The sequence below is a fragment of the Orbicella faveolata genome, unplaced genomic scaffold, assembly GCF_042242905.1.
Source record: "Orbicella faveolata isolate gen_17 unplaced genomic scaffold, um_ofav_v1 contig_14, whole genome shotgun sequence".
Taxonomy (NCBI): Eukaryota; Metazoa; Cnidaria; class Anthozoa; order Scleractinia; family Merulinidae; genus Orbicella; species Orbicella faveolata.
This window is the reverse complement of record NW_028301541.1, coordinates 12,078,888-12,148,581: the sequence shown is the minus strand read 5'-3', so window position 1 is coordinate 12,148,581 and position 69,694 is coordinate 12,078,888. Positions and strand designations below refer to the sequence as shown.

The window sequence follows — 69,694 nt, the reverse complement described above, 5'->3', positions numbered from 1 at the left end:
TTGATGAGGATGTCTAAAAAAGGAATTTCTTTGTCTTGTTCAAAATCAATAGTAAATTTGATACTCTCGTGACGACTGTTTAAATATCGCAGGAGCTCATTAGCAGTGTCTTTGCTGTCAAACATGGTGAAAGTGTCATCAACGTACCTATACCAGAGTGACAGACGAATTTCACCTTTCGTGACCCATCTTTCTTCAAAGTGACACATGAAAATGTTCGCCAAAACTGGGCCTAACGGTGAACCCATGGCTACTCCATCTATTTGGTCGTAGTATTGGTCATCGAAGAGAAAATGGCTTTTCTTAGTGGCAAATTCTAATAATTTATGCAGAGCATCACGAGGTAATGTCGGAGGATCGGGTAGAGAATACAGTTTTTCAAGACAAATCTGTATTGTTTCATCGAGTGGCACATTTGTAAATAGTGAGCAGACATCAAAGGAGTACATTATTCCATTGTCATGTTTGTTTTTTTTTGCCCAGTCTGTAAAGCTAAAAGAGTCCTTAACAGTGTGTTGGTTTGTCGAAATCAGCTGAAGTATACCAACAAGGTAAGAAGCAAGGTTGTAACTGTAGGTGTTAACAATTGAAACTATAGGGCGGAACGGGCAACCGGTTTTATGAGCCTTTGGAAGGCCATACAGCACACCAGGAGACGATCCACTGGGTAAAATCTTGTGGAATGTTGCTTCATCAATAATTTTATTATTTCTAAGCTTGCGAAGATATGTAGACAGACTTTCTTCTCTAGATTTAGTTGGATTGTGCGTGAATGGTTTGAATTTTGGTGCCATCAGAAATTAACTGTTTCATTTTGTTGAGATAAACAGATCTGCTAACAATGACAACGCCATTTCCTTTGTCCGGTTTGGTTAACACCTACAACTACAACCTTGCTTCTTACCTTGTTGGTATACTTCAGCTGATTTCGACAAACCAACACACTGTTAAGGACTCTTTTAGCTTTACAGACTGGGCAAAAAAAAAAAGCACAAACGTGACAATGGAATAATGTGCTCCTTTGATGTCTGCTCACTACGACCAAATAGATGGAGTAGCCATGGGTTCACCGTTAGGCCCAGTTTTGGCGAACATTTTCATGTGTCACTTTGAAGAAAGATGGGTCACGAAAGGTGAAATTCGTCTGTCACTCTGGTATAGGTACGTTGATGACACTTTCACCATGTTTGACAGCAAAGACACTGCTAATGAGCTCCTGCGATATTTAAACAGTCGTCACGAGAGTATCAAATTTACTATTGATTTTGAACAAGACAAAGAAATTCCTTTTTTAGACATCCTCATCAAACGCTGCCCAAACAACACTTTTGCCACATCCATCTACCGGAAAAAGACGTTTACTGGCCTTTATACTAAATGGGATTCCTTCACTCCACGCAAGTACAAAGTAAATCTCATTCGTACACTTACTTATCGCTGTTACCGAATTTGCTCCTCCGATTTCCTGCTTAAATCTGCCCTTGATGACCTTCGCAAACTCCTGCTTCAAAATGGCTACCCACAAGGTATTATCACTTACAACATTAACGACGTCCTAAACAGAAACAGAAACAAGCCAAGCAGCCCTGTCCCTACGGTTCCGAAGAAAGATATTATCATCTTATTACCTTACTTAGGTATACAAAATGACCAAATCTCTAAGCGTCTGAAATCATGTGTATACAATTTCTGTTCATTTGTCAATCTTAAGATAATTTTTCAAAGCACTCGCCGAATCAAATCTTTCTTTCAATACATGGGCCGTCTAAATCGTTCACAGAAATCTAAGGTCATTTATAAAGCTGCTTGCTGGGACTGCAGTGACTTTTACATAGGCAAAACAAAACGACGGCTTCATGATAGGAAAACGGAACATTTCAGGGCTCTCACTAAGAATGACCCCACGTCAGCCATTGCCGACCATATAAAAGCCACAGGTCACAACATCAAGTGGGATCATTTTGATATTCTAGCTTCTGGTAAAACAGATTATCATTGTAAAATTAAAGAAACTTTGCTTATCCAAGAACTTAAGCCGGCTCTTAATGTAAGCGTCAGCAGTGAGAAGCTGATACTTAATTAATAAGCTTAGGCTTTTATTGTTTCACTGTTAAGAAACAGATGTTTCTTAATCTCGTTTCCAGACCCCTTATTTACATTTCATATATAGTCTTCAAAAATTGTAACGGTGTCACAGTGATTTGGGTATGCCTGAGTTTTGGGTACCCCCGTACGCAAATCCCTAGTGTTTTGGGTACCCAAAACACTGAAAGCTTAAAACTGGGGCAAGTGAAATCATCCACAAGTCTGCTCAAAACCCAATTATCTTCTTACTAAGCTTTTTCTCAACAAATTAAAGCGTTGTTTTACTTGATATAAAGACAATACGTCGCTGAAAATAGTCGCAATTTAGAACAGACTGTCCGATCCGAGTCCGCAGTATAACGACATACAAAACCGAATTCGCGCGCCAAAGTGCCTTGTATGAGCATGCGCTTGGTGCCTATCGATAACCCTTGAAATGTCGTTATTTTAAACACGAAAGGCACATTCTAAACCTCGTATAGTTCGGCAATTAAGTTTAATCAATATGCGAACGAACACACTGAGATACGGCCGTCACGCAATATGCACACTAGTCTCAAGCTGTGACTGACCTCTGTGTATGCTGCCTGTCTGAAATAAATTTTGTCTTAGACTTGTTTATTTATCGCTCTTTCCTTGACCATCCCTCCCATTAGATTTTGCCGGCGAACAGTTCTCTATGCCATTTAACGAGGTTTTTTTCCCTTTGTTTTGAGAAGAAATCCAAAATAAGTATAAATAAAATGGACAAGGCTTAAATCTTTGGACAGGGGAAACAAGTAAAAGTAGGATACCCAAATCCCTAGTGATTTGGGTATCCCCTTCTGAAGTGTTGGCTTGCAATCATTTCTTTAATTCAGGGTAGCCAAATCGACCGAAGATAGAAAGGCAAAGCAAACTTGCTAAGTCGAAAGTCAATCAAGAGAGAAAAGGACTAGAAATGCTAAATTGTAAGGGATACCCAAATCCCTAGTGATATGGATATCCCCTTCTGGAGTGTTTGTTTGTCCTCGTTCCTTTAATTCAGGGTAGCCAAATGAACCGAAGATTAAAAGGAAAAGAAAACTTACAAAGACGAAATTCATTTAAGGGAGAAAAAGACTAGAAATGCTACATTGTAAGGGATACCCAAATCCCTAGTGATATGGGTATCCCTTCCTAGAGTGTTTGTTTGTTATCGTTTCTTTAATTTAGGTAGCCAAATCCACCGAAGATTAAAAAGGCAAAGCAAACTTTCAAAGACAAAAGGCGTAGAAAGGGGGAAAAGAAAAAAGAAATGCGGAAAATTAAGGGATACCCAAATCCCTAGTGATATGAGTATCCCCTCCCAGAGTGTTTATTTGTTATTGTTTCTTTAATTCAGGGTAGCCAAATCGACCGGAGATAAAAAAAACAAAGCAAACTTGCAAAGACGAAAGTCATCCCGATGAGGAAAGGACTAGAAATGCTGAAATGTAAGGGATATCGAAATCCCTAGTGATATGGGTATCCCCTCCCAGTGTGTTTATTTGTTATTGTTTCTTTAATTCAGGGTAGCCAAATGAACCGAAGACGAAGAGGAAAACAAAACTTACAAAGACGAAATTCATTCAAGGGAGGAAAGAACTATAAATGCCTTAATGTAGGGGATACCCAAATCTCTAGTGATATGGGTATCCCCGTCCAATATGACTAGGTGTTATCCTTTCTTTAGTTCGAATTGAGGGTAGCCAAATCGACCGAATATACCATTCACCATTCAACTCGGAAAGGACTGAGATGGGCTCCTTTTGAAATAAAAGTAACAAAAAGAAATTCATGCCTTAAAGTAGACCGAGAGTGTCCCCAGAGATCTTTAGTAAAATTGTTGATTTTTGACTGAAGAAAAATTTACGGGATACAAAATATTTAGTCCAAACATTAACGCGATATTTGCATGGTAAAGTATCCAGTTCATCTTAAATGCTGAATGCATAAACGAGCCAGTAAAACATTACAATCAACGATTATGTCAACTGAGATGATCCCTCTAAATAAAATTTGTTACACCCTTTTTAGAAACGTTTCCTGAATGTTCCCTTCGAAGCACTGTGTCGAAAATTACAATAATGTAGGATAGGTTACCGTGTTTGCAAAAGAGATAAGCTGGACCAATATTACTCTATTTATCCTGAATCACGTGCGATATGTCATCGGTTCACGTTACACTTCGCGGTAGCTGTACGCAAAGCTTTGTAATAAAGAAGTTGAAAAAAAAATTGACAGTTAGAACGTCTATTTTTCTGGTCTCGAGCATATGTAATAATGTAATATATATCCGATGGAAAAAACTACGCAATTTCAAACTGCATCCACTCAAAACGTTCCTCGAGTCTTTATTCTCATTAGTTAGTCGTTAGTTCGTCGAGTCGTTATTGCATTTTTTGTGCACTTCTAGCTATGCCTTTTTTCCCCTTCCAAACAATCTTTTCTACAATTTTTCAAGTTAAAAGGAATAATTTTTACACCAAATTATATAATAGGAAAATGGTCACCATAATCATTTAAGAGAAAACCTGTGCTTATTTTGTTGTCCAGCTAAGGAAATCTCTTGATTTTATGTATGTTCACGCGCTCGTGTTCGCGCGCTAGTGACGAGAAAATCGTGCGCAGTAGGGATGCGCAATGTAAGGAATCCCCTTAACGATGGGATGCGCAATATAAGGAATCCCCTTAACGAACTCTTCGCGGCGTTTTGTTGTCATGTGTATGCGAAAGTGGCTGTTGTTTGTGGTAAATTGTTTTTACCATCCTTGTTTTTTGGAACAGATGGCCCAGAGCGTATGTGGAAATTGTGAATCTCCATTCAGCAAGGTAAGTAAACCTAAAATGCAATGAAAATGAGGAAAGTATCCTTACTCTCCTTTATCTGTAATAGAAGCCGACCAGCTCGACTTGGCCTCGAGAAGGACGACATACATTATAACGATGAAGAAACGATATTTCGTACTTCTCTTATGTTAGCGGCCACAAGGGAAACGCGTAATCTGATTGGCTTATGACAGCGGCCGTCTAACAGTCGATACAAACATGAAAGGGAAAATGGGGTTTGAACTTGATTTGCTTTATAGATTGGTCAATGAGTTATGCTAAAAGAACTAAACAGTTCTCCCTCGTGTCCTATCGACTTTGATTAGACAGATGCCATGGAATATGGTGTGACTGACGAATCATGAAACTTTTGCATTCCTTTCAGATAAGCCAGTCAAAGCTGAGGAGCCTAATAATACGTAACGTTCTAAAATGTGATGAGATCATTGATCGTTGCCGGTAGGGAAAAAATTACCCCTTACACAAAATAATAGGAAATTTCTCGTTTCGCACACTTTACGCGTTCTGATCAGTTTAGATTTATTTTAAAGATAACAATATTGTTTTTTCATTGTATTACTTCAGCAGCAAAACACTCAAATTGAAGAAAAGGTGGGTCCTGACTCACGTAATACGGTGGAAAAAAATCAGACGGTGCTGAAGGAATCTGTCAGTCCGTTGGTAAAGAACGAAGAAGAAAAAGAAAAAGAAGAAGAAGGAATGAAGTTGCAACGCAGATCCAAGATTAAGGTCAGTGTTCTTTTCTTTCCACCTGTCAGTATTTTGTACTTCGTCTTTTCAGTAGTTTAATTTACTGTCAATTTTTGTTATATTGGTTTTAAGAGAGAAAATACAAGTCGTCGGAATGGTTAATGGCACACCATCTAAAACCGAAGCTTGCGCAGCAAAAACTAGGGTAAGCTAGTATCATGGTGAACTGTGCACCAGTACTAGCAGTAGCACAAGCGATCTATCTATTTATCCATCCATCCACCCTTCCGTCCGTCCGTCCGTCTCTCTGTCTGTCTGTCTGTCTAACCCAGTAAACGGTATTTCGACGTGCAAGGGCCTTACTATACTTTTCTTAACTTTTTCTTCGAAAACAGTGAATCGGAAGATGAAGCAGCAGCGTAGAAGGAAGCCAAGGAAATGATCGACGAGGTAGAAAAACAGGGCGTGCTTAAAACGATCACCAAGAAAGCTTGTGAAATAAGCGAAGAAACGCTCGCAGACCTTGGTCGAGGCGGTAAAAGAGGCTATTTAGCTTTCCGTGAGCTTACCACAGAAAAAGAAGGCGACAATCAAGACGTTGCAAGCTTTCGACAAAGCTTAAACGCACGATTGCAAGCCTCAGAAACCTTGTCAAGTGCCTTGGAAGAACAATTAGCTCGTCGCTTCCCGAAGCACTTGAGATGGGACAGAGAGACAGTTGCTAGCCCAACGGTGAACATGATCGCCCACCGTATGACATACGTAACCGGTGAAATACTGCGTCGATTCAAAAAGTGATTTTTTTTCTCCTTCTTGTAAACTCAATTTTGACTATGGGTTTGCCGAGACTCCAATCTGGTAGTACGTACACAACTGTCTCTATACTGCAGAGGACACAAGGATTCCATAATATCATTAGTAAAAACGGTTGAAAAAATTACCGTATTCAGGCAATATTATAAGGTAAAACTAGAAATTTCCTATCCTTACCATAACATGTCACTGGAAATATGGGTATGATCGGTTGACTAAGGATACCATCATAATAATAATAATAATAATAATAATAATAATAAAAATAATAATAATAATTATACATTTGTATAGCGCTAATACTAAGAAATATTCAAAAGCTCTTTACATATAAAAACAAGCTCACAAACTAAAACAAAGATCTATAAAAAGGATAAAATGTACTAGAAATACAACAATATAAAACGGCTCATGCAACAAAAATTATAAACAGTCGTAGGCGATTTTAAAAAGATATGTTTTCAATCGTTTTTAAATATGTCCAAAGACGAGCTTGATCGTATGGCCAAGGGTATACGACCATTTCATTTTTCATCAGGGCATACGACATGTCATTTCTCGCACTTGCCCTAACATTATAAAGCCTAGTTTCAACATTACCTACTGGATTATATATTCTTTGTTTTGTTATTATAGTCAACCTAACAGCTGGTTATTTCCCTTTACGCCTATTATATTCTCGTAGGGCGCGTCTATAAAACAAGATAATTATATTAGATGGAGTGTGTAATAAACTGCTGATTTGTAAAGGTGTGTTCTCGTTTGGAATGTTCTCGGTACACAGCGATGTATTGGACATGGATACCAGTATCACTACAGATTTACATATACCAAATATTCAGCTCTCCCTTACATTTTAACATTTCCAATCATTTCCTCGTTGAATGGTGAAGTCTTTGTAAATTTTCTTTGCCTTTTTATATTCGGTCGATTGGGCTACCCTGAATTAAAAAAGCGACAACAAACAAACATATTGTAAGGGGATACCCAAATCACTAGGGATTTGGGTATCCCTTACTTTTTAGCATTTCTAGTCCTTTCCTTACTGGAATGACCTTTGTCTTTGTGAGTTTACTTTGCCTTTTAATGCTCGGTTCATTTGGCTATACCATGAATTAAAGAAACGATAACAAACAAACACTCTGTAAGGGAACGCATATATCACTAGGGATTTGGGTATCCCTTACAGTTTAGCATTTCGATCTAGTCCTTTCGTCGTTGGAATGACTTTCGTCTTTGTAAGTTTTCTTTTCCTTTTAATCTTCGGTGGATTTGCCTACCGTGAATTAAAAGAAAAAAAAAAAAAAGAACAAACAAACGCTCGAGAAGGGGATACCCATATTACTAGGGATTTGGGTATCCCTTACGTTTTCGCATTTCTAGTCCTTTCCACATTGGAATGACTTTCGTCTTTGCAAGTTTGCTTTGCTTTTTTATCTTCGGTCGATTTGGCTACCCTGAATTAAAGAAACAATAACAAATAAACATTTTGGAAGGGGATACCCATATTACTAGGGATTTGGGTATCCCTTGCGTTTTAGCATTTCTAGTCCTTTCCACATTGGAATGACTTTCGTCTTTGCAAGTTTGCTTTGCTTTTTTATCTTCGGTCGATTTGGCTACCCTGAATTAAAGAAACAATATCAAATAAACATATTGGAAGGGGATACCCATATCACTAGGGATGTGGGTATCCCTTGCGTTTTAGCATTTCTAGCCCTTTCCACATTGGAATGACTTTCGTCTTTGCAAGTTTGCTTTGCTTTTTTATCTTCGGTTGATTTGGCTACCCTGAATTAAAGAAACAATATCGAATAAACATATTACAAGGGAATACCCATATCACTAGGGATTTGGGTATCCCTTACGTTTTAGCATTTCTAGTCCTTTCCACATTGGAATGACTTTCGTCTTTGCAAGTTTGCTTTGCTTTTTTATCTTCGGTCGATTTGGCTACCCTGAATTAAAGAAACAATATCAAATAAACATTTTGGAAGGGGATACCCATATCACTAGGGATGTGGGTATCCCTTGCGTTTTAGCATTTCTAGTCCTTTCCACATTGGAATGACTTTCGTCTTTGCAAGTTTGCTTTGCTTTTTTATCTTCGGTTGATTTGGCAACCCTGAATTAAAGAAACAATATCAAATAAACATTTTGGAAGGGGATACCCATATCACTAGGGATTTGGGTATCCCTTGCGTTTTAGCATTTCTAGTCCTTTCCACATTGGAATGACTTTCGTCTTTGCAAGTTTGCTTTGCTTTTTTATCTTCGGCCGATTTGGCTACCCTGAATTAAAGAAACAATATCAAATAAACATATTGGAAGGAGATACCCATATCACTACGGATGTGGGTATCCCTTACGTTTTAGCATTTCTAGTCGTTTCTCCCCTTGAACGCCTTCCGTCTTTGAAAATTTGCTTTGCCTTTTTAATCTTCGGTCGATTTGGCTGCCTAGAAAGGGATACCCATATCACTAGGGATTTGGGTATCCCTTACATTTCAGCATTTTGATCTAGTCCTTTCCTCATTAGAATTAATTTCGTCTTTGTAAGCGTGCTTTGCCTTTTAGATTTGGCTACCCTAAATTAAAGAAACAATAAGAAGCAGGCACATTGCAAAGGCAAGTAATAGGAGAGATAATCAAGGAAAGAGCGATAAATAAACAAGTCTGAGACAAGGTTTATTTCAGACAGGCAACATACACAGCGGTCAGTCACAGCTTGAGATCCGCATGTTGCGTGACGGCCGTATCTCGGTGTGCCCGCTCGCATATTGATTTTATTCAATGGCCGAACTATCCGAGGTTCAGAATGCGCCTTTCTTGTTTAAAATGACGTGCATTTCAAGGGTTATCGATAGGCACTACGCGCATGTCCATACAAGGAGCTTTGGCGCGTGAATACGGTTTTGTATGTCGTTATAAATGCGGACTAGGATCAGACAGTCTGTTATAAATTGCGACTATTTTCAGCGACGTTATGTGTTTATATCAAGATTAGGGACCGTTCATTTTTTATAAGGTAGGGGGGGCTGGTGGGATTTGGGGGGGGGGGCATGCGAAAAAAAATGGCTTTCGAGGGGGGACCATCCCAAAAAAATAAGGGAAAAAGGGGGGTCACGTGAAATATTTTAGCAAAACTTTAAAATGGTATAATGTTTGAATATCAAAAAAATTGCTATAGAATAAACATAGAAGGCAGGATACAAATTTATTACAAACTTTCCTTTTGCTTTAAAAAAACCTTTGGCGACAAAAAGCATTTGTAGCTACTGAAAAGAAGTATTTAACACTGTTATTTTCGAATGCAACTTTCACTGGCACTCATCTTCATCTTCGGTGTTGTCAAGTTCTTCGTCGCCGCTTGTGCTACTATGGGAGTCTCTTTCACCAATGTTGCAAGAAGCAGCAATGCTTTCCGTCAGAGTGTACTCTTCAGGGTACACGAAGGTGTAAACATAATCTCTGACTTCCTGCTCAAGGTTTGTGGTGATTCTACTTCTTGCAGCATTGGTGAAATAATTCCCTTCCAAGAGCTGTGCGATGTATGGCCCATTTCTTCTAAATAACGACGTGGCAACATCCTCAACTTTAATACACTCTTCCAGGACGGCCGTTCTAGGAGGGTACACAAGGCATTGTGGAAGATCATTTCCTAGCGGGTTTCCAACACAGATTCCATAAACTCGTTGGACGTTGTTTTCAGTGCGCTTCCTCTTTCTTTCATTTGGCTTTCTGCGGTTTTCTTTTTTCCTTCTCCTTTTGTTGATGTGCTGTTTGAGGATGCCCTTGAATATGCTGTTATAATTGCTCTTCTTATTTTCTAGTGCTTCCATGTCCTGCGTGACCTTCGTCAATTTAGCTTCTATACATTTGATCTGTTTTACATTAAAACTGTGGGCAAATTGTTCGCCCTGCATTAAAGCAAGCCCATTGGACTGAAAGAGTGTGGAATCGTGTTCCTTTACATCTTTCAATATGACATTCAACTTTTCCACCATTACTCTGTGCTCTTTGATGGAGAAGTTCAGTTTTCTTCCATCACTGGGCTTCAACTGGTATCCTGGTATGGAAAACTCACTCGCCCTTTCTGAACAGCCATCCGCACTTAGAAAGATTGCTTCTTTTGCTTGTAAGATGTCAAACCGCCTGGATCGTTCAGCTGTAAACCTTTTCTTAAACGACTCGTCGCTTTCGCCATTATTGCGCATTTTGGAATTTTGCGCATTGGAAAAGCAGCAAGAGTGAGAAAGTAAAGGCAATTGTAAGACATTCATGCTTGCAGCAGAAGAGTCCTCTCAGAACTGGCCAACCAACACTGAGAAATGCCATGACATTGACACAAAATGACAACAGGGCAAGTGCTGACAGCAGTGAAACGGATGAAAGTGACAACGATGAGTATGACAGTGATGCCATTGACTCTGGGGGAGAAGATGACTCAAGTGACGTCATTCTTGCATTCATCAATTCAGATGAGGAAGATGCCAATGAGAGGCCAAATGCCACACGCTCAGGGCGAGCCATAACTAGGAGATCCGAAATTGACTTCTCTTTCTCTTGATTTGTTTTTTAAACAACAGCTCTCTGTAGTATAGGGTTTGTAAATATTGTCTTCATGGTGAGCACAATAATGTGAAGTAGGGGAATAATAGAGAAATATTAAAAAAGTTGAAATCTAAATATTTTTTGTTCAATTTTTTTTTTGGCGGGGGGGTCATCCCAGAAAATGACCGCTATAAGGGGGGGCCATGTGAAAAAATTGGTAAGCTGAAGGGGGGTCATGCGATTTTTAAATGGTGCTTCCCAAATCCCACCAGCCCCCCCTCCCTCATAAAAAATGAACGGTCCCTTAAGAAAGCTTTTATTCATTAAGACAAAGCTTCGTAAGAATATAAATGGTTTTGAGCAGAATTATGGATGATTTCACTTGCCCCAGTCTGTGGTATTTAACGCTTTCAGTGTTTTGGGCATCCCTACCGGGGATATCCAAAACACTAGGGATTTGGGTACGGGGGTACCCAAAACACGGGGATACCCAAATCACTGTGACAGCGGTCTTTATTCCACTTTTGAAAATGTATGTTGCGTAGCATACGAAACGTCAAGTTATTAAAATGCGTAAGTTTAATATGTTTATCACCGCTATTTGTGTTTTATTCCTCGTTAAACTGCGATGGCCCAAGAACAAAAGCCTTTATAATTCTGGTTTTGTTCAATTTCGCTGAAATTTTAACACGATAAAGCTGGATTGTTAAGGAATAGATTTACCGTCTGCCGATGTGCGGTAGCTATTAACGCTAAAGTGATATATCGCTTCGAAGTCAGGGTTTTGAAGAGATTTTTTTGCAACATCACAGGTTGCGTGACTCAAAATTTGGCCGAGTGGAAGTTTGGGTCTGGTCGCCGACAAATCTAAAAACATAGGCACGCAAGGCGTGCAAGAGTTATTTTTTTGTGAACTGAAAGGCTGCGGAGATAGCAGAATTCATGGGACTCTATATATAGTAATGATTTGGTTAATTTGACCAATGTCTTTGGTTACGATGTACAGCAAGAAAGAAGCTGAGAATTTATGATGTAGATAAAATGTTACATTGGTAATGGTAAGATTTAGCAAATAGTAAGCCATAAAATTTTGCTTGAAATTGTATGGCTGACTGGTTTATATTGAGGGTAGAAACAGGCGAACTGAAGACTAATGGTCTTGTTTATTTTAAGTTTTCGTAAGAGGGTATGTATGAAACATAGGCACATTGAGCGTGCAGGAGTGTTTTCTTGGAATAAGTGGGCTGGTGTGGTACGAGAGTGGGTGATTGTTTTTGTGTGGGTTTTTCAGTTGTTGCGCACAAAAAGGGCCGAAATATAGGTGAAGGATAGAAAATATATTGTTTTACTCTTCATTTGCGTTGTTTTTTACATATATAGATAGATATATACGTTGTCTTAGTGAGATACCGAAAGTTGAAAGAGAACATCAAGGGTACAAATGTTACGAACCGTTGGAGTGGTGTAGTCTTGTTAACCCTACTTTACACTGATTTATTAACGATACAATGAAAATTATATATTTTTTTGTAGCCTCCTTTCAGTCGAAGATAAATCTAACTTGTTTTTCAGCAGCGACAACGAAATTCAGAACGCGATGAGTCGTTCTATCTTGTTCGCGCCATTTAGAATTTGGGGCGTCGACGGCGCGGTGAAATTTCAAAAGATATTTTCACTCTAGGTTTCGCTTTGGCTTTCAGTGATGATGGTGCTAAATGGTTTTAAATTAGTTTAATCGCTGTTCAAAAGGTTTATATAGTAGGTGTGGTGTTAATTCATTTTAATGTGAAAGATTTTCTATAACGTAGTCTTGGCCGCAGCGGGCAATTGTTCATTCGTGTTCTTGAGGAGATTTTTCAACAAGGTGCGGCGCTTTCAGAATTGGGAACACTACCTACAATAATTTGGATTTTTTTTTCTATCATAGTTTTGTTCGTCGTTTTCAGGATATTACCGCCGGATATTGCTGCAGAACATGATATCGTTGCTGGTTTATTTTGGTTTCGACACATCCCAAACTCCGGTAGGATCATGCCAGCATAGACAACACTCATACAAGGCCGCCTCAAACTTTTGTAAGTTAATAGTTATGTCCGAGATTCCGAGAGACACGTGACTAGCCTTTTCCATAGTTTCTTCTCTCTTGCTCCGGAAGGGCGGGAAGATGAGAAATCGTGGGAACTAGGTTCTCTTGGACCAAGATTGTTGTTTTGTAGGGGCGTTAAGAAGAGCCATTTTTAATGGCTTTACAAAGAGCCTATTTAAGTTTTTAGAAGTTTTCTTGAAGTTTTGTTACGAGGAAGAAATACTTGTTTTGTAACTTTCTGATTGTACAAAATACCTCAGTATTTTTGGAATTAGAGAAGGTTATAACAGTTTCATCAGCAGTGGGAATTGTGAATATCTTTTTTCTGTAATTTGAGTGTATTGGTATTAAGACTTACCCATTTGGGTATTGTGTCACTTTTCGGGCAAGAAGGTCATTGTTTACTTTCTCTTTCTTCTTCTGAGTTCGAAGGTTGCCGTAGGTTTGCGCTTGGCTTGGCTGTAAGATTGAAATTCACGATTTGATTCATAAGGAAATTTCAAATGAACTTCAAAAGTAGTTTGTCAAACAAAATTGGGAAATGAATTGTTAGTGCAATTATATTTTCAATGTTGGTTTTTATTATTTAAAAGTCAAGAAAAACGTATTTCTTGCATGGCTGTATCTTGCGGGTTATGTTGAAGAAAAAGGGTGAAAAACGATAGAGTTTGGCGGCAGACATAGTTGTCGAGCTTCTACAAAGGAACATTGGGCCAGGAATTTGTTAGAATGTCGAGGCAATTAAACACAAAAGATTGATGTTTTTCATGGTTTTAATGAGAACCAAATGGGTGATTTAATATTACAATTTATTTTTAATATCTTAAAACGGTTCCAGTTGTGTTCAATGTAACGTAAAAATCAAGTAAACGCAACTTGTAACTTACGGGGGAAAATGACAGCTCACTACTGTTATATGTCATTTAAGAGGGAATTTCGATTAACTGTTTTCGGTGGTGTCAAAGTAAATGCTTTTTACGATGTCTGAGGTTTTGCTGCAGTGGAGGGTGATGTTTCGTAGTTCGAACAATTGTTTATAAATTTTTTCTTGCGGGGACTGGAGGTTGACATCAGTGGATGAGTGACTGAGCATTTCTAGAAGGAGTGGGGTGAAGACCTTGAGCCACAGAAGCTCGTGCTTGTTGTCTCGTACGGCGATGCGTACTGAGGCGTTGGTTTTGCAGGAAGACGCCGGTTGAAATGCATTGCAATTAGGGCATTTCAGGACGGTGTTTAAAGCGGAAAGCCAGGTCTTGAAAGTATCTGCGAGGCGAATTCTGTCAGCAGTGATCATTTTGGGTCGAAGAAACCGTTAAAGAATTCGTTGGTGGGCGGAGTGTAATGTCCGTCGGCTGGAGTGATGGTTGTGGACGGAGTGGTTGTCAGGTACTTTTGGGAGTCGTATTGTTTTACACGGACGTGCGTAATGGAGTAAGAGTTTTCAAAATGAAATGTTTTATTGTGCTATGCGAAAGAACGTTTTATTGAGTATGGATGGATCGAAATTCACCAATCAGGTGGCCAAATAAGATGTTTTTGCAAGTGACCAATGGGAATAGGGAAATAGTAACCAGTGGGATCGCTGTGATGTAAACAAGAAGATCTGTTAGATCTTATAACCGCGCGTTTAAAATTTAACTGTTTTCTTAGTACTACAGTCGCAACGCAGTGCATATTCCAAACCAATCTTTGATGATTCATTGATTACTGTAGACATCACAGCACTTGATCAACACAAACTCTATTATCGCACCATCAGTCGTAGCCGTTGTGACATCTCCGATGACGTAATAGTCTTAATCTGGAACTTTCTTCGGGATATGTATGGACATGAAGATACGAACACTATTACAAACCGCTTTCTTTCTTTAAAGTCACGATTAAATTTAATTGTTTTTTCCCCTTGAGTTAAGGGTTAGCAAAGAAGTCACACGAGTCACATAATTCAAGAATTGTGTTATCTACGGCTATTTTTAGTACGGTGGTTATTTCCCTATCAATGACGTAATCTTTGCACGTTCTGACACGTTCTTTGCTTGGCTTGCAAATATTTAATTTTGCTTCCGATCTATGAACTCGCTGCGATGAAACAGTCAAAGGATTTACTTCATTTGCCTAAAACCGCAAGAAATACTCGCAAAATTACAAACAAATTAATGACCGTCGCTTCTGCCGAAATAAACTTGCAAAGTAAACACGATCTTATTTGTCACGTAGCGAAAGTGAAAGCTGCAACGTCAGCGCATTCCATGGCTGACGTAATACCTTTTTTCAGCGTATTTATTATTCCCTTTGAATCCAACGCCTTGATAAAACGAAAAGAAAATATATTTCACCCACAAAAAAGAAAACAATATTCGTAAAATTGTCCGTGTGTTTATGTTTTAACAGCTTCTGGCGGAAAAACATCACACGTTGCGTGACTCAAAGTTTGGCCGAGCGGGGGTCTGCGTCTGGTCACCGACAGAAAAAAAAAAAAAAAAACCACGGGTAAACCTAGAACCGCGCTCGGCCCATGGCCGCGCGGTTAATTAGATTAGGTTTGGTGTAAACATGGTGCATTTTATCACGTTCTTGGATGTGATAGTACAAAGTTTGATGTGGAGATCAGGAAATGTGGTTGGTGGAATCTAATTTGAATACGTGAAGGGGTGTGGAGACAGGCATGGTTTTCGTGACGTTTGCGATGATAATGACGTTGTAAGAAGAAAGTAAATTATGGAATGGAAAATAAGAGAAAAGAAAATGGAATCAAGGATTAGGACTAAGTGGTGGGAAGAGCAGAATAGAATACCGTTTTCGTTGAAAGGGTTTGGAAGGAAAACTGGCGAGAAGCATAGTATAGTGTCATGTTACATGGGTTTTGGAAGAAAAGCAAAAGTGTCATGTTACATGGGTTTTGGAAGAAAAACAAGTGTCATGTTACATGGGTTCTAGAAGAAAAACAAAAGTGTCATGTTACATGGGTTTTAGAAGGAAAACCAAAGTGTCATGTTACATGGGTTTTAGAAGAAAAACAAGTGTCATGTTACATGGGTTTTGGAAGAAAAACAAAAGTGTCATGTTACATGGGTTTTAGAAGAAAAACAAAAGTGTCATGTTACATGGGTTTTAGAAGAAAAACAAAAGTGTCATGTTACATGGGTTTTAGAAGAAAAACAAAAGTGTCATGTTACATGGGTTTTAGAAGAAAAACAAAAGTGTCATGTTACATGGGTTTTGGAAAACAAAAGTTTATGTTACATGGGCTTTCATAAGAGTAGAGCACATCGGGTGTGATTGGCTGTGGTTAGTTTTGAACTTTGTTCGTGCTTATGGAGTACGTGATAAAATTTAAGTTATTTATTTGTAATAAAATCTTAATAATTCCGCTGAATGATTATTGGTTTTTATTTAGCAGTGGTGATTGGCTAGTTTTCATTTGAGTTGTGTTTTCCTTGTTCTTATTGGCGAATTTCGATCTGCACATTGTTTATAAAGGGTTGCATCGTGAGAAAAAGTTAAGTCAGAGCATTCATCAGTTAAGCAGTGTGATATCAAGGAAGATGATATAAGTAGGACATGAACAATCAGGTGCGGTTGAAAGGGTACGTACATAATGTCAGACGTGCGAAGAGCGGAACAGGATCGTTTCGTTGCTTCAATTTTTCGTTGCAAGTGAGCGAAAGTTGTAAACGGCAAGTAGTCTGCTATGATCCTAGTAAGGAAAAGCTTCTCAAGGGGTACCAGGATTCGAGAGACCCTGTGAAGTTGCTTAACTTCAGTAAAAGGAGGAGTGGTGAAAGTGTCTTAGAAGAGGATATTATTCTTTCAAAGAGGTCTCGCATCGAGTCTGTGAGCAACAACGATATTGTCTTTGAATATGATGAGGGTACTTCTCAGGAAGCTGAGCGAACATATAAAACTATGGGAACAATTGAGTCGTTGAGAGAAAGCGAGATGATTTCAGTGAAGGGATGTTTGAGTCTCCGTGCAGATCGTGTTCGCGAGGTCGTTATGAAAAATGGCTCCGTTGTTACTATGCTGGACCGGTGCGCCATAAGAGACGATAGTGGAACTATACGCCTGACACTGTGGGGAGACATCATCCAGGAAGTCAGGAATGATAGCTGCTATAGTTTTGAAAATGTCCTTGTAAAGTTCTACGATTTTCAGAGATACCTTACGACAACTCATAGTACTAGGATCATGCCAACAGAAGAAAAGTTCCCACATATAAGCGAACAATTGTTCGATAGTCTGTTTGATGTCGGAAGAATTTTGGTTGAGAAGATAAGTTTCGCACAACAGTTAAAGAAATGGCTGTCGTGTTGTGAATGCGGAAAGCACTTAAGCGATGCTACGTCGATGCCAGAGAGATTCATCAAATGCGATAAGTGTAAAACAGTCCAACCGGTGTCTTCTTGCAGTATGAAGGCTTCTGCTCGGATTGCAATACGGGGCAGCGACCATGAACTTATTTGGCTCAAGGCCTTCACCCCAGTTCTTGAGGAAATGTTGAATCAAACAGCACCTGATGTCACACTTCAGTCTTCGGAAGAAGAGATCTACGAGCAACTGTTTGAACAGCGAAATTTTATAGTTGAGTATGATAAAAGTTCAATGGTGATAAAGAACATTTATTTTGAGTCGTTGTGATTTTTAAGGGAACATTGTACATTTGGATGATATCGTTTATGTAGTAGTAGTATTGATCCGCAGGCTGACTTTTTATAGGTCAGTTGACAACTGAAAATGAAATAAATTGTTTCGATCTGTGCATTGTTTATAAAAAGCTGAATAGTCGGTGAGAAAAAGTCAAGTTAAAGTATTTATGTCATTATTTAGCCTTGTGATAATAAGTAGTACATGGATACTAAGGTGCGGTTGAAAGGTTGTTACATAATTGGTTCAATTTCTCTTTGCAAGTGAGCGAAAGTTTTAAACGGCGAATAATACGCTATGATCCTAGTTACGAAAAACTTCTTAAGGGGTATCAGGACTCGAGAGAATCTGTCAAGTTGTTCTACTTCAGTAAAAGAACGTGTGGTGAAACTGTCTTAGAAATTGTCAAGAATCAACGATATTTTCTTTGAATGTTACGATAGTACTTCTCAGAAAGCCGAGCGAACATTTACAATTATCGAGTCGTTGAGAGAAGGTGAGATGATTTCATTGAAGGGATGTCTTCGTGTACATTGTGTTCACCTTCGTTGATGGTTTTGTTGTTGCTACAATCTTCGGAAGAATAGATTTACGAATAATTTTTTGGCTAGCTAAATTTTAATATTGAGTATGAGAAAAGTTCGATTATTGTTATGAAGTTGAAGTTATACTGTGGTGTTTTGCAGTAGTAGAATTCGCAGGCCCTGCGGTTTATAGGTTAGTTGACAACTGATAGTATTATAAATTGTGTCAACGATGTATAATAAAGTTGCAATGATATGCAAATATTATATTGTGGTTAGGTTATTGTCAATATGTTTGTTTTATTAAAAGAATGTTACGAGAGAGTTTATTTGTTGTGGTGGCTTTCTTAGATAAGAGATGAACAAATCTCTGTAGCATAATGGGAGTTGAAGGCCTCGAAGTCATAATTTTGTCCAGAAATCTGCGGGTTATGTGTAAGATTTCAAATTACTATGAGCATTACGTGAGTAGTGAAAAGGTAAAATAAATTAACAGGTACTAATTTTTGAGGGTATATATAATGTAACATTATCCCGATATTTAACATTGAAAAATTTAAATTTAAATTTAAATTGAAAAGCCCCAGCCAACTACCAACAGAGAAAATGGTAGGAGTGAGGACCAATGTGAATACTACATTAGAGCGCTACACGGCTCTGTAATATCTGAGATATTCGCGCTAGTTAGATTATCCGATCAATTTGAAAACATCTAACAATAATAACACTAACAGCTACGCTTCTTTAACAACCACACACTACGAGTAACAATTTAGGTGGATATGTTTTCAGGAGAGAGGATGTTAATAACTGCTTCACAACATTGGGATGGACACCAGTAAGTTGAAGGGCGAGACCTAAGAGACCAAGATTACTGATATTTGACTGAGACAATTAACGATGATTTTATTGTTTAATAACAAGATTTGTATAGAGAGAAAAGTTGCTAGATGGTTAGAATTTTATCAATTTTTTGGTGTTTTCCATTTAACTAAAAATCTCGAAATTTCCGAAATGGAGACAATTGGTACGAAAATTTCCTAGAAAAGATGCCAGAAAATCCGAAATTGTTAAATTTGCGAAAAGCAAATCATTTAACTGAAATTTCCAGGATGAAAAATAAATGGAACGAGAATTTCCAGGAAAGAATTTTTGAAAGTTGGGTATATGTCTGGAGGTACTACTCCTCTTTTTCTGAAATTCTATTCAGCGCTGGTGTTTTTGGCTGCTGTAAGAGAGAGTTCGGATATCAACGCAAAGATGACGGCGACACGTCATGGAAAATGGCATACGTAAATTAGTTTTTACGACTGAGGTCCAGATTCTCTCATGTCAGCATGTAGACCGACTAGGACTGACTAAGATGGGTTTTTACCCAATGCCCAGGGGTAGAAAAGGAGCTTAGTCAGGAGTTTTTAATAGTAAATGGTTTGAACTCAGGAGTATTAGTAGTTCGCATAGTGTAATCGTCCGGATGGAGGTAGTTCTGAGAAGAATTGTTGTTGGTGACTGACGTTTCCACAACCTCAGCGGAAGTCAGAGTCAAGTGAACAGTGTTTGTCAATCGATGTTGTTATAACTGGTCTGTTGAACGTGATTGGTCAGTTTAGTCAGGCTGGCTTAGCTGAAAGATTGTCATCAGTTATTGGTCGGTTTCGATCTGTCTATTGTTAGTTAAGTTTGTCAGTTTTTGGTCTGGAACGGAAACGAAACCGACAAGCGGATTTCTAACAGATTGACTTAATTTGACTAGTAATAGACGGATGACAAAGTTTACACGAGTGTTAGCCAATACTATCATGACTAAATTGACGTTCAACGGACCACAACATTAAGAATCGCAATTCTTGATGTTGATCAAATTGAGCGCGGCCGCTGGGGACGAGAATGCATCGACTGACACCTGGCTCGTCCTCAGTCGTCTTTATATAGCACACAGTTTCAGTTTTCAGTTTCAGTTTCAGTTTCACACGGCAGCGCGCGCTGTATCTCTCCTGTATGAAGACGATTGGGGACGAGTCAGGACTGACACTACTATATGTTTGACTCTGAAGATGATTTTCGCTCAGGTTGTCGAAACGTCAACAATTCTTTTTTAGAACTACCGCCACCCGGACAATTACACTCTCATGACGACCCGCGAGCCCTAGATACTTGACGCTCGGTCATTTGAAGTGACCGAACTTTGATCCCGACAAAAGATAAGACAATAGAAGCTGGTGACAGATCTCACAGTAAGAATCGGGTAAATGCTCTGCTGAATGAACGCGTAATATCACTCACACGTCAACGCTTTGCGAATCTATGAAACCCGAACTCGGCGATTAAACCCAGCGATTTGTGCAATGTAAATCACACGTCAACTTAAAAGAACTCCCAACCCAAAGGAAGGGCGATTTCCGAGACAAAATTCCTAGAAAATGTCTTTGTACGGTCGGACTTTCACTAAACCTGGTTAGTCCTGTTCTTAAAGAGTTTACTTTCCCAATTAGCCTTTGTTCTCTCTTTTTGTTTTTCATCTCTTTTGGTTGGCGGCTGGTACGCGTTAGATCGAGTAATTTTCTACCAGGCTAGTGTGGTTTACACATCTCCTTTGATTGTTCTGCTCGATATTACGAGTGGAACTTGTAGCAGAGTTAAAATGTCGAGGATGCTAATCATTTAAACAGACTGTCGTGAAAGACTGACAGTACTCTTCCCAGTGTAGGAGGCCATAATGTCCAGCCTGATTTTGGTAGAAAATGGTATTGGAAATACAGCATTTCCGGTCACTTAGTGCTGACGTAATCGGCTAAACGAAACCCGCGGAAATATATGAAACAGCTGGTATATCAGGGTTTCAAGGCTACTCGCTTTTCACACAATGTCCGTTTACACGGTGGATTGCTCGTCCTGTAAAAAAGTGTTCAAGACGCTCTACTCGTTGACTAAACACGTGAGGGAACGCCATGAAAACGAAAATGAATTGTTACCCGTGTTTAAAGACCAGGAAGGAAAAATGGCGAGCGTTCCGAAACCACGAGACCAACTGCCCCCGCAAATGTTGCAAGGATACAAGATATGGATTGCCGGCCTAGTGGAAAGGATAAACTCCACATTTCATCCTCGTCTTCCAGGTAAATATTTTACATACTGTAATTACCTTGTACATGAAAACTAGTGCCAATATCTTGCATGAATTGCTGCATTGTTTTGATGAAAAAAGAATAGGTCATTTTTCTAATACTAGACTTCAACAGCAGACTATTCCTTCTGTGAGGGGAACCGAAATGTGGGTTTTCGACCGGCTTGCGTAAAACAGCAGATTTGCGATTTGTCAAGCGTCTTTCAGGTTTTGGTAGCGCAAGATTGTTGGGAATTGCGGAAACCGCCTCCAGCTTTTTATTACCTACAACTCGTGTGATGAAGTTTTAAATAGTTCAGAAACTACCGCCCCCCCCCCCACCCCCTACCCCCCAAACCGTGAAAACGAGTCAGCATAGTCCAAAAAGACAAAACTTTATTTCAAATGGTGGAGTCATTTTCGAGGATGTTATCCAGTGGTGCACTGATGGCTTGTCTGAGACACGGTTGCAAACACAGTAGCTCCCATAAGACTTGTTTATGGACACGGCATTGTCTTCTTATGTACATGGCATGGTACTACTATGGAAAGAACAAAATAATTGATAGTCCTTGTGAGAGGGGTGAGAGGGTAGGGATTTGACATATTCAATGAAATTCTTTGTCATATGCACTACTAAATTGCCAACCGCGAGTTAAGAAACCGAAACAATTAACCCTATCTGGGAACAGCGAGATCACAAGTACCAAGACAACCACTGACTGCTAAACCCCCCCATCCATGGGCAGTTATGCCAACCTCCCTCTTATTTCCTATCATTAAAGACTTTTTCCTGTTTTCTAGGGAGATGGATTAAAATTGACTGCCATCAAGTACCAAAGGCATACTTTGAGTACCTTACTGGGAGGATAAATGTTCAATTGAACTCTGTGCGAGAGGTGTGTCACAAAGCACAGCCCTGTTATCAAGCCTCTACAATGAAGCTTTCGTATAAAATCTGGTATCTGGAAAAATTTTTAGATGCAATAGAGGAACAAGACTTGGCATCCCTAAACACAGAAGTGCTATTCTCAGGAAATGAGATGTGCAAAGAAGAAGAAGAAGAAGAAGAAGAAGAAGGCCTGTCTGCAGAGGAAGAAATTAAGAGGGCCAAACAAAGGGTTTATGTTCCCGGACAAAAAAGGAAAAGGCCCTCATCAAAGTCTTCATTAATTGTTGGGTATGGAGAGAAAAGAGCCACAAGAGAAGTTGAACTTATATGGTGGCCACACTTGTACAATCTAACTGAGCATGGCCAAATGGTCCTGAGACTATATATAGAAAAATGCAATTTTTAATAACATTATGAAATGTGCAGTTCCCAAAAATATCTATACCCACACGAAGGAAGGTCATTGAAAATTCTGAGAGGGAGAGGGTGGGGAGGGGGTTTAAAAGGTAAAAATTGTAACTGAATGTACCAAGCTCAACTCAAAATTTCTGGAGGGTGTGGGCTCAAACCAAAAAACCTTCTGCGTGGATATTATGGATATTTTCTGGAATCACACAATGATATAAATATAATTTAGGTACACCCAATACACTGACCTCTACTTTTTCCATTGAACAATAAGAGCCATTAAATCTTTCCTCAGACTGGCCATGTTCTTAAATGTCCACTGAAATGACGGAAGGCAGTTTCTGCTTTTTATGATATCTCTCACCAAGAAAATCACACCAACACCACAGCTCGTAGATCCCTCTCCGGTTTTAGTTTGATGCGGCATGTTGAGGCGTGGTAAAGGGAGATCCAATTTGGGTTTGTTCCAATTTTCCTCTTGAAAACAGTCATTGTGGGAGAGAAGCTGAAAGCCAGTTAGCATGTTCTTAACAACTACTAGAATGTCTCTTGGTTGGTCAATCTTGAGTCCGTCATCAAAATGGACAGTTCTGCTTGCTACATCGAAGCACAGCAATCCCCAGTGTTGTGGTGAATCAAAATGAAAAGGTGACAAAATGTATGTGGCATCTTGCACAGCACAGTGGCCAAAGAAGGGCATCACCATTTGGCTGAAGTACCGTGGTCCTTGTTTTGCCCAGGTTTGGCTGTACGATGAGAGGTACACTAGGTTAGTGGGCTTGCTGTCCTCAAGAAATTTCAAACATACTGTGTCTATAGCGAAACCATTAACATAACGTTCACAAGCTAGAGTGCTAAAGTCATTAGCATCCATAATGTATGTGCCTTGCCTAATAATCTGTTCATTAGGCCTAGAGTTACACAGTACATCTCTGACTTTGTTAAGGTCTGATACAGGGCTGCTGTTGTTTGCAAGCCACCTTTCTTCTTCTCTGAAACTGACAGCTTCTGAAGCTAGAGTACACATAGTCTGATATAAACCAACTGATTCTTTAGTGAAAGTTCCTAGTCTGCCCATAGTCACTGTAGCTTTGTCATCTTCATCCCCATCATCAGATCTGTCAACATTAATAGTCCCCACAGTTCTAGTACCTGACAGTTCTTTCAAAAGCTGTACGGCATGTGTCACTGCACTTTCTGCTGGACGAAGATTGACTAGCAGTGGGTTACTGACCTCATTTGGACTCTGAACAAGCTGAATGTCTTGCTTTGAAATGAAGGCAACTTCAGGAAGTTTCAAAGATGCTCTTTCACCACGAGTAAGAACATTGAGATTTTCCAAAATCTCTTTACTGTGCCAGGCTACATTATCAGGTTTTACTTGGTCTGAGGGGCAGCTGTTGTTACTGTTTTGCAGAATTGATGCTGCCATTGCTGTGGCTGTGTGCTTGCTGCTGCCTTGCTGCTGTGTTGTTGCCTCTGCTACAGGTACTGGTGCCACTAGGGCAGTGTTGCTGCCATGCTGCTGTGTTGTTAACGCTGCTGCTTCTTTTGGCATGTCTCTGCCTGTGCTGCTGTCATCCTGTTGTGGTGATGTTGTCTCTGGTGCTGGTGCCACTCCGAGAGTGTTGCTGCTTTGGGGTTTTGGTTCTGTGGCTGGTTTGCTGGCTGGTTTTCTTTCCCACTCTTCATGGTTGTAATCAATGAGTGGAAATTGGCCTGGTACCACCACACAGTGTTTTGTCATCTCTGTGTACTCGTATTCACAATAGTCTGGACCAAACAGATTAGTAAATAGCTCATCCATTTTTCCAATCCATTCTCTGTCTTCTTCACTCCAAACCATTCTTTTAGCTTTCCAGCCACACCCTCTGTAGTAGAACAGCTTCTCTCCTGAAAGAAGAAAGTTAAAGAAGTGAAGAATTTGCCTACTTTTAATTGCACTATGTTGATGTAAAGAAAAAAAAGGAATTTTCTGGAATCAGGTCTTAGAGTTGACATTTTCATCAAGGTTTTTTTTATCATCAGTGCATGTTTGGGGGTGTGACTGACTCCTTGGGAGCCCTCCTGTAATACAAGCCTATCTGTAGACAATCATGTATATTACCAGATGTAATGGACTGTCTAGCCTCTCTGAATGCTCGCCTCATATCAAGTAGCATCTCTGTATAAATATGGGTGAGGATTTGGTCCACTATAGCATAAGAAAAAAGCACAAGTACCTGTTAATAGTAAGAATTAATCCTGCTACTTCCACATCATTTGTGTGAACATTTAGACTGGAATCTCAACTTACCTGAGGAAGTACTGCTTGATGAGTCGTGAGAGGTTGCTCTTAAGTAGAGCAGCCTTTGGAACTTGTGTCCAGCCTCATAACCCTGGTTGGACAAGTGGTGTAATGAGCGATGCATCCGAAAAAGCATTGGTATGTGCTCCACAGTGAGGTGGCCATAATCACCTGTTCCAAGGCTTGTCCCAAACATCTCTAACAGAAGGAACCCCCACTCTTTACTCTGAAAAAATTGAACATTACAGTCAACAACAAAGTGTGTGGGCATCAGTTGTTTAACTAAGGAGGAGAGATACAATGTCTTACAAAGTTTTCATGTCACATGCAGTATAGGAGAATCTTTGTTTACAATATTTGTCTCATTAGCATAAGCGATACAGTTTCTGATGGAGCTACAGAAACGTTACTTATGAATATTGAAAGGGTATAACACACTTAACTGTCCCAAGGAATTTGCACCCGATGTATGGAATACTTTTTGTGCAACGTGGGTTTAAAAACTCAAAATTTTACAAAGAATGTACGAGCTCATTAGCACTTTTGCCACCCAGAAATTTTGCAACTGTTGAAAGCCAATTTCTCATCGCATATTACACCCAAAGAGCCAAAACTTTCACCAATTACTAAATTTCACAAGCTCTTGAAATGTTTGTAGTCAATTTGTATCTAGCATGATGCCTTGTATGTGCAAAGTCGTATGTTAATGAGGAAAAATGTAATCAATGACATAAGCAAAGATTCACCTACATGTAATCCAGTTTGAGCATATAGATATAGATATATATAAATGAATTTTGTTTATCTATATACATATACATATATCAAGAAGTTTCTTTTAAAGTGAGCAGTCTTCAATCAAAAGAATAGGTATCACAAACCTTTACATCAAAAATATCGATAAGATGTTCCTCATCTTCCTTGAACTCTCTGTCCCTCGTAACATATGCAATTTCTTTCCACAGTGAACACACCTGCAATTAGTATATTATTAGGATTCAAAGTTAAAAGTCAGGCTCTGCTATTAGTCTGAAGTGAAAAAGCCTGCATTGAGTTGAGATTAACATATCATTTTTGTGCTAAGGATCTGGAAATATTATATTAAAATAATTATAAATTAAATACTACATAATTATTTAACTACTCTTTTTTTGTATGCTGTGATTTGCAGTATATTCGAAAATTAATCAGTGAACAGAAATTAAATGCAATAAGTCTAACCTTGATTAAAAATTCCTTTGTCAATTTGCCTGCATAGTAACTTAGTTGTTTGTTGGTGTGATCCACTTTCTTTGACTTCTTCCCCTTAACGTTTTGGCCTTTGTTTGACTGCATAGGCCTGTAGAGATGTTTGAATTGACTTTCAATATCTTGTTGTTTCTCTTTCCAGAATTTCATTTGTAATTCAAGCTCCTTGCTAACTCCTGTATATATAATAGGAAAGAAATATCATGTCAAACAGGTCATATTTAAACACAGCCAACTGCAATATCCAGCATTCTATTGCACCATGTAACTGAATTCAAACAGGTGAATACATTAGTTTACATATATTACTAAAATTAACGGCCTCTGGGAATAGGAATAATGGTTCATAACAAAGTGTGACATGTGAAAGGGAATTAATAAAAAAACGTATAACCCATTGTAATACCTGAATTTGTCAAGTTAATTTCTTCAAGTCTGGTGCCAAAGTCACGGACAAAAATCCCACTTTCCATCATTTCCTGATAGTACTACAAGACAAAAGATGAAAAAAGCTTCAGCCAAATACTAAAATTCAAGTAAAAAGTGTATAATTTAAAACTCGACCAAGCCATTTAGAGATTAAAACAAGCATATCACGAGTAACAATACCTAGATATATGATTATGATTGTTGTTCTACCATTTCACGTTGATTTTGTTTGGTTAAAGAATTAATGTACACAAGATCAAAACAGAACAAACAGGACATAATGGCACCTTTTGTCGTGTCTCACAAAATGCTATTTTGTTAGGGATGCAAAGTTTGGCTGCCTCAGGGTCTTGGAAATGGTCAGCTAGTTTTTTATTAGGCAGAGACTCTTCCACAATGTCTTCAATGGATGCCAATAGCTGCCGTTCAGTGTTTCCTGAAAACACAGTTACAAGATTGTTTTTACTTGTACTTGTAATGTTTACAAAAGAGCCCTGTTTACAGGACACCTCATTAATTTACAAATAACCTACCTTTTGCCCTAGGGAAACACTTAAAATACACTTTATTATGAGACAATGCTCCAATGACACCACCCCCTTAATGGGGCCAACAACCACACAGTGAAATTGAAATGTTTATATTCATGTCATGGAACAGCTATTTCCTTGGTAACTTGAGTACTAAAATACAATTTTATCTACAAATTGCACAAAGCAACCATGAAAGTTGACTCTCCCCTGAAAATAAGGCCATTTGTTCATACCACCAAATTTGTAGAAATATATAATTAATACAATAATAATACATAAATATTTATATAGCGCCTATCCATGCCTGCTCTAGGCGCTGTACGATTCGCCAAAATTATCTGTACTAATGTTAATAATTAAAAATGTGCATAATTATTTTGCTCTTGTTTCTTATTCTTCCAACTGCTGTTTCATTTTTGTGTGTTACCTTACAGTATCTTACCCTGTCCTATTCCATATCCTGTACAAGTATTACATCGAACTGTATGAGGCGTGTCACCCGCCAGTTCTGATGGACAAAATATTTTATTAGTATTGCTAATAGACCTAATAGATTAATTATTTCATGGTCATGTTACATCGAACCGTATGAGGCGTGTCACCCGCCAGTTCTGATGGACAAAATATTTCATTAGTATTGCTAATAGACCTAATAGATTAATTATTTCATGGTCATGTTACATCGAACTGTGTGAGGCGTGTCACCCGCCAGTTCTGATGGACAAAATATTTTATTAGTATTGCTAATAGACCTAATAGATTAATTATTTCATGGTCATGTTACATCGAACTGTATGAGGCGTGCCACCTACAAGTTCTGATGGACAAAATATTTTATTAGTATTGCTAATAGACCTAATAGATTAATTATTTCATGGTCATGTTACATTGAACTGTATGAGGCGTATCACCCGCCAGTTCTGATGGACAAAATATTTCATTAGTTCCGTTACTTGATTAACTATTTCATATTACATCAAACTGTAGGATGCGTGTCACCCGCCAGTTGTGATGGACCAAATATTTTGTTAGTATTGCTAATTATAATGACTTTTGAGACAAATTTAGTTTTAAAACCATTTTGCCATAGTGATACAGTCTCTTTTGATTCAGTTTTTGACATTGAAAACAGTTGAAATAAAAGTGCTTGGCACAAAGGTGAAGAAACCTAGTGCTGTTTGGCAAGATTGAAATCTTTTGTAACCTAATAGACAAATTAAAATAGTAGAAATTATGATTTTAGAGTAACCTGAACAGGAGGCAAAAGACACATTATTTCATCCAGGAGCTGTTTCTTGTCCAGGTCTCAACTTAACAGTGATCCTATCTGCCTTGAAGTTGGATGGACCGTAATCAGAAAGTTTGGCATTGCATTCTGGAAGTGAGCCAATCTGATAGGCCAGCAATCCAACACTTTTCAGCACCTGCTCAGTGTTTCGCATCTCGCAGTGCAAGGCACAAAGACTCATGGTAGAAAGATCCTCGTCAAGGAGGCATGTTAAGTCATCTCGCAGCCCTTTAAAGCTTAAAAAAAGTACATTACATTATAAGGATTAATTAAATAAAGGTACTTACGGTGGTGCACTTCAGCTAAAAAAAAATGACAAGCAGAAATACCCAGCCATATAACACATTATTTCTACTGAATAAATTGTTTATTTACGACCATTTCCTAACCATATATTATATATCATTAATAACACGTTTAATTACTTCTTCATAGTTTGACTACAATAGTTGAAAATAAGAAATAAAATGAAATCAGCAGGACCGTCCGAATACATCCTGTGATTTAGTTACCACAAATTTTCTATATATATTACCCGCCAATGTTTGCCTTTGTTTGACTGAAGTGTTCCAGACAGACTTCGTGCATCCCTAAATCACAATCACATGCCTATTATAGTGGAGTAAGAATAGATACAATCTATTAGAATTATTTCAAAAATTCAATAAATGAGGAGACCAGTCAAACTGAAACAGCCACTGGAGAAGGACCAACAAAAAATATTGTGGAAAATGTTGTGTTTATACTAGCTGGACATTACACCTGCTTACAACACCATGGCTCAATTCTGCTTTTAAGTGAGCCCTACTACCCTTTAAAGTATGACCATTGAAACATTACCTGGTAAAATTATCACAGTTTCAAAAGAGTTCTACCGGCACATTCTTATATTTGGACATTTCAAAATGTACTGTACATTCAAAAAACTTACTCTCCATGCCAAGCAGAAAATGCAGAATTCTAGAGCAAGGCCTTGTCCACCAAGCTGAAAATCTTCATCATTGATCTTTGCCATCAGCAACACCAAACCTTTGTAATCAAGAGTAACTGTATACAAAGCAAATTGACGAAGTATAAGTTTAATAACTGAGCAGTTTTCAATGGAGTTTAAATACAGCAATTTGCTTTGGTTTTGCATTACTATTAATGGAGCTCCGTGCAGATTGGTTACAAATACTTTAAATTTTACAGATCACTTGCTTTGCTAGCTTTGGCATCATGTTACATGAAAGTCTCTTAGACAGCTAATGCCATTCAGTATACCTCTATGTATGCATCATCTTGAGTTGCTATTTTTTAATGTTCATAAATAGGCGTCCCCAGTTATTTAATTAATTAATATTGATCAATAAATGGATTTTAAAATCATCTAGCTTTTGGATCCAGTACCTTTAAAGCGTATACGATAGTGTTTGCCATCCACTTTAATCCCCATCTTTTTAAGCTTGTCCTTCTGTTTGTTTAAATTTAAGAACAGCTTCCTGAGATCTTCCCTTGAAAATGCAAGATAGGCAAATAATCGTAGTCACATACATGTACATGTAGATTCATACTCGTTAATAACCTGTCCACCTTATATTGTCTTAATTAAAGATAGTTACTTATTAATAAGACTTGAAACTCTCCCAAATACTATTCACCAACTGTCAGCAGCTTTATGTACACAAACATTCTAACGACCCAGATCACTCATAATAAATTATTGGTTGCATACCCTTTATTGAAATTTCAGTTTTTATTGTCTGCTTTCCACATCATTGTAACTGTAGCAAGTAACACAACAAGATTACAAGATTTGAAACAGATAAAAGTCCTCTATCCTCACTGCCAATAAGGGTCAGGTACTAAGACCGCACAAAATACCGTCAAAATATTATTATTACATTTTTTAAAGAATTATACAAAGTGAGATAATAAAATAGCTTAAATATGGTTCTGGCCTGCAGTGGAAAAGTATAAATTACCTCTTTTCCTTACAGTTGGCTAAAGCCAGGGGATAAACTGACTTTGCACTCTGAGAGGACCGATGTTTGGCATCAAGGGGAACAATCCCAACTGCAACTTGATCTTTGCCTGTAATATAATAGAGTTTTATGTAAGATGATGATCCATGCAGTCATTAACAGTTTTAGAAAGATTGAAATGTTCTTTTTAATTAAAGCAAAATTATAAATAGCCATTCAATTACCAAAGAAAGGGCGTCCATCAACTTTAAGATTGAAAACAATATCATCAGGAAGTGAGCCGTGTAGACGCATCTCTCTGATGATCCAGACAGCAACATTTTCTAGGTTCACCTCATAACCTGGAACTTCATTGGGCAGACTTGCCACATCCATCAACATTCTTGTGACATCGAAAAGACCCTTTCGCAGTGCAGCAATGTTGTTTTTAATCGGGATGATCGGTTCGTCTGATTTTTTCTACAAAAATTCATATTTTTGTCTTAGAAACCCATGCCAAAATTTAATTATGTTTAAAAATATATCTGATTTCCAACAGAAATATTAAAATATACAGTGAAAGGACAAGCTCTGGCTGTCCTCCTTAGAAAGGCGTTTGCGTGTCATTTAAAATAATGCAAATGAAATTAAACCAGGCCTGCTAACCAAATTGACTACATTGTCCAGGTGTCTCACATCATCACCCAATAGGTGTGTTCCATTAACTGTAAATTTGGTACGAGCCCATTTGCAATGTCAGGTTTTAACCAATCATATGCAAGCAAAAAAAATTCACTAACAGGAATCAAATAGTCAAAGGCAATCAATATGGGAAATGCGGAAAAGCGTTTACTACAATAATTAATCCTTGAGTTTTAATAACCTTACATCATGAAAACACTACAATCGATCGGCTCGACCATACTTACCCCAGTCCTCCCAAGTTGAGTCAGATTTGTCAACTCTTGCCAACCACTGTCAGACAGTCGTGACTTGAGCTTGAACAGCAGGTAAATCCAGTCAGGGACCCTCATACACTCAACTCTTTTTTCCCAAACTTCTTCTGACAAAAGTTTACTGAAAGACTTTTGGACGCCGTTTTCTTTGACCATCACATCAAATACGGCCCTGACTGTCTCCTGGGCATCGCTACCATCTTTTCCTGTCATGAGACAGCATTCTCCGAGCACGGCACCCAGCGTGTCCCCGCTTTCTTCGCACACTTGGCTGATGCTTTTCATGACTGCGGTTGCAGCTTCTCTCACTTTTCTCCTTTTGCTGGGTGGGGAGAGGTCATGGTCAACTTTTAGCTGCTCGATAGATCTTTTCTTCTTCCGAGCTGGTTTGGCCAAATCGTCCGGACTTTGCGCTGTTGGCGGGCTTTCCCTATTTGGCGGGCTTTCACGATTTGGCGGGCTTCTTCCTTCGGACAGTCTTGGTGTGCTTGGTGGTGTCGGAATATCAATATCTTCGTGCTTTCTGGGCTGGGAATCTAGCACTCCTTCCTGGCTTTGCATTTGGGCCAATTTTCCGCTCTCGTCCTCAAGTGAATTGCAGTGTAAGCCACGGGAATTGATCGAAGATACGACCGCTTTGAAGTAATCAGACTTCATGAAATGGCAACTCGACCAAGATTTCAATCGAAGAATTCCGAGCAGAAGGCCAAAGGCTGACGCTACATGAACTTTTTCGCTGCTTCGATGCGAGCAAAACCAGCGGAAAGACGCGACGGTTCCATCTTTGCCGCGCAAATTCCTTAGGGCTACTTGCTTGTATTCTTCGGGAAATGCTTTTGCAGACACAGTAGAACAAAAAACGGATGGTTTTCCACAACACAAATCGGAATTCAAAGCGTACCAGTTCTTCTCTGGGTCTAACTGAGGGGAAAACACTTGATGTAACAACAGTGAGCTTGCAGTCGCGTCTTTGCTCGCCATTACAAGCTGGCCATTCGCTACAGTGTTCACGGGCCGAATATCTGTTGCGACATCGAGCTAACTTTGTATATGGTTTTGAAAAGGGCGCCATGGGCCAAAATAATTCCATATAAAGCTTAATCCAATTATTGTCCTTTGTGTTCAAGCTTGTATTTTAACTAGTGAAAGTGTTTAATCGACTTAGCCGATCCATGGTCAGCGGTCACTCGTTTCCGCTGACCACAACAAACACCAATTTCCAAGTTGTAAACGGGGAAATGCGCAATCTGTTTCAAGTAATAATTGCTTTGACAACGAATTGCGAAGTGTGCGCGCGTGACGGCACGGGTCGCGGGTGGCGGACAATTACACGTTGATACGTTCATGCATGATCGTGACCAAAAATACGCGAATTGAATTTGTAATTAATGTGTTGATGTCAGAATCCTTTCTATGGACTTATTAAAAATATATTATTATAGCAAGAAATGGTAAGTAGTTCCAAATTGCACAATAATATATTGTCACTCGCCCTCTGTCACAGACATCTTCTCACGTCACGGGGAAAAACTTGGATAAAGCAGTGGTTCTGGACTTCCCAGTCTAGCCTGTTGCAGGCGCTTGGCGTACTTGGGGAAGAGCGAGAGGAAAAACTAGGGGGGAATTACGCCCCCTCAAAGGAGGCAGAGGAGAGAGAGCCTGGGGACGAGGTCAGACTCTTTGGAGCCGCAGAACACCGCGATAGCTGTCATTGAAGTTATCAGCGGTTTGACATACAAACAAGGCGAAAGGGTCAATTTTGCTTTGCATTGACCCGTTCGCCTCGTTTGTATACCTTTTTGAACAAAGGAATGTTTGACCAAAGGCTCAACTGCAATAAGAACTATTCAGCCCACTTATAGTAATGGAAACTCTGGTTCTGGGTTATTGATAGGGTTGTAATGAAGTCTCCCAGGTTTTTTGGACTTGAGCACAGAACCCACGTGGCAATTTATTTGGCACAAACAATTTTCAGGCGCGAAGGCCTTTGGGATATTATTTATTATTATATATTACTTGTGCGTGAGCGGTAGACGGACAACTCTTCGTTAATCAAGCCAAAATACTTCAAAAAACGGTAAACGACACGAACTTCTTTTAAAAACACAACAACTGCTAGCCCTAAACTGTCAAAGCTACCCGCGATAATGGTAAATTAAAAATGGTTCTGAGCGCGCGCGCTATTTACGCGTCAGGCCACTTCTGTAGCTGTAACTGTTTTCTCAACAGTGCTTTTACAATTCTGTGTTTAGAAAATAATAGCTATATAAGGAGTAGACTGTAATGCAAATCACAGGTGAATATCAGCAAGTCTAGTAAGTAATTGGTCCAGTTCAGCTCTATCGGAAGGAGCTTCCATTGTTGCAGATTTTACTACGACGCGTACACTGTGGTAAAATCCCATGATTTTGGACACAGCCTTTAGCATTCGTCCCAAGGAGTACACATCACTGGATGTGCTGTACTGTCGGTATTTTAATACTTCCGGGGCCAAATAGCTTTTCCCGTGTTCATGCGCTCTCTTTTTGTTAGCGGAAGCCGGTGGAAAATTGACAGAAGCTTTGCTACTCTTTCCGAAATCGATGAGGATAGGAGTGCATCTATCGGAATCTGCTCTATTTTCGAGGACGACATTATTAGCCTTGATATCGTTGTGGAGGAAACCTTTTGAATGGACATGCTTTAATGCAGAGCAAATCTCAACAAAGATATCAAGGCATTCTGGAGATGTGATAATATTCGAGATCGCCGCATGATGAAGAGTGCCACTTGTGCCATTTATACCATGGAACTGTGTGACGAGACAAAGTGGCTCTTGTGTAGTGACGACACCTACAATCATAGGTAGTCTTTCATGGTCACCAAGTGCAGTAATCACCTCTGCCTCGTGCATTAAATCCCTTTTCGCCCTCAGCTTGTCCTCTGCAGTATCGCTGTAAATCATCTTCTTCACGACTACGTCAATTCCCCTGTAACGGGCATGATAGCACTGACCGTAGCTTCCACTGCCAATACTTTCTTGATTCAGATAATTGATATGTCCAGGATTAAGTTCTTTTAGTTCTAATTTCATCTCCTTCACAACAAGCCGTTTCTTGACTTTAGGTATTGAGGGCCTTGACAGACCAGGCAATAGTTGTTGTGTTTGAACGTGACTGCAGACCGGCTCAGATACGCCCTTGTCAGCCTTGTGTGGACTGTGTTGAGTTTCGGGTCGTTTGAATTGAGAGATACTCTGCACCGATTTTTTCTGGGACTTTCCTTGAGCCAGGCGCAACATCAACGCGCTTCTCGAGTGCCAGGATTCCGTTTTTGCTGGAACTTTTTTCGCATTATTCAGTTCCGTGTTGACCATGGGTGAAATGCTTCGATTCGGTACAATTCGAGAGGATGAAGCTGCCTTCGGCTGAGCGACCACAGGCGTTTCCTCGTTGTCATTTGGAATCACATGATCTCCTTGAGTCGAAGGTGATTTAACCTTTGCCTTTTTGGCCTCGCGCTTTCTCTTTTTCCACTCCCTTCGGTTTTTTCGTTTCTCTTCTGTCGTATGCTCGCGCGATTTAACTATTCGTTTTTCCCGTTGACCAGTGTCTGCAGTGTCCATCGCTAAACAACTGCTAGCTACTGGTGAGTAATTTTCACGACATGCTAACTTGAAACCTGTGACACCTTGAGATATGGTATGCATAAGTAATTCGTCAGTCACGTTTCTAAACAAATGCATATTTTCACAGGATGTTCACTGTGTAGAATGTCTATTGTTCTCGCGCCATTTACTTGCGGGGGATTACAGATCTAGAGATCAGAACATATGAGTGTTTATTGTTGCTGCTCCGAGATACGCGCTAAAATATCTAAAGTAACCCTGTCTTTTGCTAAGGCGCCTTAAATGATAACAGAGTTGTTCATCGTTGCTGCGAGACACACGCCAAAAAACGTTTTGCAATCTCACGCAAATGATAAGAGAGCTGTTAATTGTTGCTGCGAAACTTTTGCGAGCACGCGGGAAATAAAAAGACAGTTACTTGGTGTTACCGCCAAATACATGCACTGTGTGTTTTGTTGCTTGTCACTTCGTTACTGGGAGTAGCAGAACGAGTCCGAGGCGATCAACAAAAACGATCAACAAAAACAGGATTATTTTTTAAAATAAAACGAGAGGACTTTACGCTTTGGACTGCCTTTAGACCGTCAACACATATTGCACACGGCGGGAGCCGGAAACGTACATGCATATTTAGTTAATTACCTTTCACACATTTGTAAATTAATAAAAGAATATTAGTAAAGCGTCTGTAGCAACCAAGGCTTCCAACAGCGTCCAAAAAAACCCTCTATGAGGCTCCTCATGCGCCCTTTCTACTCTCCATTTTGGGTAGTTGGTAAAGTCAGGTGACATGATTTACGCACAAAGACGTCGTCTGGCTTAAAGTTGAAGCGACATAGTGGGACGTTTGGCTAATTTTGGGATGTGAAAGGGAAAATAGAAAATGGCATTGGTTGTTAAAAACTTGTAGAAAAGGTTAGTTTAAATGATTGAATGAATGATTGAAGGCGAATGATTTTATTCGCCATCTTTTGATATGACTGTGTGACCTATTTCAATTTAAGGTGCATCGAGCTAAGCTGTGCATGAGAAGAAGTTGAGAAAGAGGTTTATCGAGAATTTGCTTTTATCTTGTTACGATATGTACTGATCATATAGTACAGTCGGCTCTGCTGAGGAAAACGAAACTTCATTTATTTTAGTTGCTGTAACTTTAAGGAATGAAATATTATCGTTATCAGCAGGATCATGATCATGTTCATTGGAAGTTAGTGAAGACGATGCAAACGTCCGATGTATCAATAGAACTAGGGGATCTCATTTACTAGAGTTGTAATTATATTGAGCTTATACTAAGATTCAACTTTTGATATCATTTCGTTTAAAAAAATTCGTAGGAGCTGATTCAAAGCTACCATAAATTTTGACTTCCTCTTTCCACACCTACAACTCATGCTAGTGCAATGATAATCAAAGAATTATGAGGGACAGTGCTGACAATGTTGACCTCTTTGAAGAAGGTAAGCACTACAAGACTGATTAATGTTAAGAGGAAATATAATGTTGGAGTAACTGCAGAATATCCTGGCACTCGATGACCACTTCATTTACATGTTTGCTAATTATGACAGAGTATGATGAATATTTATGCTTCTGATGGCGTGACAAGGACTGATGATGATGATGAATACAATTGACGATAGCTCTGCTTAATTACATGACAGTACATGTATGTAATGTTTGTTGAAATGGATTTGGTTTTTTTAGATTCAAAAGAATTTTGTGAAGTGTTGACATCGAATCATGAGTTGGTTTCAGTGGACTTTATCAAATGAAGCTACCTATGACTGTGTCTTGCATGCATTGCTGTGTTCGTAAATTCCATGTTGGTGGTGAATACAAAGGAAATGAGACTCACTTGATGATTACAGAGGGAAGTAATACTTATCATAGAAAATAAAGATAACATTTCGTTTATTTAGCAATTTTTGGACATAAGCACTTAGATCATTTCTGAGGGATTAGGAATATAATGTTTTATCTAAGATTTTGTTCATACATGTCACTTGAAAAAGTAATAGCCTATATTAAATTCACATTAGGTTTTTGATATGTTTTTAAAACTCAACATTTTAATTTAAGTTGGGCAGTCTTTATCCATCCAATGGATTGTGATCTTCAATTGTGCCCAGGGAATATATTATTTACTTATTTCAACAAAAACATGTTTTGTAGTATCGAAAACTTGCTCTATATATATATGTTTTGGTTTACTTTATACTGTATGTACACCTGTACATATTATCTTTAAGTTAATTAACACAACTTTGATTTGGCAATAACATGTAGTGATGATCACTGTTGGAAGCTGAAAAAAAAAGAAAACAAAAAGACATAGATTAAATGCTGTATAGGTGTGTGCTATTTTTTTATATTGGCTCTGCAGTGAGTAAATTTTAAAGAGATTTTATGGACTATTAGTACTTGGGTTTCAAATTTAATTGCTGTGTACAGTGATTTCCTTGAAAGACATTGATATCTTAAAGTAAATCTTAAGTTGGAAAGCAATTAAGACATTGCAATTCTTGGATCAGTGAGATTTGAAGGGAGTTGTGATATGGTAAAAATTTCTCTCAAAAAGGGTGTAGTCTTTTAGTTTCATTTGTTGTAATTAAAGTAATATTTATCTAACCACTATCTAAATGATGTTTCCATTTAGGGGTTGAAAATAATTGTTGTAGTTGTGGTTCAGTTACCATCATGAAAATTTGAAAAGAAAAATTTGCTTTCCATGCTCACTGTATGAACAGAACAAGAATGTTTAAATATTCTTGAACAATCTGTCTATGCAGTGAGCAGTATATAAGGATATTTCAATGTCCAATTCATTGTTGTCAATATTAAATATCTTGAATGCTTGCATAGAAATAATGACAATATACAGTGTATACCATTGGGGAAAACAAGCTTAGCTGACTTTGAACAGAAAAGAAATAAGAAAGGAAATTAAAAGTACTTGATTTCTACAAAATCTGTACTTTACTGTGAAATTTTCAATTATTGAAAAAGAAGCTGAGATAACATTGTGGTTGGATAATAACTGGTACATGTGCATTTACATTGAATGATTTATGTTTAAACTTATGCTGAATGGTTAAAGATTTTTGATGAAGAAGGGAATTTTTTTCAAGTGAAGGGCAGGAAAAAAGTTTGAAATCCAGTTGTCCAGTGGGCTAGTACATTTCAGTTTTTAATTGGCTTCAGCATAATATTAGTTGCCCATTAGGATGCATTGGTGAAAAGAAACTAGAATGATTGTATTTTTCGTTACCTAATGTGGAATCTACTACAAACTTAGTTTCTTAGTAATGCCAGATTTCTATTGTACACAACATCCAATTTGGTGGCCAGTATGAGAATCAGAGGACGAATGCAGGCAAAGTATGCTTGGATTTGAAATTAATCCATGCTTTCAACTTATTGTTTTGCTTATCTTGCAGTCTTAAATTTTGTAATTATTTTTTGATTGGAAATTATCACTCACATGACTGCTGTCAAAGGCTATAATATTACTTGCCTAGAGATCACCAAACTTTCATTCTCATTTGCTTAAGAGCAATATTTAGTGGCAATTGGACCTGAGGTTTTTCCTACTCTGTCATGTTGAAGAAGACAAAAAATTATATTACCTGATAAAGATGAAATGCTCATTTCTCATTGCCAGAATTTAAAGTGTGTCAAAGACTCAGATGTTTTCTTTGTTTTACACTCATTACAAATCATTACAAATGAACATTTCCTCTTTAGCATTTATGGTATTCAGTCAGCTGAAAATTCAGTATAATTTTTTGTTATTATTTTAAAATGTTTTTTTTTTTTTATTGGAATTGAATTGCAGCAGATGTTGGTAGTTAACATAATAGGCCAAACTAAAAACTTTGATACTAGTTAAAATATCAACTATTTTGTAGATTTTTCTGGTGATTTGTCATTTGTAATGTATAAAAAAAGAGAAAAATCTTTAAGGATCTATTAAATAATTTACCTGTATGTTCATTTAAGGTCTTGTATATTTTTATCCAGTAAATTCCTAACATAGAAACAAGTTTTGTTGAGTCAAAGATAATATTGTGTTTATATGTTAACTAGAAATGCATGGTAAATTTTGATTTTACATTGCAGTGAATTGTTGGGAACTTTTGTTGTATTTATATAAATTTATACTTAAAGGTGATTTCCAGTTTGAGTCTGCATACTCTTTAGAGTTTGTTTATGTGATTTGTTTTGTTTGATATATGACGTCACAAATGTGAAGATTTTGTTACTACTTACATGAAATAAATTCAAAGTTTCACCTCAACCACCATTATGTTTTGTTCTTTCTGATATCAGTTGATGAAATAATTTTGCAGCTGTAAAAATCAATGAAGCAGTTTAAAAAAGAATTTGAAAGGCCTAAAAGATAAGGTATATGGTTTGTAACGAATAACATTGATTTGTATTCCATTGAGTGAGAATTTTTATGTTTATAAACATTAGGGAGCTCAACTTCATTTCCAGGGTCTCTCATCTTACCACCCCCTGGAGTGAGCAAGGAGAGACCCTAGTTGGGTCTGGTCACATGTCACTTTGACAATTGAGAACATCAGGGAAGATTCCTCTATAATCAGCAATTTGTCACATTGAGCTTTGTCAAATTCAAAGTATCGAGCTGCGACTGCAGTTACCTGCGGTGTTTAACAGTACTTAGTCTTCAGGCTGAAATTTCGAATAATGTCTATTCCAATGTTTATCTAAAGGTTAATGAAGTCTGTCTCAAGGCAATTTAACATGGTCACGATGTTCAGCGTTGCTGTCTTACCCACCAGATTTATGGAAAGTCAGTCATATTTCAACTGAGGATGTTGAGCAGATGCAATTTCATTATGTAGTAATTGATGACTTTCTCCTTTGAATGCACTCAATCAAAATTGATGCAAAAAACATAAGAATGTCTCTAGGAAAATGGATAGCTTTCTCAAAGTAAAACTATGGCAGTCTTTGAAGGAAAGCTGGATGAAGATAAATATGATATTTGTGCAATGTACTGTGCTTGCAAACAGTTATAATCAAATAGTTGGGCCTGCAGGGTCACAATTCACTATATAAAGGGCTCGACACTAACAGTAGCCAACAAGCCATAGACTAGTGGAAATTTAGTTTTGGCTAGTAGGTTTCTGATTTCCACTAGCCACTTTAAATTTGGCTAGTAAACAAAATGAAATTGGCCGAACTAGTAACTTTGTCTTCCTCAAGGAAGACAGACACTAACACTTTTCAGAAACAAGGTCAGAATTTCATAGTGGACGTATCATGTTTACTTTTTGCTGTGAATTTGACAAACAAGACAGCATTTTCTGAAAGCATACATCAATGTTCTTTTCTTGTTTCAAAATTAGTAGCACAAAACATGAGCATCCTGATAAAATCACGCCCAAAATCATGCAGAACTGTAAAGGGATAACATTTCATTAAACATAACAACACACATGTATACTTAAGGTGATAAGGTGTCTCGATACTGACAAAACTTACCACTGCAGATAATAATTAGATGAGAAAATTTTATTTCCTTCGACATTTATTAGCAGTCAAATTTCGATAATGCTACTTTTGGAACAGTTTGAATTCAACAGCTCCTGTCTGTGAAGAGGCTGAAAAAGTCTCGACAGTTTTTACAATGAGGTCTCAATATTTTTACAAGGTAGTCACAAAGAAAAACAGAATCCTGAAAGTTGAAGTGACTTTGGCTTTCTGTGGTGAATTAAAAGGCCTTAAAACTCTATAATTATTTAATCGCCATTCGTAAGACTTGCACTTCATTCTGGGCCAAAGATGAGTTAAAGATCTTCCATACACAGCCTCGGCTGCTGTGTGCAATTCTCCATTTGTCTTCTTGAGGAGATTTTTACAAATTTTGATGTAACATCCTTCACTGAGCTACATAAACTTCAGCAACTTGAATTTCTACTATCAGATGATGGATAAGTTTTCCTCAGCATTTGTAGAATATTACTGCTGGACATTGCTGCAGAATATCATATCGTTCCAGGTTTACTTTGGTGACAACACATCTTGCACTCCTGTACGCTAAGTATAGACAAAATTCCTCCTAGGCCGTTCATCCCTTCAATAATTTAATTGTCATCTCCCAGATTCTGAGAGACATGTGACCAGACCCAACCAGGGTGTCTGTTCGTTGGCTTCAGGGGGTGGTAAGATGAGAGATTTTGAGAATGAGGTTGTGGGGAGCTGAGACCCTGCAGTATGGACTGGAAATCATCTTTAACAATATTATTTGTTGAAGTTGAATAATTTTTTTGGGATAATTTTCAGAGGTGAACATCAAAGATTACAGAATGATAGACTACCACATAAAAACACAGACCCAATTGTTTGTTTGCATGTACACATATGAAGTTGTATACAGTAGTTTTAATACTAAGCTTACATGTCCATCGATTGTGAATCAATTTACTCATCAAGTTCAGCAGTAAAACAAACGAGCAAAACACTGCGCAAAATAAATTCATCTGATATCTTTGTTTTATCATTGTTGATTTCATTCACTGTTGTCATTATTGGTTAAAAATGAGTAGCTTTAGTTTGAAGAAAAATAAATTTTGGTCAATCGATCTTACCTGCTGGCGATCAATGTAGCCATTGTGCTTACAATTTTTAAATATCTTGAATGGGAGTTCTTGGAAAGATTCATTCTTTCAAATATCTTGGACTTGGAGTGATGTCTCTCGAATACAGTGAAAATTAAAATTTTGTTCATGTTTACTTACTGAGATGACCATGTGTATTTCCTGAGATTGTAAAGGTGGCAAGCTTAGTAATCAGGTTCGAAAATGTTATATTCACCGCCCAGTGCGGTGAATATAGTATCATATAAGCTAAGGTTTTTGACCAATCATTTTGTCCAATTGTTATATTCACCTCTGGAAATTATATAATAAGTTAAACTCCTTTATTTTAAACTCTCAGGGGAAATGACAAAGGGTTGGCTTGAAGGGTTGATCCAAGGGAAATTGTTTTGAATGCAAAATAATGGGGGATTTGAAATACATGTAAGTGAGTTCTAATTAACAGGGTTCAACTGTACTTATAAAAGTTATGGTTTGCATGAACAGTAATCATTGGACTCTTTAATTTACCTCATCTGTTTCAGCACTGTCAGCAATCTGGTATATAAAAACGAATAATAATTGCATTAATGTTTGTTTGGAAGTGTTTGGTGGTGCAATATTGATGAAAGGAAAATCCTATTTCAGTTACAATCATAATTTTTAGGACTGGAATACTTCATATAGAAGTAATTAGAAGCTTGCATATATTTATTAATGGAAACATGATAAAAATTGTAATTGCTAAGCCAAAAAGAATAAGACTGTGGTAAAGAAAAATTAGCGGCTGTTTTGTAATTTGTTACATTACATCGCGTATGGATTCCTTGAATTTTATTATTGCACATGAATGTGCAAAACAAATAACTAAGTAAATAGTCAGTAACTAGGTACAAAATGTAGGAGTAGAATGTGGAGGTGGTAGTTATTGGGACTTGATAAATGAGAATTTTTTATACATGTAGTTGTAAAAAGACTGTTAATGAATTGAAAGGTGGATTAAGTCATAGCCAATAACAGCATCTCATAAAAGCGTAGTAAAAGGTAGTGTTTAAAGTATAGTTAGTGAAGAAAAATCAAATGAATTGATGGATTTACCTGTTGCCAGTGTAACATTTGTTCTTTAAGATCGTGGTAAATTTGTCTACTCACCTATATAATGGATACAAGATTCTGCATTTATTTATTTATAGCTACTAAAAAAGAGTAAATATTGTCAAATGCACTATGTTTTATGGTAGTACTGAATGCCTTATTGTTGAGTTCATAGTAAAAAGGAAGTCACTGGGAAATGGAAATAATATTTTAAATAGCAGAACACTAGGATAAGAATATATTTTCAGAACTTATACTACAAAAAGTTTATGTTGAACTTACATAAGGCTTTATTTTTGTTTTAAAATTAAATATTGCAGGGCTACAAATAATTTCCCGGCTGGTGCAGGTCAAATTGTCTGGTCAAACCTACAGTGTATTTTACGTTGGACATATCCCATTTTTGGTTGGACAAACTTCAATTACATCTTATTACTATAAAAGTGCCTCCTCTTCCTTCATATGATGTTTAAATATGAAACAAGTAAATTTTCAAAGCATTTATTGTACTTGAGCAATGATCTCAATGCAAGAAAAGTGGAACTTCTGGTACAGCAAAATCAGTATCACATTTGTGCTAAAAGTTGCAACAATAGCCGGAAATTTTATGACTATTATGAATCATTTATTAAAAGTTCTTGGACTGGTAGTTAAGTATTCGCCTTTTCCCCCTCCTTTTTAACAAATGCCAATAATATTGAACCTTAAATATTTAAAACTTGACTGCTCTAAATTTTTCCCTTACCAGCGTAAACGACTGGACAAATTATCTGGCCATCTAAGGATTTGACCAGATAAAATCTATTTTTAACTGGACATTGTCCGTTTACCGGCCGTTATTTGGAGCCCTGTATTGGCTTGTATTAAAGATGAATAAACATCCCATCTGATGTTAGCCTGTGAACAAGTTTCATAGTAAGGTGTATGGGTAGGATTGAAATAATGGACTGTTGGGCATTTTCTTAGGAGGAAGAATCCGTAGGGAACTTGTAGATATAATAGTTTTAATGTAGCTGATCGATAGTAAGAAAATCTGGTATGACAATTTAATTAGTTACATTGTGAGCATTTTTCACAGTTCAGTGTGATGTGTTGCAAACTGCTGAACTTCTATAATTTTTCAACATAGCAACAAGCCTTTTGTGGCTGGAGTCAAATTAGTAATAAATTATATTAAGGTTTACTGAATTGTTGTTTATCTAAATTATGAGTAGTTTTTGTCTGTTTTCAATTTTGGTATGCAAGAAAGAATTAAGTTAAAACATATAGTCACAGAAGATTACTTAAAGGAGAAGGTCACTACAAAGAATGGATATTTTTTGTCAATGCTAATAATTTGTCTCCAATAAGAGGCCCAAAATTCAACATTGTTACCAACATTTCAGGCTGTATTTTTGTGATGTCATTTTGTGTAAGATATTTTGTCCAAATGGCTTGCAACAAGCCTTTGAATATTTTGCTGACCCTGTAAAGGATGCAAAGTCAGTTGCAAGGTTTTTTCTTTCCATCAATGTGAGTTGGATGGAATGACGTCACATAAACACGGCCTGGCTGCCAAGTACACTTTCAAAGTAGGGGTCTCTGAAGTTGCCTCATTTGAGATAAATTTGTTCAGGATAGCAGGTACTTCAGTGGCTGAAACTTCGTGAGTGGAAAAGTTGAATGTTTACTTGCTATGGGGGAAGACAAAAAAGTAACCTTTTTGGAGCAACCTCCTTTTTTGAGTTCTCATCATACTGATGAACTTGTAACATTATAGTGTCATGTCATCAGGGCTACTACATACTGTTAGACAATTTATTTGTTGGAAAATTTCTTAGCTGTTTGAACGGATGACTATTTTTTGAATGGATAACTTCAGCTATTTGAACAGATCACTATTTTTTTTTTGAACAGGTAGCCTTAGCCATTTGAATTTGAATGGATAACCTCAGTTTTTTGAACAAATGAATATTTTTTTTGAATGGATAACTTCATCTGTTTGAATGGGTGAAGAGTTTTTTTCAAATGGATAGCAGCAGCCATTTGAACGGCTGGAAAGTTTTCTGAATGAATGACCCAATCTGTTCAAATGGCATCCTATTGATCATGAATGGATGACAAATGGATAGCAAATGGCAAGCAAATGGTTTTTAGATGTTTGAATGGATACCTATTAGTGTACATTTTTGCGTGAGAGGTCGCATATGGTGCAGATAACAGACTTCAAATTTTGTTTCTGTCACCATTATGCTTCAGTCAACATCCAACAAGTCACATGTACGTAGTCAATTCCATCTTTTGTCTCTTCTTTTTTTTACTCATGGCATTTTGTGCCTTGTACAGAAAGCTATATTGTGTTTTTACAAACTTGTTAATTTTTTGTTTGGTTTTGTGTCCGTTAAGTTAAGTTAAATTATAATGTTGTATTAGGATGTTTACATTTTAATGTCAACTACATGTATATTTCATTTTAGCATCAGCTAAACTGATGGGAAATAGCTTTTATGTAACGACTGATGTACCTACTTTTTTGCACTTATTGGTGACTTGTGCAAGTGTTTGAGCATCTGATGGTGGAATCTAAAAAATTAAAATGTTTTTAGTTTTCAGTCAACCAAATTTATATATATATTTTTTTGTTCTGACTACTTCAAAATCACAAGTAATCTGAAATTGTGTTTTAATCAACTGTAGGGGCATGTTACTTGTGTTGTTGTGATCCGAGGGCATGGATCCATCATGTGTATTACTCCTCTTACACTCAGTAAATGATTTTGCAGCCATGTAATGTATATTGGTAGTTCCAGTAATTGGTGATGTTCATGGTGAGATTTCCTAAAAGACAAGTCCTGTCATTATTTGTATGCAAAGAATAAACAATATATCAATGCGTTAAGATTTATTTTGTACTTACTATGCAAGTGTTGAGGGTCTTAATGCAAAATATTAAATTTACTGAAATTTTGTTGTTTATTTGTTAGAATAACAGTAAAAATGTTAGTAGTTATACCAATGAAGTATTAGAAATGACACTTGTACTTATGTTGTGATAAAGCATTTGCAGCATGAAGGCGGTCTAAAAAAATAGGTTTGAATACATTTGTTATTTTGGGGCCTTGTAACAGCTGTAGTTAAAATTATTATGCTGAAAGTCATAAAATTAACATAAAAAGCCAGTAATAAGCGTTTTTGTTAAACTTTATGGAAATAAGTGTACTTACGGTGTTGGCGTTGATGACTAGATGAATTAATGTTATAGGGTCATTGTCTGTGATCTAGGAAAAGTTCATGAATAAAACATTTAAAACATGGGGTAAATCTGTAGCTATCATATGCTAATAATGCATAATTTTCACCTAAGATGGTGTCAGCTATCTTAAGCGATTACCTAGGCTTGACATTTTGGGTGGTCACTTATGGGAAGTTCAACTGTGTTAAAAGTCATCTGTTATGTAATGTACATCAACCAAGGAGAACTATAATTTCTGTTAACCCTGGACATTTTTTCGTAATAATTATAAAGTACTTACATCTGGCATGTCATCTAGAATGATTGTGATTTATAAAGAAAAAAGTTTAATATATAGATTTAACGAAGGCTAAAAGTGAAACTTTTGGGCTGGGTTGTTTAAAGTCTGATTAAGCTAACCCAAGCTAAGCAGGAATTTTGATTTGAATTTAGTATCTTTGCAGTGAGATTTTCTGTTTACAGTCTTTGGCCTTCTGTTTTGAGTTTGAATAATCTCAAAATACACAAAATATAAGAAGTGATTAGAAAAATCTTTGTATACAAGATAAATTTACACTTCAGTTAACTTTTAATCCTGGGTTAGTGTTAATTGGCTTCCAAACAACCCGCCCTGATGTTAACTTGACATGAACCCACAATTCATTTGAAAATGAACAGCTGGTCAGTGGTCATCTTAAAAAACTGTGACCTCAATGAGCTCTAAACTTGAGTGTGTGATATGGTCACGTGATACTGGTCAGCAAATACCTTGTTTCACCAGGTGTCAGTTGACTATAACATGGGTGTCTAATATCAAAGAGGGACACAATAAAACTAAGGCTGCATGTGTCTGTCAACCTTTTAGCTGGAGTATGGTTGCCAGCTTGTGTGATTCAGCTGTCACTTCCACCACCATTATGCATACGTGCCCATGAACAATACTGCTAGCCATCATGATTAAACCTTGAGAAAATCATTTCATGGGTTTCCTTTTCTTTCCTACATGAATATGGTGACCCTCTGGTTGGTGGAGCTTGATAAGTGGCCGTTCACAGGATGTCTACACGCCCATCTGGCTAAAAGCTTGTTAGTGCATGTATATGTTACCTTATACAATGTTATAAAGAGCTATTTACTTAGAGAATAAATAGTTATTCGAATCACATACATGGAATTTGTAGGACAGAACTATGACTTGAACGACTCAGCTGTAAATCTGTAAAAGAAGAAGATAGTCTGAGTGTTTGGTATTAGAATAGTGAAAAATCTAATGGGTAATTACTTGTAAAATATGCTACAGTGTACAATAGTTCCAAACAATATTTAATTGAATTCTTGAAACGAGATTTAGAGGCATTATCAGTTCACCTTGTATGGCTATTGATTTCACTTATTTCTGAAAATTCATTTATATTAGCCTACTTTTTGACATTTTCGTTGAATGGTGCGAAGTTTCTGGAATAGCATGTTACATAGAAATATTGAAGACAATTATAACAGCAATGCTTACTCTCTTGATATGGAACAGCTCTGTTTGAATCCAACAGTGAGTCTATGAGAGCAAGATATTAGTGCTGGATGTTAAAAAGAATATAAGATCGGGTAAATGTGAAGAACAGGTCCTGAAAAGACAGGTCAACTGTCAGCTGAGAGTTGACCGGCAGTTGATTTTGGGAGCTCTTCTTCATAATAATTACTAAACATTTCCTTGTGAAAAATGTATTATTTACACATTTATTGTTTTTAAATTAACATTTTCCTGAAGTCTCAAAGAGTTAGTTGTTGTAATGTTATAATTATTTTTGTTATATCTCCCAACTCAAATACGTTTTCCATTGGAGGACAACGTGTCACGTGCCATGGGTCAAAACTCACTAACTCCGTAGGGTGAACAAAACTCTCTAATTCCCTAAGAAAACAATAACTTGAACTTTTCACTCACATGTGATCAGGTCATGCACCTTGAAATGGCGGCAAATTTGTGTGCCAGTCGGCCTGATGTCAAAAAGCCATTGAAGTAGGACAACGTTTCTCATTAGAGAAGGCATTCATTATTCAAGAAAAGGAATTTATAATTGCAAAAACATATCAGATTAACAGTGGAGAAAGTTTGAACATTTTATATCTTCAAGCTTTTAATTTGCGCCAAAAATGGGTGGCTCGTGTTCACCAATTCGCTCTTTGATCGCTGTCACCAGGTAGGAAAATGGTTGTGTCATTTACAACAAAATATGCTGTTTCTCGTCAAATTAAATCAAACCCAGAATTCTCGAGTGAAGCATTATAGAATCTAAGGCTAAGCAGCTTAATTATTGTCTTTATTTTTTGTTAGCTGCAAAGAAAAAGACTGTTATTGTGTCGTTTTGGTAGCGGGATAGCTCGGACTGTCATTCGTACTGCAAGCACAGCCACTGTAGGTGTCAAGCAAACCATTTTTCACAGTTTTTTTTCTATTTTTGGGTCGGGAGGTATAACTAAACACTTAATGATTGGCCCCTCGGGAAACAGTGAGTTTTGTTTTCCCTCGACCCTCAATGTTTCTCTTGGGGCCAGTCATTAAATGCTTATTACTGTGATACACTAATAATACAATTATGTAAGGGGATATATCATTATAAAAGTTACATTGTACTACTACAGCAGAAATTGTAAAATTATAGTTGTATTAAAATTGCTAACTGCTTAATCATGTAGTTTGTATCAGTGCTTTTCAAAGGTGTCACTGTGCTACATGTCTTTCAAGCAAAAAGATGGTTATTAGTGTAGGAAAGTTCAGTTCCTGAAGGTTCTTGTTGCAAGCTATGTACTACTATATGTTTAGCTATTGATTTAAGATGGTCCATGCAAAAAAAAATTTCAGTTTATTAACGTCACAGTTAAGGTCACAGTTTTAGGCTCCTTGTTATAAGTTACGTTACAAAGGACTGCTTACAGAAATTGACGATTCTTGGTACATGTACTTGCTCACTGTTGTCTGACTCTGTAAGAATGAAATATAAAGTTTGTAGAAACCAGTATTCTCCTTTTATCTTTGAGGCATTTTACTGAAGTACCAGTATATGTGTCTTAAATTTAATTCTCAGGTAGGGAACTTGTGTACTCAGGGGTTATTTTATTATCATCCAAAATCTTTTGAATGGATGTTCTACTGTAGTTAAAGTCAATACAAGTTCCTTGATTCATTGATTGAAATAAATATAGTCCTTAACAAACACTTAGGCAACTGGACCAGAAAGTTGTAGTCTTAATATTTGTCAATATTATTCTTGAACTACACTATTTTTTTGAATGTCCTATTTATTTCAAGCACTTTTGTGTGTATCCCCATTCAGAGATTTAAGTCGAAAATTATTCTTGATGTTTTGAAGATACACAAACAATAATAATTTTTAATAATTATTTAATCTGTTATAACAGATGATATTTACTGTTAATAAATGATTTCCATGGAATTTTATTTGTGACTTGTTTTTGATCTTGAGGCTATGTATTTTTTAGTAGTCTGTCCACAGATGTTGTTCTTTTTCTACCAATTTTTTTTTTTCATCATTAAGGTACATGTAACATAGAGCTCTAGGCTTGATTTCTGCCACTTTTTTGAGTGCAATCTGTATTCCTCCCCAAGAAGAAATGGAGGGAAGCCATTTGTCTTGACACACATGTAACTATGGACAGCAAGGAGTGCTGGAGCCATGGAGCGGTAGCCAAGATTTCTTTTGGTTATTATAGAACGACTAAACAATACGTGTTTTATGCATGAAATCTGTGACAAACAAAAAAAATTAAGGAATAAAATGAATTTTATCATTTACAAACTACACTGTAGTTTGTAAAAGACATATGCTTTGTCTGTGTCAGAAACAAAGTGTGTGTCTTTGTTGATATATTCCTTCACTAAAAAATGAAATTTAAGCGACATTTGGTAAACAACTGTTTTGAAAAACATGTTGCGTGACAAAGTTCTTTACTTTTCCACTAAGACTGCATTTAGACATGTAGAATAATTTGATATGCTGTTTTAATTATACATAACTTAAAACTTCAACTTAAAATTTCAATTCTGTCTAGCTTCACCAGAGACTAGTGTCACCTTTTTAACACATCTATTTAACTGAGTGTTTTGTATCTTGAGCTTGATGTTGAAGTGCTACTGAAACGAAATTTTTGTACTCTCTTTTATTAGCCCAATCTATAGTTTCAAACATGCTTAAAATAATGGTGAACTTCATTTCTGTCAAATCCTAACGGAAAGTGCTCTTTTTAGCTCCCGAAATCGACTTTTTAGAACAAAACTGTGTCCAGTCTCTGGAACCGAGTTTAAGGACCTTGTGACATGACAGGTTGTATCCACGCAGGAAGTGCTATAGATTCTCTCTTGTTTTCACTAGATTTATTCAAGTTTATTCTTCATATTGTCAATACCTACTAGTTTTCTACCTTGTAATTTCTGTCTAGCCTTGACAGGAAATACATATCATGAATGTTGGAGGGCGCCAAAGAGTGTAGATTCACCAAAATGAATGCTACGGATTTGAACAGCTCAGTTAATACTTTTCGAACATCTTGAGTACTTGATTGGAGACTTCAAAGACGAGTGTGGCAACTTTTATATCATGTCCTGAAGCCTAAACACGATATATCGCCATCTGGTTTCAGCCTGGTTCTGAAATTTGGATTCTCATGTTTATCTAAGGTCTATTAACAAGGTTTGAGTATATCCTTGGCAACTTTACTGCATTAAGCAGTAAGCGCATCAGCCATCCGCACAATCATGAAGTTATTAACAGCCCACAAGTTTTGAGTCGAGTACTTCTTTGCACAGAGAGAGCATCTTTTTATGATACTTATAAGTGAGAGTTGTTGTGGTAGACAAAGAGTATCTTTGAAAATTGTGATCCACAGCAGGGTTTGCTTTATTGCCGCATACGTAAATGAAGCAGGAATTTTGCTTCTCTTTTACATGTATTCCCCAATTGCAATATTTTACGGCCAATGGATTACTTTGAGTTCTTTAGCTCATGCTTATGTCTATGATCTTCATTTAATAGTATCCAAGTTCAAAACAATTCATTAACACATCACTAGTCTACACTCCTTTTGAAGGTTTATTTAACAGAATTTGAACTAATTTGCATATATGACCTTTGGCCGGCGACATTGTCATGCTTTCTCTCGTTTCCTGAAAACACACCTGTAGGGGCATGGCAGCTTAGTTTATCCCTTCATAGTTTTAAATTCGCTCCTTCCGTATAAAAGAAGAGGGTTTCTTAAATTGTTGCTGTTGTGATAACTTGTAGGATGTAGCAGATACAACTGGACTAAAGGTCACTGCACATAGTACAATCTCGTCCATGGTGAAACTCACAAAGCGTCTGGTTTCCTTGAAGCGAAGCGACTCAAAAACTTGAAGTGTTGTTGCTACGATTCATGCAGCAGCACTCCGCATATTTTCAAAAGCCGGTTTCTCTTGTTTTCATGTCTTTTTTACTTTATGAGTGTAGATATTGTTTAATTGAGTGCTGGCCATTTGACCAAGTGTCCTGATCATTTTGCGATTTAAGAACTTGCACTCGTTTGCTTGCTTACATAAAATATCCTGGAAATATCCAATTAAATAAACTGAAAAGCCCCAGAATTGACTCTCCACCTCTTCATGTCTAAGGCTACTGTTATTGTCTGCTTTACAGCTTTGAAATGTCCTTAAGATGCTTTTGGGAGGGCTTCGAAGAGTATTCTCTTCTCCCATAATCACTCTAAATTTTCAGCTCGGCATGAGAGTAATACAACTAGTAAGGTTACTAGGCTGTTTTGGCTGTGCCAAGATGACCGCCAATTCTGGGCTTGACCAGCCAACTTCGAATGGCTGAAAAAGCAGTTTTCGCTTACCGTATGCAAAAAAAAAAGTTTGCAGTGTTTCCAAGTAAAGTTGAAATTTTATTTAACTAAGCAAAAATCTTACATATGAAAATTTCGTTTCAGTAACACTTTAAGGTTTCTCTTTATTAACTTTGTTTGTTATGTGATGTTCTGGTGTGGTTAAAATTTTCTCTGTTGGCTGATTATAGAAGATCTCATCCATAAACCAACTTTTATAGTGCTTTTGGTGGTAAATTTTTAAATCTTTGATCTTATACATCTCTAAAGTTCTCTTGTATGCAACATTTATCAGTTCTACATTTCACTGACCTTCCTCTTGCCTATCATTCACTCCCTTGGTAGAACTTTCTCTCTCTCTCCAGTTTTCCACTGCATGAAAAATTCAAGATGGCAGCTAAACTTTTTACGATGTGAGCGCTCACTCGAAAAAGTCTCGCCTGCTCTGCAGGCTATTCATTCACCAAAAATCTCACAAGATAATTTATACTTGACAAGAATCTAATGGCAGTTATCTAATTGGCTAAGACTACAAAAGAATTGAATCCTCACATGCTCAGCTATGGCTTCAGGGAAAAGTGCAAGCTTCCTTTGTGAACAGCGGCTGGTAATGGAGCCTAACGGAGTAGTAGAGCAACCACAAAGTTGGCGAACAAATAAAACACCTATGAACTTCTTTCCAATAAGGATTCTAATTACTCTTCTTCCCCATGTCATCACCTCATCTTTATTACCTCTGTCCAAGATACATTTATAAAGTTTAACAAATAAAATTTGAGCGGTTAATTGACTGTATAATAGGCTTAAATAACACTTTATGTCTTGTTTAAGCCATAAACAAGTTGAAATGTAGCTTCGTAGACTGATTCCAGTAATATCAGCATCCATTAATATAAAAAGAAGCAAAGAAAGGTAAAGCAAAGAAAGGTTCAGAAACTGAAAAGAAAATGGCACATGTGACAAACCATAGGAGTTTTATCGGCCCATTGACCCCATTTTATAGTGACTGCCGCCACATGATATTGTATTTCTCATCTGCATCAAAAACACTTAAGTATTGACAAAACCTGTCAAAACTGACTAACCAAAGGGTACACCAGATCCTGGTATATTGAAATGACTTTTTGTTATGGTTGTTCTTTGGTTTACTCTCATGGCACTTCTCCCCCCTTTTTTACTCTCTCTTTTTCCCACTGTACTCCATTTAACTGAGTGTTTAAAAGAGGCTAAAATTAAGATGTCATTGGATATGTAATCACTATAAAAATATGTTAAGGGACTTAAGGACACTAAATTTTTATAGATGTTTACATTGCTCCTACAAAAAAAGGGTTGAACTTTACAGCTGGTCTTACTAAGGAATAAGTAAGTTAATTCTGAAATTCTCTTTTTTACAAATGATCATGTGTTTGATATTAGCAAGTAAACAAAAGTGAGAGAACCAGTCAGACTTGCCATAAAACATTCTGAGTTTCCCTTAAAGGGAGGTATCTCAAGAGAGTATTTGATATGCAGCCAAAATCATCATAGAAACAAAAACAAACAAAAAAAATACACACAAGGTGACAAAAGTGATTTTTATTCATAAATCATGTATTAATATAGACGTAGGTACCATCTAAAGAAAATTCTCTTCCCTGAACATTAATCTAGTCATTGTTTGCAATCGACTAAGGTTTTGTGGAAGAGGACTTGGGCGAGACATGTTTTTTTCAAGGCGGGTAAATAACTAAAATGAATACTTTATCTCAAATTGAAGAACACAGTAAAACTATGAAATAAGATATGTTATCACAGAAATGAATTTCAATAGTAAGCTTAAAATGGTTGGCTTGTGGAAAATATGCGGAAAACAATTTTTTATCAGCAGCGGCTTGTGTTTTCTTCCGACGACAGTAAGTCTAATTTGACTAAAGTATCTCCTACAATGTGATAGAATACAAAACAAAACGAGCTGAAAATAACTACAAAGCAAAACTGTACTTATGGCTACTTTCATCATTATGGTCGACCCCATTTTCCTCTGAGAAAAAACTAGCGAGACAATCTCAGATAGTGCAGAACGCAATTGATAGCTCTGGTACAGTAGTCCCATAAGTACTCACCCCTGCTTGGTTCACTTACGGTTTGTGTCTACCTTGGTAGTCTGCTACGGCTTTCCCCCTTTGCAGTGTGTATGTTTCAAGGTTGTATTTTCATTCAAGGTCCAAAAATTACGCACAAATTAATTACTACTGGTGTTTTATGTTGATTTCGTTCATTTTAAATTCAATAATACGCTGAAGCAGCAAACGTGACAATTTAGCTCTTCACGCCAACTTTGTAACTTGATACTTTTGTTTTCCTCGCAAAGGCATGTAATATGAAACCCTTGTTTTCTCCAAAACATACGGAAGATGTCCTTGTTTTTTGAAGATAAATGAAAGAAAGTTAAACATCTTATGTAGTGATGAAGAAACGGAACAAACGATGTTGTTTTACTAAAAATGCAAATTTTTACGGATGAACAAGAACTAATTTAATTATCAGATAGTCACGAAATATCACTTTCTTTTTCTGTTGCCACCTTTGTTGTTAACAATAAAACAATTCAAAATTAACTCACAACGATATTGATGGCTGAGAAGCATTTCAACGAAAGGTATTGAAGATAAACAGCGCTACTTGGCCGATATGAATGAGTCTCCTCAAAGACTGATTAAATTAATTTGCGCTTTCATTAGGTGCCACGGCGTCTGCAGCAATATTTGAGCATTTTCCTAGTTTCTTTTGTTACAAATTTACAATTTGCGGAGTATTAAAGCCACTAACTTGGGAACGTTTTGGTCTCTCTTACAGACACAATTAAGGCAAGAAATAAACAAGCTGCTAAGGAGAAGCAATACATTTGAACCCTGACAAGCACACTATTGTAGATTGAAAACAGCAGATGATATTTGTTGAACCGACCTGTGTGTAATTCTAAAAGCTACGCAGCCACAGTAACGTTTCACTTTTGCAATAAAAAGGGACAATTGGCGCTACCTGAAAAATAACTGCCGTCCTTGGTCACATGACATGATATATAAAATACCGCGTGGAAAGATAGTGTATAACACTAACGATGCTAGAACGCATGCGTCTTACATGTTGAGCTCTACGATAAGGAAAACCACTCAACGTTTGTGCGTGATTCCGTATGCAATGTGTCCTTCACCTAATATAGAAGCCACGAACGCTAACTAATCTACGCATGCGTTTAGGACAAATTAGTTTTGTTCTAAGGAAAATGGTACTACAAGGAGAGGAAGGGGTTACCTGAAACAAATATATAGCTTTGTGATGTTCAAAGCTAAGTGACGGCGATGGAATGTGTTTTACGTAGAGTACACATGTACCTTTCCCACCCTACCCCCACTAATTCCTTGCCTCTAGACTAGACTAATTAATTGAAATTAATTAATTAAACAAACATTAAAGTTTACACCTTAGCGACATAGTGCCATATGGCCTTACTTCCTTAGCGGCAGGCAGCTCCCATAACCATCCCAATAGTGCACTCTGCACTAAAAAGGGCGGAAAGAATTTTTAACTTATTTGTTTCGCATAAATAACGCAATTCGGTTTAATATTATTTGTTTCGCATAAACAACGCAATTCGTTTTAATAAAGAGTTTGAAATAAATTCTAGCAGTAGAAAATCAAATACTTACGATATAACCTTTCAGTATGGTCTGGTTCATTCTTTATTGAGACGTATAGTCGGGGATCTGAAAACGTGATAACAAAATCAGCTATTCAACTTCCTGTTTGACGGGAGAATAATGAATACGCAATTTCTTAAATATAAAACGCAAAATAAAAATATTCAAAAAAATCACAATTTCTGTGAAAGTAGAAGTAACAGTAAGAGTTACTTAAAGAAAGACTCGTGTAGGTTCCATATTTTTACAGAAAATAAACATTTGATTCACAAGACAATTAATTGGCAAGTTTCTGCTCGAAGATTTCTTATGACGTTTTTGCTAATTTCGACACGAAAAATCAAAATTTAAGTCGTAAAAGCTCGCAAATATGTACAAATCACTGATTTAAATGATTTTGTACTACATAATTTCGGCGACTTAATGTTTGAGCGCTGTATGAAATTTAATAGGAAGTACTTACTGGAACGAAGTTAGACCACAGCTTGGCGCTTTTGGGAGGAGTTTTATTTGAGTATTTGATAAGTTTTTGACATGCTTCCCCTTGAGATCTTAGTGGTTAAGAACAATTTGAAATGACAGATGACTGATACATTTTCCCTTCTTCAGATCTTAGTGGCCATGAACAATATTGAATGATAGATGACTAACACATTTTGATTACTTATTTGTTTTGTCATGTGAGGACAGGGTAAGGGTAGGGTCATTGTCGTCCCGTCTCGGGAGGAGAATGCTCCGATTGGGTAGTCCTACCCCAATTCCTCATCTCACCAATGCGCATCTCGGTTGTATTCAACGTTTAACGTCACGATTAGGTTAGCCAATGAGCTTCGTTGGTCTATTTCGAATTGGCGTTTTGGTGGAAAAACATCCGAAGCACGTTAATTTTAAAAGAAGTGTGTAACAGTGTGTATGGTGGTTTGTTCCTGTCGACTTAATTCTGCAGGAATTACGGCAACGATCGTCCACATCTATGGGAGCTATGATATTATACTACTGTCCGCATCAAACTGCTAAGGTAAACTACTTACTGTTGCCTTAAGTTTAATGGTAATCTGGGAGCGATTTACAATACCGGGCCACTTAAACTTAAGTTTATTTTAGTCTTCGAAGTGAGCTTTTGTAGAAACAAAAGAAACAATGTGCAAATGAGTAGCTCGGTATTTCACGAGGTAGTAGTCGTTTTGTTTGAATTACAGTAACTCCGTTTACATACAGCACGTTTTATTGTAGTTGTATAGACATTATATGACATGAATGAAGACAAACTTGAAAGAACTCATAGCGATTTTTAACTAGTGAGACAATCTCAGATAGTGCAGAGTGTAATGTAAAGTTCCGACGGAGTTCTCATAACACAGTTCCTTTATAACCCCTACCATTCACCCCTGGTTTGTATTGACCTTGCTAGTCAGCTAGGCATTTTGATGAGACATAATCTTAGCAGTGTGTATGTTCGATGTGTGTATTTTCATTCACAGCCCCAAAATAACTTACAGTCAATTGCCGTTTGACAAGACAGGTCTTGAATTTTACTGTAGTGTTTTACGTTGATTTTTGCTATTTCAAAGTAAATAATACATTTAAGTAGCAAACGTGACAATTTTACTCTTCATGCAAACTTTTGTAACTTTATCCTTTTGTATTCCTCGCAAAGTTATGTAAGCTGATACTCTTGTTTTCTTGAAGACACATGGAAGATGTGCTTGTATTTTTTTCGCAGCTGGAGATAAATGGAAAGTTGAATATCAGATGAAGAAATGGAAGAGGAACAATTTGCTTTATTTAACACGCATGTATTTTTCTGTTATTATCTATATTAAGGCTGGATACACTGGCCTTCCTCAAATCGATCTGGACCAAATATAGGTAGGTAATTAGGAGGCGCGGTGGCCTCATGGTTAGTGCACTCGTCTCTGGATCGAGCGGTCCGGGTTCGAGCCCTGGCCGGGGACATTGTGTTGTGTTCTTGGGCAAGACACTTTACTCTCACAGTGCCTCTCTCCACCCAGGTGTATAAATGGGTACCGGCTGTCACGTTCCACAACCGATGGAACTGGATTATTGCAATGAACGGATACGACACACGAATCCAATCTAGAAGTCCGCCATGCTGCTTTAATAATCAACTTCCCAACTTACATTGCGTGCTTAAGTATGTTATGTATGATGCACCGAAATGTACCTTACAAACACTACGTCCCTTCCTTTTTTGGTATAACTACTATGATCTTAAGGAAATGTCAACACGATTGAAAGTCAACTAAAAACTAGTACGATTTAAACTCACAAAATGGCTGGCAATAAAAATGATTAATTATCTTTTGAACCGTAACAGTCAATAATGACATCAAGTCATAACAAAGTTTCTAACAATAGCATTCAAGTTAAAACAGAGTCCTTAACAATGACGCTCAGGTCATAACAAAGTCTTTAAATCTTTCCGGCAGTTTCCTGGCCCTTGTTGGTCTTGTCATAACCGGGCTGCTCAGTTTTTCTTGTTCTGCTTCCGGTTCTACAGGATCAGCAACATCAAGCAATGGAGCTGTTTCCTCCGGATTCTGTGATGCTTCCTCGTACTTCTTTACATGGGTTGTGTTTCGCATAAGTTGAACGCCTTCTGGTGATTCAACGACAACACTGTTCCCAGTTTTGGTTACAACATCATAAGGCTCAGAAGCAAATGGTGTTGACAACTTGTTTTTGCACTCTTGTTTTACTAAGACTTTGTCACCTGGAGCTAGGTCTGACTCCTGGGAATTCCTCTTCTTGTCTTCATAGTGTTTAGCTTTGGCTTTCATTTCGCCATCTCGGTCTCGCATCTCACTCTCTATCCTCTCCTTTCTCAGTTCAGGTAGTTTAGTATGCATCTTCCTGCCAAACAAGAGTTCTGCTGGACTCACACCTGTGGTAGTTTGAGGGGTTGACCTATATGCTACCAAATACTTGTGAACTTCCTTCTTCCATTCTTTTCCCTCAGCTTGAGCTATTTTCATTCTCTTGAGGAGGGACTTGTTTTGTCTTTCCACTTCGCCATTCGCTTGTGGCCACAATGGTGTGGTCTTCCTGTGTTCTATGCCGTTATCCTCCAAATACCGCTCAAACACTTCTGATCTGAACTGTGGACCATTGTCGCTTCGAAGTGATTGAGGTAGTCCATGTGTGGTGAAGATTTTCTCCAAACACTCTATGACGTTCTCTGATGTTGTCGAACGCATGACTTCCACTTCATAGTACCTGCTGAAGTAATCAACGATGACTAAGACAGATTCTCCTGATGGTAATGGGCCTAATAGGTCTATGGCCAAATCTTGCCATGGGCTACTTGGTAATGGGGTTGACTTGATTGGCTCTGGGTTTGCTGGACTGCTTACAAGCTGACAGCCATGACAGGTTCCACAAAACTTCTCGGCTTCCTTGTCAATCCCAGGCCACCATACCTTTGATTGCAATCTCTGCTTCATACTGACAATTCCTGGGTGTCCTTCATGGGCAAGGCTCAGTACTTGAGGTGTCAACTTGCTCGGAATGACAATCCTGGTACCTCGAAGAATTAACTTGCCAATAACACACAGTTCGCCACATACTGGTATGTACTGCTTGTGCTGATCACCTTTCCAGTTTCCATCTTTAATGTGCTGCCGCAATTCCACGAACTCTCTGTCCTTTGATGAGGCTTCTTCAATTTCACGTGTTGTCATCGCTTGAGGAGTGGCAGTTGCTGCGACAAACCTGACAAATTCATCTGACACCTTGTGCGCTGATGAAGATTCTGCTTGCTCGTTCGCATGCAGTAAGCATGACAACGGATCGGCAATATTCTGCTCTCCAGGTAGGTATTTGACTTGGAACTTGTATGGCTGTAATTGCAAGATCCATCTTTCGATTCGTGCACACGGCTTCGATCTGCTTGAGTAGATTGTTTCCAACGGTTTGTGATCAGTGTACAGTTCAAATTCAATGCCGTAAAGGTACACATGGAATCGTTCACATGCCCATACAACAGCCAAGGCTTCTTTTTCCATTTGCGAATAACGCTTTCCCCCATCGCTTAGACTCTTGCTTGCGTAACTAATGATTCTTTTCCTGCCTTGCTGCTCCTGGATGATGATCGCACTGAGGCCTAGTGGGCTTGCGTCTGCTATGATTAGTGTCTTGGCATTTTTATCAAAGTAACCAAGAGTTTCTGCGCTTGATAGCCTCCTCTTAAGCTCATTGAATGCGTTCTTCTGCTCTTCTCCAAACTCGAAACGGACACCCTTTTTGGTTAATCTGCGCAATGGCTCTGCGACCGTAGCAAAGTCCAGGATGAAACAAGCATTGTAGTTTGCTAGTCCCAGAAAGCTTCTGACTTCTGATGCACTCTGAGGTTCTCTTGCATCAATGATCGCTTTTACCTTGTCTTCCGCAGGGCCAATACCATTGTTGCTTAACACCAGTCCCATGAACACCATCTGGGTCATGTGGAACCTGCACTTCTCTGCATTCAGCGTGAGATTCTTCTCTTTCAGCCTCTCCAAAACTCGCTGCAATCTTCTGTCATGTTCTTCAGTGTTCTTCCCATGAATAATGATGTCATCTGAGATGTTGGCAACACCTTCACAGCCTTGTAATGATTGCTGAATGACATGCTGGTACACTTCTGGAGCTGAGCTTATCCCAAACATAAGGCGCTTGTACTGGTATAGACCACAATGTGTAGTGAACGTTGTGATACTTCTGGAATCTGGATGGAGTTCTAATTGGTGATAACCCCATTTTAAATCCAGTTTACTGAACACTGTGCTTTGGTTGAAGTTTTGGAGCACTTCGTCCACTGTGGGTATGGGATAACGTTCTCTGATAATGGCTTCATTAGCCCTTCGCATGTCTACACAGAGCCTTATTTCGTCATTCTGCTGGACTAACCCACAGGGTCGGGCCCTCTACCGGTTCAATTATGTCCATGGCTACCAGTTCTTCAATCTTTTCTTTAACCTTGTCCCGAAGACTAAATGGGGTGCGCCTGACTGGTTGTGCCACTGGAGGTACATCCGGATTCACGTGCAACTTAACTTGGTAATTCTTTAACTTTCCCACACCTTCAAAGATTTCTTTGTAATCGTGACCGGAACTGTCGTGACTGTGTAGCGTTACAACCGGATGTCATATTTAGTTCTTAGATGATTAAAGATGATTGACAGGTGAAATTGTAATAAGAGACAAGTATTATGAAATAGGAAAGAAGGGGAGAGACACGAACACAACGCAAACAACACAAGGATCGAGAGAGAAACTATTTTGTATTATTTTCGTTTTGTTTTGTCATTAAACCCGGGAATTGTTCACAACATCGAGAGTCTTTTGTGTACCGTACAACTTCGGAACAATCGGACATAATTGTCTCATTAGATGTCACTGTGCAGATCTGGGTTCCTAATTTCAACACGCCTAGCTGTATGGCAGTTTCTCTTCCAAGCAGTGCCACCCCTTCACCATTAATAACAACAAATTCGGCTTTGACTTCTTTCCCCTCTACTCTTGCCAGTGCTGAGAATGTTCCTAGAATGTTCAGCGGCTGTTTACTGCCGTACGCATAAAGCTTCTTGTCACTCTTTCTCGACACACACTTAATCTTGTCTTGCTTTAACTTTGACCACAGGTTTTTGTCAATCACATTGGTGCTCACATCCGAATCGATCAGCATTGCAACTACAACTCCGCTCACAGTCACATCTATTTTCTCAGGAGGTGTAGCAGAATTCACAGTAAATGCATACTCATCTTCATTTCTTTCACTTCCCACATACCTGACTGACTTCTTTTTCTTTCCTTTTGTCTTCTCTTCCCGTGTAGGTTTGTTAGGTTTGGCTGGTTTCGTTCTACACTGTGAACCAAAATGGTCAGCTCCTCCAGGCTTATAGCAAGTTTTTCCTTTCGCAGGGCATTCAGAGTCTCGTCCAAAATGTCCTACTTTTCCACATCTGTAGCATGCTTGCTTTACAGACTCCTTCTCTTTGTCTTCCTGCTTGTCGCAAACCAAATTCACATCCTTTCTGCCTTCCATATTCTCCAGCTATGATTGAACTCGCTCGTGATTTGCTGCCGTCGAAAGTAATAGCTCTAAGGTTAATTTCTCACCTTTTTCCAGTAGTTTCTTCCTTAATTCATGTGATTTACATCTCTGCACGACTTGATCACGAATCTGGTTTTCGGCTTGTTCGCCGTAGTCACAGTCCTTGACCACTTGCCTCAATCGCGTCACAAACTGAGCCACAGTTTCACCGTCCTGTTCTTCCATGCTGCGGAATAGGTGATTTTGGTATGTCGAATTTACCTTTGGAATGAAATAATCGTTCAAAGCCTTCACCACTTTTTCGTAATCTTTCGCCTCGCCTGTGTCAGTCAACGTTTCGAAAATTTCTTGAACAGCTTCGCCGGCAGAATGAAGGAGTAAAGCTCTCCTCTGGATTTTATTATCCGCTTCGATGAGCAAGCCTTTGCTGTCGGCATACATCGAGAAACTTTTCAACCAACGCTGCCATTGCCTTCCCACGCCTGAAGGTTCACCATGTGGGTCGAAGGGTTTTACACTCGTCAAATCGTCTATCTTTATTGACGCCATGGTCTGGGCAGTTGCAACTTCAATCCTCGTCGCCAGATATCACGTTCCACAACCGATGGAACTAGATTATTGCAATGAACGGATACGACACACGAATCCAATCTACAAGTCCGCCATGCTGCTTTAATAATCAACTTCTCAACTTACATTGCGCGTTTAAGTATATTATGTATGATGCACCGTAATGTACCTTACAAACACTACACTGGCGAACTTAATGCTGGGGGTAACCCTGCGATGGACTAGCATCCCATCCAGGGGGGAGTAGAAATACTCCTAGTCGCTTCATGCTACAGAAACCGGGATAAGCTCCGGCCTGATGGGCCACTTGGCTTGCATGCAGACTTTACCTACCTAAAGGAAAATTAAAGCAATGGAAAACACATTGTTTTTAGTGCAGAGTGCACTATCGGGATGGTTTGGGGGTTGATGTCCGCTAAAGTGCTATGCCAATATGGCACTATGGAAATGAGGTGTGAACTTTAATGTTTGTTTATTAATTAATTTCAATTAATTAATTAGGCTTGCTGGAGGGGGGGAAGGTACTTGTAAACACTACGTAAACTGAGTGGGTATATGTACCTACACTACTTCTTTGCTCGCTTCAAAAAGATTTATATTTGTTTCAGAAAACCTCTTGCTCTCCTTGTGGTACTTTTCTCTTTAGAAGAAAACGAATATCTGTTCTAAACGCATGCACGGATTAATAAGCGTTAATGTCAACTACATATCAAGTGGAAAATACATTTCATACAAGATCACACACTAACGTTGAGCGCTTTTCCTTGTGGTAGAACCCAAACAAGTCATACGCATGTGTTCTAGCATCGATACAAGAATGCTACTGTGACTATGTGTCTTTTGGAATTACATCTACCTTAGTTAAAAAAATGTCATGCTGTAGAATGTTGTGAGCTGTGTAACCGCTCCTCCAGTAGTTTTCCAGTAGTTCGGTTGGATGAAACACGTTGTCAGTCACTTGAATTAAAATAGAGTTGCGTTCTCGAGTTTTGGCTGGTTTATTGGCTCTAGAATATTACACTGGCGACGAGGTACGCACAAAACCATGGCCTTGATCGGGAAAATCGAGGAATATAACGAGAACGACAGCTGGATTGAGTACACCGAACGGCTCAAGCAGTATTTCGCGGCGAATGAGATTACGGACAACAACAAGAAACGTGTGGTTCTGCCCAGTGTGTGTGGAGCGAAAACTTACAAACTCATCAGGAATTTGGTTAATCCAAGGAAGCCTACCGACAAGTCGTTTGTAAAGCTGGTTAATTTGGTAAAGAATCATTTGAATCCTAGACCATCATGTATCGTGTATCGCTTCAAGTTTAACAGCCGCTTTCGTCAGCAACGAGAAACAATACAACAGTATGTCGCCGAATTGAGGAATTTATCGGAGCACTGCGACTTTGGCGACCAACTGGAGAAAATGCTGCGTGATCAACTGGTTTGCGGATTGAACGATGAATGGATACAGCGGAGATTGCTTGCTGAAAGTCAACTAGAGTTCAAGAAGGCGATGGAATTAGCTACCGCGATGGAAATTGCCAACAGGAATACACGTGATCTGAGTGCTGGAAATCTGACTGAGAAACCCGAAGAATCGCAAGTTCACCGCGTGACCCAAGACCCACCGAAACAGCCACCAAGGGATCTGAAAAGGCCGACAAAAGAATGTTATCGTTGTGGAGGACAATTCCACGATCCTGATAAGTGCAGGTATAAAGACGAAGAGTGCTACAAATGCCGTAAGAAGGGTCACAAGGCAAGCCAATGTCTCAGTAAGCGTAAATCGGAGTTTCGAAAGAGCGGCAAATTTGGAAATACACATCACTTGGAGGCAACAGACGACTCGGGTGAGGAAGAATGCGAAGAATACACGATGTTTCACATAAACGCTGGAGAGAGAACCGTTTCGAGTGGAGCTACAACTAAACAGAGTTCAGACGAGCATGGAAGTGGACACTGGCGCCGCTGCTACGATCATCAACGAAGAAACCTACAACAGAATTATTGCAGGGAATCTGGTGAAGATCCGAAAGCAATTGGAAACTGCTAAATGAAGCTCCGAACGTACACAGGTGAATTAGTAAAGGTCATAGGAACTTTAGTAGTATATAGGGAATGGACCAAATGCCATTTCGCAGAGGGAGCTTTATTTAACCTTATCGCAGCCCCCACCATCAAGTCCGGCCCTCACAAGCTCGGGCCTGGGCGCTGCGAAACGGTTAAATGCAGCTCCCTCTTTGAAATAGTATTTGGTTAATTCCCTATATACTACTCACAACAAAGGAGTGCGAAATATTAGAAACAAGCGAGCCGGGGGTTATACCACCAGAGCCGGGATGGCACGAGCGCCAAACAAGTGCGGGTGGCTGATGCGGGGCCGGAAAGAAAGCTGCGGAAAGCGCTGTTATGGGGCGTATTGCGGGCAGCACTACTATCAGCTGAAGAAAGGAATGCGAATGCCAGAGCCTTGCAGAGTATGCAGAATCGGACTACTGTGCGACTACCATCTTTGCAAGCCCTGCGGCGGGGGCGTGCTAAAACAACGTCTTTACCGCAAACAAGAAAAAGCAAAAAAAGCCTTTGAACGCATTTTGCTCGAGCTGCAAGAAAGAAACACACCAGTTAGAGAAATGTAACCGATGTTATATTCCAAGGAACCATGTCTTCCAGCATTCAAGAAAGACTGGAAGAAGAACTCGCAAAAATTGACCCCGCGGTATTGCGTTATTTCGATGAGCTTCTTGCAGAAAGCCCGCCAGCAGTAAGAAAGGTTGTCCAGAATGTGCTGGATGAACCAATTTCTCAAGAAACGCAGGCGCGTCTGAAAAAGCCACTTCTTCCAAAGCCTTACGAGCCAAGAGTCCCTCCACGCCAAAGAAGGCAAACAGGAGTGCAAGCGCGTCTGAGGGAGTACGACCCCTTCCCTGTGCGGAGAGTTCGAACAACGACAGATTACCAGAGAGAGATTCTGGATCTGTTCGATGACGCAGAGAAAGAAGGGGACGAGACAACAGGCCGGCATTTCATTCCATGGCGCTTCATCAGAGGTCTGGGGAGAAACCTAACGCCAGACTTTATGGTGAAGATTCGCGAAAGAGTAAGCACGTCGTTCTATCCGAGGCACGTTTTCGCGTACCAGTTGCGCAACATTGAGGATGGAACGATTATTGTGTAGTACTCAAACCCGAAGGGCTCACAGTGGTTTAACAAACTGGAAGACGCGGAAAAATGGCTCATCACCCAGGAAGAACTGCGTCTCGACAATGAAAGAGTTGAAAGGCCCAGCACGAAGTGGGTTTTTTAAGACTTTTTGAATGTTGACATGAAGGTTGTGCTTGACAGGCAGCCGTTGGTGGCAACAGGCCCTTTGTCCGAATGGCTGCGCAATCTTGCCCATAGCCATGCAATGGTATCTTTGGATGTGTACAACGACAACCTGTGCCTATGGTGATGCCTCGCTGTGCACCAAGGGGCACGTGCAGATCGTTGTACAAAAGAAGCTAGAAGACTGGCCCAGAGTTTCTACAAACTCAAAGCCATTCCACCGAACTTCAGAAAAACGTCTGTGGACGAGCTCGACAAGGTGGAGGCCCATCTGAATGAGGGCTCGCCCGTCTCATCTTGGCTCGGAATTCGTGTCTACAAGCCTGAGCGTTTGGATGACGGTGAAGTGGTGTGGTATCTCAGAAAAACCCTGAACCCCAAACTCAAAAACGTTTTGACGATAGGTGTCTAGGAAGGCCATGCTTTCTTGATAAAAGACATCGCGAAGCTGGCAAAAACCTATGCATGCACCCATTGCGGGAAGAGATTCACACAAGCGTGCAATCTCGAGCGCCATCATGAGACCTGCAGCGCGGGAGAAATGGTGATTTCTTGCCTAGGGACAAAAGTGGAAGCACCCCTGACGGCCTTCGAGAAAGTGATGTACCCAAAAGGCTCAGCATCAAAACAAGCGATTCTGTGGCTGAAGTGTGAAGCGAAGAGATGGGGGATTCACATCCACCACGTGATGTGCGGGCACGGGGGCGAGAGATGGCTCTCTCAAGAAGGCGGGAAAATGACGTCTTTTCCTGTCGACGGGTACCACCACAAAACGAGGATGGTATGGCAATACCACAGCTGCCCCTTCCACACATGCCCAAAATGTTATCCAAAGCGACAGGAGGTCATAACAAAAGGTAAAACAGCCGAAGAACTGTACCAAGCCACCGTGAACTGTACCGCATTTCTGCGTAAGATCAGTTACAAAGTTATTGAGGCCTGGTCTTGCAAAGTTGGGTTTTTTAAAGGGGAATCCCGACTAAGCAAATGAAAACTTACCCGCACGAGATCTTGTACGATTTCGATGCGTATGGCGAGAAAAATTATCGGAAAGAGCCGACAGGCGCGTTAACGATAGAAACTGCGCATGTGCCGATCTCCGTGAGCGTTGGGGACTCTCTTGAAAAAAGAGAGCCCACCCACATCTGTGAAAGAAACCCCGTGGGGCTGGTCCGCAAGTTCCTGAAAGATCTGGAGAGACGCGAGAAAAATATCCAGGACCAGGTGAGAGCGGAGTTTTGTGCCAAAAGACATGCACCTGCTGTCAAAAGAACAGCAGAAAAAAATTAATGAATGTAGCAACCAGGTCCCTGTCGTGGGCTTCAACTCAGGCTCGTACGACCTAAATCTGATCAAAAACCACTTCGTCAGCACTCGCTAATGTAACCAAAAAAGTCAAAGTGGCCAAGAAGGGGAACAAAACCATGTTCCTGCTCACCTGGGGGCCCCGTTTTCTCGATATCATAAACTACCTTGGCCTGGGGATGAGCTACAACAAATGGGTGAAAGTGTACGGATGCGAGGCAGCGAAATCCTGGTTCCCCTACAAATGGTTCGATGCGCCCGAAAAGCTCGATTACCCCGGGATCCCGGAATACGTGCATGGTATTCAAAGCTGAAAGGCGGCTACGTTCTCATGCGGGAAGAGTGGGAGGGGTTCCAGCGGCTGTTCAAAGAAAAGGGCATGCGCACCTTCAAAGACTGGCTGCGCTACTACAACAATCATGATGTGGAGCCCAGCCTCGAGGAGCTCGAAAAGATGAAAAGCTTCTACACCGAGAGAGGAATCGACATTCTGAAAGACACGGTGAGCCTGCCAGGGGTGAGTTTGCATTATTTGCTCCGGGGAGCGATCGATCGCGGCGCAGACCTTTATTGCCCCGGCAGAGAGGCTTACGCGATGCTAAAAAGGGCGGTTGTTGGCGCACCGAGCCTGGTTTTCACAAGGTACCACGAAGTGGGCGTCACAGGGATAAGGTCGCATCAGTTCAAAAAACCGCGTCTTTGCAAAAAGATTCTCGGTTACGACGCCAGCACTCGCTATCTCTCGACCATGCTTAGAGAAATGCCTTGCAGGAAGAAGAAGGTCGTGCACTACAGCGATGACCGCCAAGCGGAAGCAGCCAAAGTTCTGATTCGCCGGTTGAAAGCCAGGGAGTGGTTCGGCTTCGCCGAAGTTGACATCAAGATCCCAGAGCGCTTGTGGCCAAAGTTTGAAGAGATGTGCGCCTTTTTCATTACCAAGCGGGTTCCCGCCGAAGCTGTGCCGGAACACATGAAAGGGTACTTGGCGAGAACGGGCAGAAAGCGTGGAGATGGAAAAAAGCTTGTGCGGGCGCTGTCCGCAGAATGGCTGCTGCTCTACGTCCGTCTGCTGCGGTGGTACATGAACCATGGGGCGGTTGTCACGAAGGTTTCCAGAACAATCGACTACGATGCGGGCAAGATCTTCACCTGGTTCGTGGAGCAGGTGACAGAGGCGCGCCGGACAGGAGACGTGGACAGAAGCAAGGCGCTGCTCGCCGAAGTGTTCAAACTGCTCGGAAACAGCCCTTACGGGAAACTGATCGAAGCGCTGGAGCGACAAACGAACGTGATCTACATGAAAGACGAGTAGGTTGTCAACAGAGTGCTGCAGAGCGCGTATTTTGAAGACCTCGACGAGATCATGGAGGCCTACGAGCTGGAAAGCTGCAAGCACCGGATCACGATCAGGCGGCCGTTCCAGATTGGAATCGCCGTCTACCAGCTGGCGAAGCTGCGGTTGCTGGAATTCTACTACCACTTTCTCGACAAGTACGTCGACAGAAGAGATTTCGAGCTGATGCAGATGGACACGGACAGCAAATACATGGCGATCTCGGGCGAGCGGCTTGAGGACGTCGTCCAGCCAGAGTTGAAGGCAGAATTTGATGCGGAAAAAAATCAGTGGCTGGCTTGGGACAAGTGGAGCCGCCGGACCCCAGGTCTCTTTAAGCTTGAGTTTGAGGGCCTCCGGATGATTGCCCTTTGCTCGAAGTGTTATTATGCCGACGACAGAGAGGGTGGCGAAAAACACAAGTTCAGCTTAAAGGGATGTCGAAAAGGCAGAATGAGGTGTCATGGCAGCGGTTCAAGGAAGCGTTGGAAGGCAGCAAGGACATGGCCACCAACCAGGGTTTCAGGATGCGGGACGGCCAGATCGTCACTTACGAGCAGGAGAAGCTGGGGCTGAGCGCTTATTACGACAAGCACTGGGGCTGCCCGACGGGATACACACCGAACCAAACGAATATCACATCTAGTTCAGGTCAGCGCGAGGAAGAGTAGTGTTCGGAGGAACAAGCAGCAGCTCTTCGGGCACGAAGCCGTGCTTGGGCCCATTGTGAAGATAGTAGAGAACGGGCTGATCCGGTTTGATGAAAGATCTTTCAACGTTGTAAACTTTCAAAGACGAGATTGGATCCCTGGCTCTTTTCACGCCCCCTTCAAGCTCGTTGGGCTGGAAGAGATAACGAACTTTGACAAGAGACGGGAGGATTTTTTTGCGTTTTCCAACAGGCCTCATGTAAGGTGTCGACAGCCTTGCGTAAACAGATTTTTCTTTGATGGCGACGGTTGGTTTCTTGCCGATAAGGCTTGTGACCTCGTTGTTCAAAGCCGAAACAACTTCAGGAAGTCTTTTCACCCAGGCGCTGCACCGCTTGCCCTCAGGGAGAAGCATCTCTACGGTGTACTCGTCGCCGAACAAGCGCTCTTCTAGGGTGCGGTTGAAACGTTCGACAATGGCCTGGTCGCGGTGAATGTTAACGTGCCTGCACCTGATATATGTCTTGTGCTTTTCCATCACTTGTGTGACAGCGCCCATGAATTCGCGCCCGGGGTCAACCTGCAGCATTTCAGGCCATTCGAGAGGCGAGCGCTGTTAAATCTTCTTAAAGGCCAGGGCGACCTCATCAGAATTTTTCGAAGTCAGGGGTTCGGCCTCTTTGTAGGGACAGGCCACGTTGACAACGGTCAGCGTTTATTTGAAAACTTTGCGGCCGCGAGGGAGCTTGTCATGCGGCAGAAAAAGAGGGTCCACCTGATGGACCCTGTTGGGCGTGGGAACGTCGAATTTCGGCCAAGGAATCTGCTTTGGCGCAGGGAGGTATACCTGCCAGAGCGCTTGCCTGATCAGCCACGTTTTTGTGGCTTCTTGAGGTACCTCGGCGGCTTCGGCTAATTTTTTTATCACGGCGATTCCTTTCCAGTAGCCCCCGGGGCTGTAGTAGATCTTCGCGAGTTTGGCGTCCATATAAGTAAGGTGTAAAAGAGTTTAAAGGAACCGGAAGGCCGCGTAGGCCAGAGCGAGC

At 39.1% G+C, this 69,694-nt stretch overlaps 8 protein-coding genes, 1 long non-coding RNA gene and 1 pseudogene across 12 annotated transcripts in view; 3 read left to right on the top strand and 7 right to left on the bottom strand.

Moving 5' to 3' along the window:
* Nucleotides 1-16,362: 16,362 nt before the first annotated feature.
* On the top strand, nt 16,363-17,852 carry LOC149114030 (uncharacterized). The gene has a single exon (XM_089287713.1). The coding sequence runs from the start codon at nt 16,640-16,642 to the stop codon at nt 17,714-17,716; it is 1,077 nt and encodes a 358-aa protein (XP_089143839.1). The 5' UTR covers nt 16,363-16,639; the 3' UTR covers nt 17,717-17,852.
* Nucleotides 17,853-20,372: 2,520 nt separating this feature from the next.
* Nucleotides 20,373-22,677, top strand: LOC149114029 (uncharacterized). The gene is made up of 2 exons (XM_089286660.1): nt 20,373-21,362; nt 22,154-22,677. Exons 1-2 carry the CDS (start codon nt 21,110-21,112, stop codon nt 22,645-22,647), a joined length of 747 nt encoding a protein of 248 aa, XP_089142786.1. The 5' UTR covers nt 20,373-21,109; the 3' UTR covers nt 22,648-22,677.
* LOC110058002 (uncharacterized) lies at nt 21,726-25,155 on the bottom strand. Of its 2 annotated transcripts, none has more exons than XM_089286658.1 (4): nt 24,946-25,155; nt 24,757-24,843; nt 22,898-24,542; nt 21,726-21,891 (listed from the first exon to the last, which is right to left on the bottom strand). In XM_089286658.1, the coding sequence occupies exons 1-3, from the start codon at nt 25,130-25,132 to the stop codon at nt 22,900-22,902; spliced, it is 1,917 nt and encodes a 638-aa protein (XP_089142784.1). In that variant the 5' UTR covers nt 25,133-25,155; the 3' UTR covers nt 21,726-21,891; nt 22,898-22,899. The 2 variants fall into 2 exon arrangements, with proteins under 2 accessions (XP_089142784.1, XP_089142785.1); XM_089286659.1 differs by having other exon boundaries at nt 21,726-21,888.
* A 580-nt stretch (nt 25,156-25,735) lies between these two features.
* Nucleotides 25,736-27,035, bottom strand: LOC149114028 (uncharacterized). Its single transcript, XM_089286656.1, has 4 exons — nt 26,901-27,035; nt 26,591-26,672; nt 26,158-26,360; nt 25,736-25,910 (listed from the first exon to the last, which is right to left on the bottom strand). Exons 2-4 carry the CDS (start codon nt 26,658-26,660, stop codon nt 25,791-25,793), a joined length of 393 nt encoding a protein of 130 aa, XP_089142782.1. The 5' UTR covers nt 26,661-26,672; nt 26,901-27,035; the 3' UTR covers nt 25,736-25,790.
* A 576-nt stretch (nt 27,036-27,611) lies between these two features.
* Nucleotides 27,612-33,270, bottom strand: LOC149114027 (uncharacterized). Of its 2 annotated transcripts, none has more exons than XM_089286652.1 (8): nt 31,307-33,270; nt 30,623-30,857; nt 30,399-30,507; nt 29,824-29,927; nt 29,366-29,481; nt 28,970-29,043; nt 28,396-28,670; nt 27,612-27,860 (listed from the first exon to the last, which is right to left on the bottom strand). In XM_089286652.1, exons 1-7 carry the CDS (start codon nt 32,312-32,314, stop codon nt 28,424-28,426), a joined length of 1,893 nt encoding a protein of 630 aa, XP_089142778.1. In that variant the 5' UTR covers nt 32,315-33,270; the 3' UTR covers nt 27,612-27,860; nt 28,396-28,423. The 2 variants fall into 2 exon arrangements, with proteins under 2 accessions (XP_089142778.1, XP_089142779.1); XM_089286653.1 differs by having other exon boundaries at nt 27,612-27,654.
* Nucleotides 33,271-33,399: 129 nt separating this feature from the next.
* Nucleotides 33,400-35,678, bottom strand: LOC110053129 (uncharacterized). The gene has a single exon (XM_020759317.2). The coding sequence runs from the start codon at nt 35,055-35,057 to the stop codon at nt 33,624-33,626; it is 1,434 nt and encodes a 477-aa protein (XP_020614976.2). The 5' UTR covers nt 35,058-35,678; the 3' UTR covers nt 33,400-33,623.
* A 1,159-nt stretch (nt 35,679-36,837) lies between these two features.
* Nucleotides 36,838-47,286, bottom strand: LOC110046572 (uncharacterized). The gene is made up of 7 exons (XM_089286027.1): nt 47,277-47,286; nt 47,023-47,048; nt 45,847-45,900; nt 45,152-45,205; nt 42,647-42,700; nt 42,080-42,106; nt 36,838-37,248 (listed from the first exon to the last, which is right to left on the bottom strand). The coding sequence occupies exons 1-7, from the start codon at nt 47,284-47,286 to the stop codon at nt 37,156-37,158; spliced, it is 318 nt and encodes a 105-aa protein (XP_089142153.1). The 3' UTR covers nt 36,838-37,155.
* Nucleotides 47,287-55,922: 8,636 nt separating this feature from the next.
* The window catches only part of LOC149114023 (uncharacterized), a 34,000-nt gene continuing 20,228 nt past the window's right edge, over nt 55,923-69,694 (top strand). Inside the window, exons 1-2 of one of the 2 annotated variants that reach the window (XR_016206390.1) lie at nt 55,923-56,429; nt 57,236-57,280. This is a non-coding gene — a long non-coding RNA (uncharacterized LOC149114023). The remainder of the gene's footprint in view (nt 56,430-57,235; nt 57,281-69,694) is intronic. The other variant, XR_016206389.1, reaches the window with a different exon arrangement.
* On the bottom strand, nt 60,302-62,098 carry LOC149114026 (uncharacterized; annotated as a pseudogene).
* The window catches only part of LOC149114025 (uncharacterized), a 408-nt gene continuing 371 nt past the window's right edge, over nt 69,658-69,694 (bottom strand). The window contains exon 1 of the mRNA XM_089286655.1: nt 69,658-69,694. This exon is cut by the window's right edge and continues 371 nt beyond it. Within this exon, the coding sequence (XP_089142781.1) occupies nt 69,658-69,694 (37 nt within the window).

Excerpts from the sequence above, each read along its gene's own strand:
- LOC149114030 (XM_089287713.1), top strand. The coding sequence starts at position 16,640 with ATGAACAATCAGGTGCGGTTGAAAGGGTACGTACATAATGTCAGACGT.
- LOC149114029 (XM_089286660.1), top strand. The coding sequence starts at position 21,110 with ATGTCCGTTTACACGGTGGATTGCTCGTCCTGTAAAAAAGTGTTCAAG. Across the intron at positions 21,363-22,153 it reads ATTTCATCCTCGTCTTCCAG|GGAGATGGATTAAAATTGAC; the intron begins GTAAATATTTTA and ends CCTGTTTTCTAG.
- LOC110058002 (XM_089286658.1), bottom strand. The coding sequence starts at position 25,132 with ATGTTTGGGACAAGCCTTGGAACAGGTGATTATGGCCACCTCACTGTG. Across the intron at positions 24,844-24,945 it reads ATCAAGCAGTACTTCCTCAG|TGGACCAAATCCTCACCCAT; the intron begins GTAAGTTGAGAT and ends CTTATGCTATAG. Across the intron at positions 24,543-24,756 it reads TAGACAGTCCATTACATCTG|GAGAGAAGCTGTTCTACTAC; the intron begins GTAATATACATG and ends TTCTTCTTTCAG.
- LOC149114028 (XM_089286656.1), bottom strand. The coding sequence starts at position 26,660 with ATGATGGAAAGTGGGATTTTTGTCCGTGACTTTGGCACCAGACTTGAA. Across the intron at positions 26,361-26,590 it reads AATTAACTTGACAAATTCAG|GAGTTAGCAAGGAGCTTGAA; the intron begins GTATTACAATGG and ends TTATATATACAG. Across the intron at positions 25,911-26,157 it reads CAAAGGAATTTTTAATCAAG|GTGTGTTCACTGTGGAAAGA; the intron begins GTTAGACTTATT and ends TACTAATTGCAG.
- LOC149114027 (XM_089286652.1), bottom strand. The coding sequence starts at position 32,314 with ATGGCGAGCAAAGACGCGACTGCAAGCTCACTGTTGTTACATCAAGTG. Across the intron at positions 29,482-29,823 it reads CTATCGTATACGCTTTAAAG|TTACTCTTGATTACAAAGGT; the intron begins GTACTGGATCCA and ends CTTTGTATACAG. Across the intron at positions 28,671-28,969 it reads ACAAAGGCAAACATTGGCGG|CTTTAAAGGGCTGCGAGATG; the intron begins GTAATATATATA and ends ACTTTTTTTAAG.
- LOC110053129 (XM_020759317.2), bottom strand. The coding sequence starts at position 35,057 with ATGCATTTGTTTAGAAACGTGACTGACGAATTACTTATGCATACCATA.
- LOC110046572 (XM_089286027.1), bottom strand. Across the intron at positions 45,901-47,022 it reads TTCTGTCCTACAAATTCCAT|ATCACAGACAATGACCCTAT; the intron begins GTATGTGATTCG and ends AACTTTTCCTAG. Across the intron at positions 42,701-45,151 it reads TCACCAATAAGTGCAAAAAA|GTGAGTAGACAAATTTACCA; the intron begins GTAGGTACATCA and ends TCCATTATATAG.